This window comes from Nicotiana tomentosiformis, chromosome 4 (assembly GCF_000390325.3).
Source record: "Nicotiana tomentosiformis chromosome 4, ASM39032v3, whole genome shotgun sequence".
In the NCBI taxonomy this organism is placed as follows: Eukaryota; Viridiplantae; Streptophyta; class Magnoliopsida; order Solanales; family Solanaceae; genus Nicotiana; species Nicotiana tomentosiformis.
In genome coordinates, this window is record NC_090815.1 from 65,904,384 (window position 1) to 65,976,472 (window position 72,089).

The following is a 72,089-nucleotide window of genomic DNA, read 5'->3' on the forward strand; positions in this document are numbered from 1 at the left end:
GTGACGTAAGTGACAGAAGCGATTGAAGCGTCGCGTCTGCACAGTTCCCAAGGTCATTAATTAACGCCAGTTGATGGTCGGCCACTAGTGCTTTCAATCCGTCAAAGTGGTTATTATAAATAGACCACCTTGATAATCCTCTTAAACTTTACTTTCAAACTTCTTCTAATCCTCAAAAAAACTCTTGTATTCTCTTCAAGTTCATCAACTTTGTCGGTTTCCGTTTGCTAATCTCTAAAGAACAAATTCCGCCTTCTTCTTCCTTAAACCTTATATAGCAATGGCAAAAACATCAAAATCCGTTCCTCACGAATAAAAAGCCTCCTCGTCGCGGCCGGCCGGTGGCAAACCACTGGTGGAGCCACGTATTGAAGAGTGCATCCCCGGGCCATGTGAACTTACTTCCGACTTTGTAGTATCTTTCGATTCGTTGCTTTTGTGCAGCCATTCGAACGAGTACGACTTCTCATTTTTCATCCAATAATTTGAGGCTAGTATTTATAGCCTCGTGATTTGATTCTTCTGTTGTATGTCGAAACCTGGCACTAGGTTCCTTGATTTCAACTGGAATCAAGGCTTCGGAGCCATATACTAAGGAGAACGGGGTTGCCCCCGTACTGGACTTTGACGTTGTTCGATATGCCCAAAGGACTTCGGGTAGAATTTCCCTCCATTTCCCCTTAGCGTCGTTAAACCTTTTCTTTAGGTTTTGGATAATAGTCTTGTTCGTCGACTCGGCCTATACGTTCCCACTAGGGTGATACGGCGTTGATAATATCCTTTTTATTTTGTGGTCTTTGAGGAATTTCGTCACTTTGCTGCAGATAAATTATTTTTCATTGTTACATACTATTTCGGCAGGTATCCCAAATCGACATACGATGTGATCCCAGATAAAGTCTATAACCTCTTTTTCTCTCACTTTCTCGAACGCCTGTGCTTCAACCCATTTAGAGAAATAGTCAATCATAAATAAAATGAACTTAGCTTTACCTGGGGCTGATGGCAGAGGATCGACGATATCCATCTCCCATTTCATGAATGGCCATGGGGATAGGACTGAATGAAGTTGTTCTCCGGGATGATGGATCATCGGTGCAAACCTTTGACATTTATCACATTTTTGAACAAACTCCTTAACGTATTTTTCTATGCCATCCCAGTAGTATCCTGCTCTAATGATTTTGTGAATTAGTGATTCAGCGCCGGAGTGGTTCCCACAAGTGCCTTCGTGGACCTCTCGTAAAACATAATCAGTGTCTCCTGGCCCTAAGCATATTACCAATGGTCCATCGAATGTCCTTCTATATTATGTTCCATCTTCAGCCAATGTGAATCGAGCGGCTTTAGTTCGTAGGGCCCTCGACTCTTTAGGGTCCGATGGGAGCTTTCCGTTCTTCAAGTATTCAATATATTTATTCCTCCAATCCCAGGTTAAGCTCGTAGAGTTTATCTCAGCATGACCTTCCTCGATCACGGATCTCGAGAGTTGAACGACAGTTCTCGAGCTGGTCTCATCTTCCTCGACCGATGACCCTAAACTTGCAAGTGCATCGGCCTCACTGTTTTGTTCTCGAGGTACATGCTATAAAGTCCATTCCTTGAAACGGTGCAAGGTTACCTGTAGCTTGTCCAAATACCTTTGCATTCTATCCTCTCGAACTTCTAAAGTTTTGTTTACTTGGTTCACCACCAGTAAAGAGCACAATTGGCTTCAATGACTTCTGCTCCTAAGCTTTTAGCTAGCTCGAGACCTATAATCATGGCCTCATACTCGACCTCAAAAAGTTCGAGGGGTCAGAAAATCCTCTTATTCTTCATCTATCTTCTGCTTCCCCGATTCGGTCGAGGCTGGTGGCTATGATTGCTATTTGACTTCCTGTTTACCTTTGATGCTTGACTTTTCCGAGGTTGATAGCGTCGATATCTGTGTTACCTCATCGACATCGGGAATTTCATCATTTGGTGGAGAGTCAAAGGGACTGCCCTCATATTGTGGATCCAAGGCCTTCCGAGCAGGGAATTGTATCTCATGTCGCCCTTGATTATATGGAACTTGGTATCCTGAATGGTTCCAGCTAGGTTCATCGGTAGAATAATCTCCCCTGTAGTTGTTTCATTGGCCATATTGATGCCGTTTAAGACTCGAGTTGCGGTCATGATTTGGTTTTGTAGGCTGAGCTGCTCCACGACCCTCGATCGGATGATATTCGTCGAGCTTCCTGGATCCACTAAAACACACTTAACTTGAACTTTATTTAATAAGATAGAAATTATCAGAGCGTCGTTGTGGGGCTGGGAAATGCCTTCTGCTTCTTCGTTGTTGAATGATAAAGTGCCTTCGGGCATATCATCTCGGGTTCATTTTTCCCTAGTGATTGATACCTTAGTGCGTTTGAATATGGGTCCCTGTGGAGTGTCGACCCCACCGACGATCATATGAATGACATGTTAGGGTTCCTCCTGTTCATTTTTCCTGTTGGCGTCCCTTTCTCTGAAATGATTCTTGGCTCGATCGCGGAGGAATTCTCAAAGGTGGCCCTCATTGAATAGACGAGCTACCTCCTCCCTTAATTTCCTTCAATCCTCGATCTTGTGACCATGCGTGCCATGATACTTGCACATCAAATTTGGGTTTTTTTGGAAAATATCGGTTTGTATGGGTTTGGGCCACCTAGTGTCTCTGATCCTTCCGATTGCCGATACAATGCCCGATGCATCGATGCTAAAGTTATATTCCGATAACCGAGGTGCCTCTGTGGGATTAGCATACTTGTCAAAACCACTTTTGCTCATAAGTCCCCGAGAATTTTGTCCTCGATCACTTCTTCGATCGTTCCGGACGGAATTGCTTCCTGAACTATTATTCCTTCGATCTGCGGTATATGGTTGATATCGGTCCCTGTTCGACCTTGGCTCCCTATCGACGCCCCTCTGGTTTTTGACTGTCGACCTGTCTGGATAGCTGAACCGAAAGGAGCTCCTAATTATTCGTCCTTGACCCTAATCTTCGACTGCTATCGATTGTGCACATCTGCCCAAGTTACAGCTGGATACTCAATCAAATTTTGTTTCAACTGACGTGATGTTATCGAACTCCGCTCGTTCAAACCTTGGGTGAAAGCTTGAACGGCCCAATCATCTGTGACCGGTAGCAACTCCATGCGTTCCATTTGAAATCGGGACATGAACTCCCTCAGCATTTCACTGTCCCTTTGTCTTACCTTGAAAAGGTCTGATTTCCTCATTGCGATCTTTATGGCCCCGGCGTGTGCCTTTACGAAAGAATCTGCTAACATAGAAAATGAGTCGATGGAATTTGGTGGCAGGTTATGATACCAAATCATTGCTCCCTTCGAAAGGGTCTCTCCGAATTTTTTCAACATCACGGATTCAATTTCATCATCCTCTAAATCGTTACCCTTGATGACGCATGTATATAAAGTAACATGCTCATTGGGATCGGTGATCCCATTGTATTTGGGTATGTCTGGCATATGAAACTTCTTTGGAATAGGCTTCGGAGCCGCACTTGGAGGAAACGACTTTTGTACAAACTTCTTCGAATCCATCCCTCTCAAGATTGGCGGTGCCCCCGGTGTCTGATCAACTCGAGAGTTGTAAGTCTCCACTTTTTTATCGTTGGCTTAGATTCTCTTCTCCCCTGATTCAATTCTTTTGGTGAGCTCCTCGAGCATTTTCATTACCGCAGGATTAGTCCCCAATTCGTTACCATTCGACCTTTCCGGTACTGGCTCGGTACGGCGAGTAATTTCTAGCTCGACCCTATTCGGACCTCTATGTTGATTTTGTAACTGAGCAATAGCGGCTTGCTGAGCCTGAAGCATCTCGAATATCACTTGGAGACTGACTCCTTCGTCTCCTCTGCCCAATGTTCCTTGGCCACTAGATCGGCTTTCTCTCCGTACACTCCCATTAAAATCTGTGCCTAGGTCCGCATTTAGAGCAACGTGCGAACTGACATCGACTGGGTTGGCAACCGGTACTGCCCCGAGATTAGCCATTGGCGCCTCGACTCCTAGAGCGATCACGTTTTTGTTTTAATCGTGGATCCGAGGCCATTGTCACCGTGTGTGGATGCGTTTTGTGAGTTTGACATATTTTAACCTGAAAGCAAAGATACTCGACAAGAACAAGCGTAAAATAGTGTGTTTTATCAGAATCAGTACTGAACAATCACTATTATCCTTAGCCCCACGGTGGGCGCCAAACTGTTTACCCAAAAAATCGAGTAACAATTAAACTTATATTGTGATTTTAAGGATATGTGATTTAAACCAGTACTAATTAATAAATAGCGAATTAAATAGATAAATTAGAAAAAAAATAAATCTAACCAGTCTGCAAACAATGCCTCGACCTCGATTCGAGATAGTCTCGAGGATTAGTTAATAAGAACAGCAGAGGATGAAGCAAGCAGTGATGAACAGTAAATAAGACAAAGAAAGCAGCGTATATGTATATTCTTATCAGTGAATCATGATACCTACAAATGATTGGAACTCCTCTTTATATAGTAGAGGAAACCTAATTATGGTATGTCTCTAATTACAGAAGAAAATTGTATAAACGGCTAGTTAATCGCTTTTAATTTGGTCCATTCCGAGATTTATGCCATAATCCTCGGCTAGTCTCGGACATGCCCGGCAGGTCTGCAGGAAATATATCTGAAAAGTCTCGCACTATTGGAACAGAATCAATGGTTGGAGTATCAGCACCAACATCCCTCACAAAGGCCAAATATGCCAAACATCCCTTCTCAACCATCCGTTGGGCCTTCAAATATGAAATCACTCTACTGGGAACATAGTCCAAAGAACCTCTCCACTCAATCCTAGGCAATCCTGGCATCGCCAACATCAGGGTCTTAGTGTGACAATCTAGAATAGCATGACATGGGAACAACCAATCCATGCCTAAAATCACATCAAAATCAACTAGACTAAGCAGTAAGAGATCAACTCTCATCTCTAATCCCCCAATAGTCACCACTCACGACTGATACACACGGTCCACAATAATAGAATCACCCACCGGCGTAGATACATGAACAGGCGTAACTAAGGAATCACGAGTCATATCCAAATAACGAGCAAAATACGATGATACATATGAATAAGTGGAACCAGGGTCAAATAATATGGAAGCATCCATGTGGCACACTGAAATAATACACGTGATCACTGCGTCTGAAGCAATGGGAAAATCATAGCATCGAGCCTGACCACCACCTGATCGGCCTTCCCCTCTAGGGCGACCTCGAGCTACCTGAGTCCACCTTGAGCTAGCCCAGCGGGTGGTGAAGTAATTGGTGCGAAAGTAATAGTATGACCATTCTACAAATCTAAGCCACTAATAGGACGGGGACAATACCTCCTCACATTGTCACGCCCCGACCTCGGGGAGCGCGACCAGCGCTCAACCGAGATAACAAGGCCGAGCAAGCCTGTACAATACCTTCTACCCAAAATCACTCCTGAATAAAGGAAAGATCCATTTCATTAATTAGACAATGGGGAGGATCATGTGATCAACACCGATTCCTTATCATTAGTTACATCATTTATAAAGTTCAAAATACATACACTTTCATAGTTTGAAGTGGAACGTGTGATACAAATACAACATTACTAGTTTGACTTCCCCAATACCAACATACCACCCACACTATGTCTACGGAGCCTCTAATAGATACAAAAGAGTATGATGATAGTGCCGGCAATAAGGCCTCGGCTATACCTCAAAACATAATACACAAGGAACAAAAGATATACGACCCCTATATGAAGTGGGCTTCACCAAGTCAGCTGGGAAGAGGGTGTACCGCTATCAATGATCAAAGCTGCCTGCAGTGGAATCACCTGCATCCATTAAAGATGCAGCACCCCCGGTAAAATGGGACATTAGTACATATGGAATAGTACTAGTATGAATGACTAAACACCCTCTCAATAGAACGAATGATAACACAAGGAAGGACAATCATAAAATCAATGGTAGCCTCAAACAATACCAAAACATCAAGTTAGGAGCAATACAAGTTTCAAGTAAATTTCCATATTTTAGGTTGGGAGATCTTAGCACCGATATACCACTGTGATTTTAGGACGGAGTCCGATCACGGCCCAATCGGCTAGGCCGTCTCACCCAAAGACGTCAACCACAATCACAATCATTATCTCAATCTCAATCATTGTTTCAACCATAATCTCAAGCAAAATCACCACCATGTTAGCGGCATGGCGTCCGATCACGACCCGACCGGCTAGGCCGTCTCACCACAATGTCGTGTGGATCGACATCACCCTTTTCTAGCAAGCATCTCATCCCAATAAAGGGGAATATTCTCATCACATCAATCTCATCCCAATAAAGGGGTACAATCACAATTCATTCCTACACCGGCACGTGTAGTTTCGGGGTTAGGTTATTTCAACCTACCCTTCCTCGGTGACTAACGATACTCCCAGGGTGTTTATTTATTTAAAGGATTGATAGCTCATTTCATTATCTTTTATATATCATTCATTTCATTGGCACTAATGGCCATAACACAATGTCACTCTTGGCACGTTGGCCATATTTCATATTTCATGTGCATCTCTTTCACTTTCAAATATCATCACGGATCATCAACAACAAAGCATTTCAATTCAAGAATTTAAGTCCACATGAGAGCAATTAAGAATGTTAAGCACATTGAGATTTCTTATACAATTTGGCATATTAGCTTTCATTTGAATCACGACTTGAAGTTATGACATTTAGATATGCACCCCATGCTTCGAGCACATTTTCAAATAGAACATAACATAACGAGAACATTTGGAATACAAAATTGAACATATATCTTTTGACACAAGGCTTATTCGGAATAATCAATTTATAATGAACAACTCAAGACTTACAAGGACATTGTGGGGTTCAATTCTAAGAGAGAAGTTTAGCCAACATACCTCGCCTCGAGCTTTTTAAATTACGACAATGTTCCGGAATTCTTAGTCACTTCGATCTATTTAGAAATATAGCAAAATTGAACACAAATTAGGAAGGAGTTTATGGTTCCAGATCATTTGAGCATTTTATCAAACACTAGGTATGCACTAAGGTTTCAAGGTCCTCCTATGGTGGATCCCTTCATCCCACTACCCAAAGTTTACCCAAATGAGCTCAACAATCTTCCCACTACCCTTGATGGTACATGCATGCATAATGAACAACTCCCACACCCAAGAATTGCTTTTCTCATTACCTATTTCCAATTAAATCCCGGAATTGAGGGCTAGGGAGTAGAATCTTACCTCTAAGATGAAGACCTTATGAGTTTATTTTTGTGAATTCTTCAACTTTGAGCAAGAGTTGACGAACAATAACCTTAGGAACTTCCCCTCTCACTCTAGACCACTTCCCTTTCTTTAAATACATGTTAGGACCAGCCAAAATAACCCACAAGTTGTTTTTATGAAAATAGGATCGGGTGAAATTTTCCAAACTTAAACTCTACGAAGTCGGGTCTGTTGTCGCAGACCGGACCGCAAAATATGTATGCGGCCTGCAAAGGGGACCGCAGAAAAGGGCCCCAAAACTGGGCTGTTCGGGTTGGGTCAGCGACAGGTCTGCAGTCGCACATTGCGCCGTAGAACTCCCCTTCGAAAATCTTTAGGCTGGATCTGTGATGGATTGTGTGGCCTGCAAAATGGTTATGCGGCCGCATAATGGACCGCAAAACAACCTCCAAAAAAGGTCATTTCTTTGCTTTACTCTGCGGCAGTTCTGTAGCCCGCGGAGTGATTTTGCAGTCGCATAGTGGACCGCAGAAATGCCCGTACCGCAGGGGCACAAGTCCGTACCGCGGTGAGCTTGCACGCCGCGAAGAATCTCTACAATCGTCAACACATAAGTCTATCTTGGCACTATGAAACCACGGGTTTTAGGTGAATTTTACGGGGCCTTACATCCTCCCCTGCTTAAGATCATTCGTCCTTGAATGAGGGCCAAAATCCGCCATTAGAAACCAATGTGACCCAGCTGCTATAACACACACCAATAGTTCCAAATTTTTGACTAACTCCCTAAATTTCCAAAATTTTCGCTAGAGTTTCCCCTGTAACTGGGCCTATCCACCTGTCAGAGAATCCTAGAAACCAACCCTAACAATATATACATGAACCAACAACGCAACATAACATAAAAATAACACCAACCGTGGCCTCACGAGCAGTATATTACCAAAAAGGAACACCCTTAACATCAACAGTACAAATGATACATAATTCACAAGGAACAATTTCATAGAATCGATTACATAGCTATTCAAACAAATGAGGGTACTTCTTCTTCATCTCTTCCTCAGCCTCCCAGGTGGCCTCTTCAACCTGTTGGTTTCACCATCCTTCTTTCTTACAAAGAGAACCGGTGCGCCCCAAGGTGACACACTCGGCCGAATGAAACCTTTCTCTAACAAACCCTTCAATTGTTCCTTTAGCTCCTTCAATTCTACCGATGCCATTCTGTAGGGTGGAATAGATATAGGTTGCGTGCCCGACATCAAATCAATCCTAAAATCAATCTCCCTATCTGGTGGAATCCCAAGGAGCTCATTCGGAAAGACCTCCGGAAATTCATTCACAACCGACAGGGACTCACGTGTAGGTGCCTCAACATCGGTGTCTGTAACCCGGGCCAAATGGTAAATACACCCCTTGTTAATCATCTTCATGGCCTTAAGGTAAGAAATAAACATATCCTTCGGCACCACATCATCCCCTTTCCATTTAATCACTAACTCATTTGGAAATTCAAACCTAACGGTACTAGTTCGACAGTCAAGCTTGGAAAAACATGAATAAAGCCAGTCCATCCCCATTATTACATCAAAACCAACCATCCCCAATTCAATGAGATCAGCCATGGTGTCCCGACCACGCACTATGACAACACAATCCCTATAAACCCGTGCAGCCACAATAGACTCACCAACCGGAGTAGATACATAGAATGACTCATGAAGTTGTTCTAGTTCTATCCCAAACTCCATAGATATATAAGGAGTGACATAAGATAAAGTGGAACTGGGATCAATAAGAGCATACACATCATGAGATTGGACAGACAATATACATGTGACAACATCTGGAGAAGCCTTTGAACTCTGGCGACCCTTCATAGCATAGAAACCGTTGGGTCCTCCCAAACTCTGTGTACCACCCCTAGTTGCACCATGCCCTGCGGGTGCTGGAGTGCCTCGAGCTGGAAGAGGTACTGTGGATGTAGTAGCTACAAAACTAGCTGGTTGTGCCGTACCCCTGCCCACACCCTGGCGGGACGAACGACAATCCCTCTGAATGTGACCCCTCAATCCGCACCCATAGCATATGGGTAGGTCCATGTAGCAAATTCCCAAGTGCATCTTTCCACACCAGGGCATGGGGGCATCCGTTGCTGCTGGAATCTCCCACCAGGCCGACCCTGCTGGTAGGATCCCTTGTTTCCATGAATGGGCCTAAAATGACTCCACTACTGTTGACTGGGCCCTGATGGCGGTGCACTGACTGAAGACTGAGCAAAAGACTGGGATGGCCCTGATGACCCTCCCCTAAATGCTGACCTACCACCACCACCACAAAATGAACCACCAAAGTTGCCCGCGGACCGGGCCTTGCTGCTACCCTCTCGCTTCATTCTATTCTTCAATTTACGGTTCTCTGTATCTTGAGAAAACACCACCATCTTCCCATAGTTCATATCAGAATTCAAGGAAGTTGTAGTGGCCTCATTGATAATCAAGGGGCTAAGGCCCTGCACAAACCGGCGCAGTCTAGCCTCCAGAGTGGGTAACATGTATATAGCATACTTGGACAGGCGCTCAAACCTCATATGATACTCCCACACACTCAGGCTACCTTGCCTTAAGCTCTCAAACTCAGCGGCACGGGCTGCCTTAGTCTCGGCAGGCAAGAAATGATTAATGAAAGCATCGGCAAACTCACTCCACCTCGCCGGAGGGCTCCCCTCATCACGGGACTCCTCTTACAGTACAAAACCAAGAATATGCCACCTCCTTCAGGCGGTAGGAAGCTAACTCCACTGCTTCCATCTCAGTAGCACGCATAACCCGAAGAGTCCTGTGCATCTCATCAGTAAAGTCGTGGGGGTTGTCCTCGGGATTAGTACCCATGAACACTGGAGGATCTAACTGAAGAAACTTGTTCACCCTAGAACTAGTAGATTCTCATGGTTGACTGGAAGAAGTAGGCGCAACATTTGATCTCTGGGCCTGAGAAGACACTATCTGAGCCAACATCTGTATGGCTCCCCTAAGATCCCCCTCAAAAACATCCAGACCGGAAGCTGGGGCTGGAGGTGGAACTGGAATATCAGTTGAAGGGATCGTTGCACCCTCAGTAGGTTCTAGAACTGGCGCAGTCTGATCAGGTGTAGTGGAATCAGGCAGTGTAGTAGTCGGGGGAATATTCTCACCCTTCGGGTTCTCACCCGCATCATCAAGTAATGAATCAACTGCCACTCCTGGGGCGGCATTGGCTCCTTGGCCAGTTCTTGCCTTCTTCCTAGGTGCCATGTACTGAAAATTATAGCAATGCATGAGTTAGAGGAGGAACAATTCTACAATCAGCTTTATCACACGCTCTAGAACATCAAAGAAGGGTGTTATTCCTAAATGCCCAAGTAGCCTCCTAATTATAAATGTGGTCGACAACACACTGATAAGAAGGACTCTACTAAACATGGCTCCGAGACATCCTAGGACACTTTACAACCTTAGGCTCTGGTACCAAGTTTGTCAAGCCCCGACCTCGGGGAGCGCGACCGGTGCTCAACCGAGATAACCCGGCCGAGCAAGCCTGTACAATACCTTCTACCCGAACTCACTCCTGAATAAAGGAAAGATCAATTTGGATAATTAGACAATGGGGGGAGGATCATGTGAACAACAATAATTCCTTATCATTAGTTACATTATTTATAAAGTTCAAAATACATACACTTTCATAGTTTGAAGTGGAACGTGTTATACAAATACAACATTACTAGTTTGACTTCCCCAACACCAACATACCACCCACACTATGTCTACAGAGCCTCTAATAGATACAAAAGAGTACAATGGTAGTGCCGGCAACAAGGCCCCGGCTATACCTCAAAACATAATACACAAGGAACAAAAGATATACGACCCCGATATGAAGTTGGGCTCACCAAGTCAGCTGGGAAGAGGGTGTACCGCTATCAAAGATCAAATCCGCCTGCAGTGGAACCACCTGCATCCATTAAAGATACAGCGGCCCCAGCAAAAAGGGACGTTAGTACATATGGAATAGTACTAGTATGAATGACTAAACACCCTCTCAATAGAACGAATGATAACACAATGAAGGGCAATCATAAAATCAATGGGAGCCTCAAACAATACCAAAACATCAAGTTAGGAGCAAGACAAGTTTCAAGTAAATTTTCATATTTTAGGTTGAGAGATCTTAGCACCGATATACCACCGTGATTTTAGCACGGAGTCCGATCACGGCCCGATCGGCTAGGCTGTCTCACCCAAAGACATCAACCACAATCACAATCATTATCTCAATCATTGTTTCAATCATAATCTCAAGCACAATCACCACCATGTGTGCAGCATGGCGTCCGATCACGACCCGACCGGCTAGGCCGTCTCACCACAATGCCATGTGGATCGAAATCACCCTTTTCTAGCAAGCAACTCATCCCAATAAAGGGGAATATTCTCATCACATCAATTTCATCCCAATAAAGGGGTACAATCACAATTCACTCCTACACCGACACGTGTAGTTTCGGTGTTAAGTTATTTCAACCTACCCTTCCTCGATGACTAACGATACTCCCAGGGTGTTTATTTATTTAAAGGACTGACACCTCATTTCATTATCTTTTATATATCATTCATTTCATTGGCACCAATTGCCATAACACAATGTCACTTTTGGCACGTTGACCGTATTTTATATTTCATGTTCATCTGTTTGACTTTCAAACATCATCACGGATCATCAGAAACAAAGCATTTCTATTCAAGACTTTAAGTCCACATGAGAGCAATTAAGAATGTTAAGCACATTGAGATTTCTTACACAATTTGGCATATTAGCTTTCATTTGAATCACGACTTGAAGTTATGACATTTAGATATGCAGCCCATGCTTCGAGCACATTTTCAAATAGAACATAACATAACGAGAACATTTGGAATACATATTGAACATATATCTTTTGAAACAAGGCTTATTCAGAATAATCAATTTATAATGAACAACACGGGACTTACAAGGACATTGTGGGGTTCAATAAGTTTAGCCAACATACCTCGCCTCGAGCTTTTAAAATTACTATAATATTCCGGAATTCTTAGCCACTTCGATCTATTTAGAAATATAGCAAAATTGAACACAAACTAGGAAGGAGTTTATGGTTCTAGCTCATTTGAGAATTTTATCAAACACTAGGTGTGCATTAAGGTTTCAAGGTCCTCCTATGGTGGATCCCTTCATCCCACTACCCAAAGTTTACCCTAATGAGCTCAACAATCTCCCCACTACCCTTAATGGTACATGCATGCATAATGAACAACTCCCACACCCAAGAATTGCTTTTCTCATTACCTATTTCCAATTAAATCTCGGAATTGAGGGCTAGGGAGTAGAATCTTACCTCTAGGATGAAGACCTAGTGAGTTTTTCTTGTGAATTCTTCAACTTTGAGCAATAGTTGATGAACAATAACCTTAGGAACTTTCCCTCTCACTCTAGACCACTCCCCTTGCTCTAAATACCAGTTAGGACCAGCCAAAATAACCCACAAGTTGTTTTTATGAAAATAGGATCGGGTGAAATTTTCCAAACTTAAACTCTACGAAGTCGGGTCTGCGGTCGCAGACCGGACAGCAAAACAGGTATGCGGCCCGTAAAGGGGACCGCAAAAAAGGGTCCCAAAACTAGGTTGTTCGGGTTGGGTCTATGGCAGGTCTCCGGTCCGCATAACTCCCTTCTGAAAATCTTTATATTAGATCTGCGATGGATTGTGTTGCCCGCAAAATGGTTATGCGGCCGCATAATGGACCGTAAAACAACCTCCAAAAATGTGCCATTTCTCTGCTTCACTCGTCTGTCTTGGCACCACGAATTCCTGGGTTTTAGGTAAAATTTTTTGGGGCCTTACACACATGACCCAACTCTCCACACTCAAAGCAACCTCGATCTGACAATGGCGGGGACTAAATCAGTCCCCGAGGAACCAGAATAACCACTAGAAGAACCTAGTACAGATGAACCCTGAACTGATGGAGCATGGGATGAACTCTGAGCTGGGAGGGCACTGAAAGATGACTGACCCGGACGAGCACTGCATGAACTATGGCTAGCTGATACACCATGATTAACCGGATGAGCCATCTGAGCGGGCCTATGAGGACGACCCTTGCTGTGGTGGGACTGTCCTCCAGATGAGGCACTGCTGAAACCACCCGAACCACAAGGCCTCTTGGCCTCCCTCTCCTTACGCCCTTGACTACGAACCTTCTCTAGGCATCTAGCAATATCAACCACCTCATCAAACCTCGCACCCGATGCAATCTCCCGAGTCATGATGAAGCATAGTCCATAGTTGAGGCCATTAATGAACCTCATAATCCTCTCCCTCCAGTAGGAACTAACCATATTACGTGACGATCCAACTCTGAAAATCTCATCTCATGCTGGGTCACTGACATACCCTCCTGACGTAGCTGCTCAAATTGCCTACCCAACTCCTCCATACGAGTCTGTGGAACAAACTTCTCTAAGAAGAGTGCTGAGAACTCATGCCATGTAAGTGATGCAGCGCCAGCTGGGCTGCTCAACTCAAAGTCCTCCCACTATCTGAAGGCTGCCTCTGACAACTGGAAAATAGTAGATGAGACTCTACTAGTCTCCAAAATACCCGTCGTGCGAAGGATCTGCTGGCACCTGTCTAAGAAAACCTGAGCATCCTCTGACTTAGCCCCACTGAACTCTGGAGGCCTGAGTCTCCCAAACTACTCTAGCCTCTTCTACTCCTCGTCACTCATAGGTGGACAAACCTGGGGCCAAGCAGCTATAACCGGCTGGGCTGGTAGTAACCCTGGTGTTTGAAGTCCCTGAGCCAAATACTCTGGAGTACGGGGGGCGGGAGTCTGTGCACCTCCCCTGGCCTGAGAAGTGGCTGGTGCAGCCGGAACTGAGACTGCCTGAGCCAGACTCGTACATACAGTGAATATTTGGGCCAAAAGCTCCTCAAGACCTAGAATCACAATAGGCACAACAGGTGCCTGAGCGGGTCCCACCGGCTCGACCACATCTGGTACCTGCTCCTGAGCTGGAGCAACTGGTGTCTCCACAGGTGCTGCTCTAGCTGCAATACGAGCTGCACCTCGGCCTCTCGCGATCCTAGTTGGTGGTACTGGTGGCCGTCTGCATGATCCAGTCGCGCATGTCCTCACCATCTATGAGAGAATAGAATATTAGAAGTTTAGTTTTCGGAATCAACAAATCTGCACGACAAGAATACAAGAAAGTGAGGTTTCCTAATGGTTAGGTAGTGTCACGCCCCAAAACCGAGGAGCGCAACCGGCAAAAGGGACGTTAGTACTGTCGAATAGCACTAGTATGTATAGCTAGAAATCCTCTTTCAAAATAGAATGCCCATATGATCTATACGTGGAACACATAATATAATGTAATTGAAATAACCTGTACAAACAAGGACAACAAAAGGGGCACCTATTGTCTGCATTAATAATGTGTCTCATTAGACCGTCCTTAGTGTTCACATATCATATTATACACTTATGCGTTTCATAGACCGTCCATAATGTTTATTCATACCGTACATCTATACCTCTTATACACAATGCACCTATGCGTTTCATAGACCGTCCACAGGATTTCATATCACAATGGATTTCATAACACAATGTACCTATGCGTTCATAGACCGTCCACAGGATTTCATATCGCAATGTACCTATGTGTTCATAGACCGTCCATAGGATTTCATAACACAATGTACCTATGCGTTTCATAGACCGTCCACGGGATTTCATAACATAATGTACTTCATAACATAATGTACCTATGCGTTTTATAGACCGCCCACAGGATTTCATAACACAATATACCTATGCGTTTCATAGACCGTCCATATGATTTCATAACACAATATACCTATGCGTTTCATAGACCGTCCATAGGGTTTCATAACACAATATACCTATGCGTTTCATAGACCGTCCATAGGATTTCATAACACAATATACCTATGCATTTCATAGACCGTCCATAGGGTTTCATAACACAATATACCTATGCATTTCATAGACCGTCCATAGGGTTTCAAAACACATTGGAAACAAAAGTACAAATACGTACATCTCATAACCTTTCACACCACATATCACCTAATATGTACTTTCAACCACTTACAATATTATTATTTCATTGGCTCTCTTGGCCATACATATGATTCTTTATTCATGGAACAATGGCAGTATTTCATATTCCACACTTTCATTTCTTCCCTTTCATAGATCATCATCATAATTATCAACAAGTAGAATATTCCAAAAATCACAACTTTAAATTCATTAGTAATGAAGGCTTTAAACACAATCGATTTCTTTCCAATAAATGGAGTAAAATGATTGGCAATCGAAGTACAAGTTAAAATCATACACAATTTCCACTCACGAATATGTAAGAACGCAAAACACATTGAGAATTACTTACAAAGCATAGCATTAACTAAAACAGCCACATATGGGCATCACTTAAGTTCATAAACTTTTAGCCGATTATATTGTCGAAGTCAATTTTGGAATAGTTGAGTTAAAGCTCATTTCATAATCTTTCTCACATTATTTTATTTCATTGGCACCATTGGTCACAAGTATAACTTTCACTATTGGCACGTTGGCCACACTTTATATTCCCAATTTACTGATTTTACTTCCAACCATCTTTATAGGTTATCAACAATAAGACATTCCCAATCAAAACTTCAGGTACACATATGAGCAATTAAGAGTCTTAAGAATATTGAGATTTTCTCACACAATTTGGCATACTAGCTTTCATTTGAAATAAGATTCAAGCCACCACATTTTAATACACAACCCATACTTTGAAACTTACGGAAACATTATGGAATTCAATTCCAAGAGAGAAAGTTTAGCCAACATACCTCAATTGAGCTTTCCTTAAATTACTACAACGTTTCGGAAATTCTAACAATCCTAATCTATTTGAGACATAACAAAATTGAACTATAATTAGGAAGATAGTCATGGTCTCAGCTCATTTGAGCATTTTATCAAACACTAAGCGTGGATTAAGGTTCAAGTTCCTTTTATGGAGGATTCCACCATCCCACAACCCAATCTTTACCATTTTTAGTTCAACAATCTTTTTACACCCTTTGATAACACATGCATGTAAAATAAACAACCCTCTTGCCCAGAAATTATCTTGCTTATTACCCATTTCTAGACAAAATTTGAAATTGAGGGTTAGGGTGTAGAATCTTACCTCTAGGATGAAGACCTAGTGAGTTTCCCTCCTTAATCTTCCAAAACTTGAGCAAAAATTAAAGAATCAATTATTGAGGAACGCCTTCTCACTCTAGGGCACTCTCTCTCACTCTAAAATATCACATTATACCTTAAAAATGACCCAAAGAGTATATTTAATGAAATAGGGTCGGGTTTTAAAAACCCAAAAATGAAGCTCCGGAACAGGTTCTGTGGTCGCATATGTGACCGCATAATGGTTATGCGGACCGCATATCGGTCGCATAATTGGTGTCCAAAATGACCAAAAATCTGCCTGAGTCTGCGGTCACTATGCGGTCCGCATAACTGTTCTGCGGTCGCATAGTATATCGCAAAATAGTTATGCGGTCGCATAATCGACCGCATAATTGCTTCCGACTAACCCAATTAACTACCTCACTCTGCGGTCATTATGCGGTCCGCAGAGTGATTCTGCGGTCACATAATGGACCGCAGAAATGCATTTTTCTGCCAAAATTTTTCCTTTACTTTTCCGTGTATTGTTCAACCCAAAAGGTCGAGCCGCGGCTCGCAAGCTCGTCGTGAAGAATTTCTACAATCCTCGAACACGTAATCCTAGTCCGACACCATGAAATATTATTTTCTTTGCAAAATTTACCGGGCTTTACACTTAAGTTCTTCAAAATTTTCCGGGGTGTTACAGGTAGCCTCTCGAAGATAAGTACAGACGTCTCCATACCGATCCGCAAAACTCTACTAAACCTACTAAATACTCATGAGACCTAAGTAACCTAGTGCTCTGATACTAGCTTGTTACGACCCAAAACCCAACCTGTCATGATGGTACCTATCGCATTACTAGGCAAGCCGACAATTACATAGCAACTACGCATTTGAATTAAAAACATAGTTTAATAAGTTCAACAGTGTAAAGTCTCGTAAATAATTGATAAAAACAATTGTAACTCGACCACAACAATCTCAAAATCCTGGTGTCACCGAGTACATGAGCTACTAAGTGTCAACATAGTCTGAAACTCTAGTACAACTGTCTGAGAAAAATAGAACAGTGTGAAATAAAATGAAAGGAAGGAGAGTCAAGGTCTGCGGGCGCCATAGCAGCTACCTCGAAGTCTCCGAACAAGTACTAGCACCACCCTAGCAATCACTGCGTCCAGATATACCTGGATCTGCACACGAAGTGCATAATGTAGTATGAGTACAACCGACTCAATGTACTCAATAAATAATAAGACTAACCTTGGGCTGAAAGCAGTGACGAGCATAGAAAGATAAAGTCCGAATCAAAATAATGAGAACACAAGTATAACATGATAATGACAGTAATAACATAGAGAAACTTCCATAATCAACTCGTACACAGTACAAAAATTTAGGCACGCTTTCAAGTTCCACAATTTAAGCCCAACACTGATAAAATATGCCAAGTACAGCTAGCATGAGGAATGTTACATCTCTATGCCTACATGTCAAATATGTATGTCAAATGTAATGTATCACAGTGATAATCCCAAGTGTACTCAATCTGTCTATCTCATTACCCACTCAACACACACAATCACTCAGCATTGTACAGGTGCATGGCATCAATGCCCCTCACCAAAGCACGTGTATATAAATCATTGTGCTTGCGCCTACTGTGGGTATGTCAGACTCCAGAAGGGCGGATCCTGCCCAAGCGCTAATATAAAGCCTATAAGGCCTACTGCGGTGTGCAACCCGATCCACAATAATGAATAAGCCAATAAGGTCTGCTGCGACGCGCATCCCGATCCACAATAATACTCACAATCCGGCTATCAGGCCCAACTCAATCATCAATCTCTCCAGTCCCACGGGCTCACAAGTCTCATACTACTCAACCCAAACAATGATAACATGATACAACAGTAAATAATAACAGAGACTGAGATATGATATGCATATGAATAAACATGACTGAGTACATAATTGCAGTTTAAACAAATAACTCAACAGTAGAAATAACCTCAGTGCGTCCCAACAAAATAAGCACATAGCATGAACATGATTTCTATCATAAATCACAGCTCAATTACTCTAACACGTAAGGATTACACGGATAAAACAAGACTAGATAACTACACAGTACCACAGAATCAACCGAGTCATAATTTCCATGGTGCACGCCCATACGCCGTCACCTAGCACGTGTGTTACCTCAACACCAACCATATAACACGTATTTCAGGGATTCATACCCTTAATACCAAGATTATAAGTGTTAATTACCTCAAAGTGCGCAAATCAATGCTCCAACAAACCCTTGCCTCGTGAATCGGCGTCCAAACGACTCGAATCTAGTCACAAACAACTTAATATAATCAATACAAGCTATAGGAATTGATCCCATACGATAAAGCTAAGTTCTTTAACTAAACTCAAAAAGTCAACCCAAAAAGTCAACCACGGGCTCACGCTTCGGAACCCAACAAAATTCACAAAATTCGAACACTCATTCAATAACGAGTCCAACGGACCATACCAAAATTATCTAATTCCGACCACAAATCGAACCTCAAATCTCCAAATCTTACCCTCTAGTACATGGGTCAAAAATCCCCAAATTCTAACTTAGATTTATGAGAAATAGGTAAAATAATCAAGGGGTATTCAATATTCATGGACAAAAGTGATTAAAAATCGCTTACCTCTTCAATTTAGGTGAAAACCTCTCCAAATATCGCTCTAGTCCGCACTCCAAAATTCTCAAAATGAGAGAAGAACTCAAACCCTAGATTTTTAAAACGCTACCAGCACTTTCACTTATGCGGGCCGCATCTACGGTAAATTATGTGCATCTGCGCAAACCACTTAAGTCCCGCCCCTCCACTTTTGCGAAAAGCTCCCGCATTTGCGCATGCGCGCCTACGGAGAAAATTCCACATCTGCGGTCCAGCCCGCTCCTACGCTTCCCTTCATCGCAGAAGCGACCTCGCTTCTGCGGAGACGAACCTCGCATCTGCGATCTAACTACACCTATCGACTTCCGCATCTGCGCTCATAAGGCCGCACCTGCGGTGCCGTATCTGCGGCCACTCCCACCGCATGTGCGAACGCACTAGAATTAAAGCATAACAAAATTTTCTTAAGTCCACAATTCAATCCGAATCACACCCGAGGCTCCTGAGACCTCGACCAAACATACCAACAAGTCCTAAAATACGTTACGAACTTAGTCGAAGCCTCAACTCACATCAAATAATATCAAAAATACTGACCGTATCCCAATTCAAGCCTATTGAAATGAGTGAATTTCCAACTTCTAAAATCAATGCCGAAACCTACCAAACCGACTCCGATTGACCTCAAATTTTGCACACAAGTCATAAATGACACAACGGACCTACTCCGGCTCCCGGAACAAATTCCGAGTCCGGTATCAGCAAAGTCAACTCTCGGTCAAACTTCTCAACTTTCCAACTTCCTCCAATTCAAGACAAAACGACCTACTGACCTCCAAATCAATATCCGGACATACTCCTAAGTTCAAAATCGCCATACGAAGCTATCGAAACCATCAAAACTCTATTCCGAATTCGTATACACATAAATCAACATCCGGCCAACTCTTCCAACTTAAACTTCCAACCTTGGGACTAAGTGTCCCAATCCATTCCAAAACATCCCCGAAACCAATCCAACCACCACAACAAGTCACATAACCCCAATTGAACATAGAATAATCAATAAATTGGGGAACATGGCTACAATACTCAAAATGACCGTCCGTGTTGTTACAGTGCTCCATTTGATCTGTAGCCGCTATTGGGTTTTGGCACGATATTTTTGTATACACATATGGGTAAGACGGGGCCCAGTCCCATCCTTTATACATTTGTACACTCTATTAGAGGTCTGTAGAACAGTCATGTATAGTTGGATAGTATGTGGCCTTGTCGGCTTCCTCCGTATACAGTCATGTATAATTGGATAGTATGTGGCCTTGTCGGCTTCTATTTTTGATATATAGTTGTCTATAGCAGCCTTGTCGGCTCGCACTACCGTATTTCGCATGTATATGTATATATGTTTTGGGCATGTTTCCCCACGTATGTTATTCACATGATTCAGCAGTTTATTGACAGATGTTATGTATGACCTACCCTTATTTCATGTTTATATTTTAGACATATGCTTAGGGGTGTTAGACAGGTAGGACTTGAGTACTCGTCATGGCCCATCGATTTGGGTCGTAACACTAATGCTCAACCATTTATACTAGAGTGCTATTTAGGCTAAATAACCAAAATACCCTTAGGTAGTAAAGGAAGCTAAGTAGACCTAAATTATAAGACTTGCCTAAATAGCTAAATTGCCAAAATAGCCTTCTTTGATCTTGACTCCTTTAAAGCACTCCAATGCTATGATGTTGACTTGGAAATCATCCTCGTTAGGCATGCCCAGCTGGCGTGTATCACAAGACTTCCTATTTTAATTTTTAATTTTTAAAATTAATATCACCATAATAAATTATGAATCATTCCACTAAAAAATCATTATTTTACTCCTTATTCAATTTCAAAATTCACCTATTAAATCTTATTTAACTTCCCATATTAAGCTTCAGATGTTAATCAATTAAATTAAATTACTGACAGTTTAATTTATTGATTATTTTTTTAGACTTTTGCTTAATTTATTTTATGTGTTGGATACAAAATTCACCGGCCGGGTTTACAGATAAAAACTTATAAGCTTAAATAAAGGTGTGTCATCAATCTCTAAATCGAGACATGGATTTCATCAACTAACTATTATTTCGTTAATGTTTATTATCCAATTTACTAGGCATATTATCCCATGAAAGAATCTCGCCTTTTAATAAATCATAATAATAATAATAATTATAATAATAATAATAATAATATACACACATTTAATGACTAGAGAATTTATTTTATTAAGTCAGTATAAAATACTTATCTTTACTTTGTCCATTCAATACATACAAAATGTACTAGTACAAGAAGTTAGAATCAAACCAATTTCATAATCAAAATAAATTTATTTAATCTTGTGCTACAATCATTCCTGATGGTTTGTCCAATTCCATTATTAGACTGTGAACTCAAACTTTATATTTATAAGAATCGATAAATTAATCTTCCGTGTATAAGCTAAACTCTATGCACTAAATCATATACTATATAAGCAAAGGACGCAAACTAATATATGATTTATTTAAAACTCTATTAAAATTGAATAAATAATTTTTTCATAATAAATACTATATCCAAACCAAACCCATAGTTAATAATTTATATCCCAACATCCACAACTATCAGCTCATTTTAATAGTCGATTCAAGAAGAAGGAAGATTGCTGTCACACTAAAACAGTGAAGAAGGTACTCTATCCGTTCCAATTTATGTGGCGTAACTTGACTTTGGACGTAATTTAAAAAGAAAAAAATAATTTTTAAAATTTGTGATTTCAGAGATGCCATAACATTTGCATGGATATAGAACTTTTAAAACTTGGGATCTTAAATATGTCATAATATTTTTGTTACTGTAAAAACTTCTCATTTAAAGAATAAAATGAGAAGTTTAAATTAAATTACTTTAAATATAAAAATTATATTATTCTTTTTTAAAAGAATAATAACAAGAAAGTATTACATATAATTGAAATGGATGGAGTATTATTTTATAAACACAAAGGCTAAGTGAAATCTAATTCTTCTCAAGTATTATAAACGAGTTTTTGGCCAATATTGTCCCTTATCTTTGAGGTTAGGTCTATATTGGTCCCTCAAATATAGCCGTAAGCATATTTAGTCCCTTAAGTATGCTAAAGTGGAGCATCTTTAGTCTCACTAACACAATGTGTTCAAAAACTAACGGTGACGTTTCCTCTCCTTTTATTGGATAATGCAAATTATCACTTTAATTTCTCATTTTTAGATAATGTCTTCTAAAATTTTGACCTTGAAAATATCCTCTTCTGTGCAAGTTTTCAATGAGAAAATGACACTGTATAGCCGCTGTAAAAAAAATAGCCAAAAAATGTATAAAATTTGTATGTATAAAATTTTCGGCTATTATTTTTACAGCGGCTATACAATGTAATTTTCTCATTGAAAACTGGCACAGAAGGGGATATTTTTAAGGTCAAAATTTTAGAAGACATTTTCTAAAAATGAGGAATAAAAGTGATAATTTGCGTTATCCAATAAAAGGATAGGAAACGTTTTGCTTCAGAGCAAAAGATTTGTTTCATGAATCAGAGTTGGGTAACACCGTTAGTTTTTGAACATATTGTGTCAGTGAGACTAAAGGTGCTTCACTTTAGCATACTTACATATACTCAAGATTATATTTGAGGAATCAAAATATACCTTCAAAGATAAGGAACAATATTAGTCAAAAACTCTATTACAAACGGTCTAAAAAAGCATAAAGAAACCAAAGAAAAAAGAAGAAAAAACAAAGGAGATTGATCAGCACGTAGCATCAAACAGAGGGGACAATCCGTTTGACATGTCGCGAGTTGATTGGCCCCAACCATGTCAATTTCCTTGTACTCTTTCCCCTAGTTTTGGTTCCAGCGCAGCTCTTCCCTTTTTTAGATCTACATATTCATATTATTATTATACTTATAAAGGTTGAGTTGAAGAAGAGTCCCAATCACTTTCACATTCTACAAACAAAAATTCCGTAGTCAACTAATTGTATTGTATTATCGGTAAATAAAAATAGTGTTCAAGATCTCGTCTGCTTGTTTGCTTCTTGATGAGGAGATGGGGAAAGCTTCAGTAATAATCTACATCACAATTGCTGTGCTCCTCCTACTCCTCATCTCTCAATCTCCTTCCAACAAAGCTGGTAAGCGACATGGGCATCGCCGGCTCAAGGTTCGCTCCAACTTCACTTTTGACCAACATATTCACCACGAACATGAACGCATTCCTTTTGACCCTTTAGTGGCTAAAATAGAGCGACAACGTGAGGATAAGGAATGGGAGAAGCGGTACATTGACACCCACCATCCAGAATTACATGCTCCTGGTGAAGAATCGCAGCCTGAATGGGAAGACTTTATGGATGCTGAAGACTATCTGAATGATGAAGACAAGTTCAATGTCACTGATAGGCTTGTGTTGTTGTTCCCAAAGATTGATGTGGACCCATCTGATGGCTTCGTGAGTGAGCATGAGTTGACTGAGTGGAATCTTGAGCAGAGTAGGAAGGAAGTGTTGCATCGGACTGAGAGGGAGATGGAGGTTCATGACAAGAATCATGATGCTTTTGTCTCTTTTTCTGAGTATGAGCCGCCCAGTTGGGTTCGCAATTCAGGTCACTTTCTAAAAAGCTCTTCTTTTTAGTATCCTGCATTGCTTCTTATCAGTTTATTCATGTTACTGTTTGTTTAACTATAAAGTCCTTGCCTCGTATTTTGTCAAATCTTTACCTGTTTTTACAATAGGAAGGAACTCTAGTCTACTATTACAATAGGAAGGAGCTCTAGTCTACTATCTTAGGAGGTTATTAAAATTTGTATCGGTAACGGTCTCTCAATTGATTGTTTCCATCGCTGTTTATCTTAGACCTGGTGAAGCTGTTTCATAGGATATCAAAGTTAGATGTAAGGTCAGGGATGCGTGTGGCGTGGCCGCATGGGAGGGGTGGGGGGGGGGGCATTGGTCAAATGGTTTGAATAAAGGGCTCTGTGGATGCTAAGTATTTCACCTTCTTCAATTGATTTATGGCCTACATTTAAGGTCACAAGCACGTTATAGGTCAACTGCCTTGAAGCAGCTACCCCTACACCTGATGTGATCTATTAAATTTGTAGTAATAGCTTGCTGAATATGATAAATTGTACCATTCATGTTCCCCAAGTACTACTGCAGTTTACATTAATTGAAGAAACTTTCTAGAAATTGTTTTAGGCTTTTGCTTGGATCTTTCGATATGGTGAATGCTTGAATGCTTACCTTTTCATGTAGAGCGATTGGTATGTCATTCTCTGGGCATCGTCTGAAACTTTGTTCGTTGGTAATTGCACTTTTTGACACAAATCCTTGTTTGTTCAATCTTCATTTAACAAAGAACATAAGAACTTCAAGCCTTCTATTCCGCTCCTTTTACTTTATTTCCTTTGAGAAAGGCTTGAAAACACTAGTTTAAAAATAAGATTCTTATTCTGTATTGCAGAGGTTGTAGATTTTTGTTTTAATAAGCTTGATATTTCTTAACCCTTTCTTTGTTTTCTTCTTTGTGGCTGAATTAGATTCGCCTCACATTTTCTCAGTTATATTCTTTCTTTTGGACTCCCTTCTCAGCAAAGTCCTATATTTGCTTTAGAAAAAGGGTAGCCGGTGCACAAAGCATCCCGCATTCACGCAGGTTTTGGGGAATGACAACCTAAAGTCCTATATTTGCTTTATATCTCAGAAAGACAGAAAAGAGAATTCTTCATTAGCTAGTGGAAAAAGAGAAAGATGAGGATACTCATTGCTTGATTTGTTCGTTTTCTACACAGATTCAATGTCCTTTCAGTGGTTTCTGAATGACTCTTGAATATGTTATATGCTTGACTAATGTGGACATGCTATTCACTTTCTTCTTTTTTGTTTGGGTGCATTTTACATTAAGAGCACAAACAAGTTGCTTCTTATTTTGCTTCCCATGTCTTTCTACTTAAACTTGAATCATTTCAGTCCATTCATGGGTTCCATTGTTTCGTGCTGACTACGGTTAATAGGGTTTCATTACTTATAGAGAAGCTATTTTTTGGCCATTGATTTAGTAATTCACCGCAATCACAGTGTTTGAAGTGCATATCTGCTCCCTTTCTAGATATATTTCATCCTCCCCCTTACTCTTTGACAAATTTTATGTGGTTATGCTGCAACAGATAACAGTTCTTTTGGATATGATATGGGCTGGTGGAAAGAAGATCATTTTAATGCATCAGATGTAGATGGAGATGGACTTCTGAACATTACTGAATTCAATGAGTAAGTTTCTACTAGGCCAGGAAAACCTTTTAGCTTTTACTAACCTAAGCTCCTTTTCTTAATAGTTCTCTGAACTTCATTTGAGGATTTCATCTCATCCAATAACTTTTTGCTTTCTTGTGATCTCATAGCTTTCTACATCCCGCCGACACCAGAAACCCCAAACTACTCAACTGGCTATGCAAGGAGGAAATAAGGTTCAGCAAATTTGCTGCTTTAACATTTTTCTTAAATAAGAGCTTCGATCATTTTGCTGATTTTTTTTTTCTCGTGTACGATGGTCTATTTTAGCTGTTGTTAATGTGCCAATGCTATGTGTTGTACCTTCCATCAGTTGTTCTTTTCATTCGCTCTTTTGTTTGGTGTCATGATTTTTCGAGCTGGCTGGGAAAATTAAACAGAATGATATTTAGGAACTTTCAGAAGAATCCATATCAAGCTCAACAAGGCATTTTGTATGTTCATTTCAACTGATCCGACCATTTTGACATCGAATAATCTTTAGATTCCAAGCGACCTAATTAGCCCCCCCCCCCCCCCAAAAGATCAACTGCTCTTTCCTTCCTGTACGCTATTCTTTTTATCTCTGAAGTTCAAAGTCTTCTCTGCTCTAGTTTTTCACTTTTTTGGATAACTTGGACTTCTTTTCCCTGTACCTGGTGGTATCAAAACGTTGGTATGTAGGGATATCTTATCTGTCCCTCCAGGAAAATGGATATCCCAAAAAAAGATTTTAAGTTGAATTTGTTTTATTCATGCTCTTCTCAAGGACCCGTTTTCTGGGGAAAAGAGTTGCCTGTACGACATTTGCCTTGATGACTCTCCATAAGTGTCGGAAGAAAGCCATACTGACCCCTTCTGTACCAGAAGGTAGGAGTTGGTCATATTATACCTACCTAATTAGCCAAACCCTGAGATCAACAGATCCTTCCTTCCTGATCCAGAGCAATAAAAGAGGCACTCAAATTCTTCTCGGAGATTAGTTTCTGGCTCTCTGCCTTGATCCAGTATTTTGAGAACAAACTTTCTTGCTGAAAATTTCCTGTCATGCGCAAGAGGTTTGCCTTGTTATCTCCCTCTTTAACTGCATCCCTACTGTTGCTGTGTTTTTTGTTTCCTTACAATCACTTCTTACTTTGACTTTTCCTCCAACATATCCAATTGCCCTCCTTGCTATGGCATCAGTCTTTTATGTTAATGTCATCTCTGCTAAACCTTGTTGTGTGCCATTTTTTCAGCTTCTTTTAGCAACTTAAATGTCCTCTTCGGATGTTTGAAAATTGGATCTCATTACCTGTGATAATTATTTAATCTGCTCTGTGTTATTTCTTTGTTTATTCTCTTTTTGCAACCAGATTTTGTCAGATCCGGAAAAGAAAATGGCAGCCCTTGCTCTAAGCTCTTGCTATGCACGAGGTCCAGGGAAGGATTGGACCATGTCGTAAACGGCCTTACATTGCATTTCTGCAAGTGGTTGTTTCCGCCGCTTGAACTCGTAATCTTTTGGTCACACAGTGGTAACACTACAGTCGCTCTTCGTCAAATCTGAGTGGAACTTTGATTCTTCTCCTCGTTCCACAATTAAGCATAATTAGTATGGTTTAGATGCTAACGTGAGCAAAAAACCTTGTGCCTCAATCAGGATAACCTCCAGATGTCTTTATATTTAAACCTATCATACAGTTCACATCACATGATCTAAAGGGAAACTACATTGCGAGATGCTTGATAGCTACCATGTTTTTTTTTTTTTAAACATTAAGAGCTTCTTCCATCTTTCCTTCAACTTTTTCTTTCTCTTTTTGTTATCTCTCCCTTTCTTTTCCTTCTTTCTTTCCTTCTTCCAAAGCAGGGCGTCAAAGGGCAATAGAATCAGGTCATAAAATTATATAGGCAAAATGGCCTTTGGGCCACATAAACTTGCACCTAATTACCAACCCGGTAAACAAACTTACAACTTTCCCATTTGAACACATCAACTTAACTATTTGCACATTAATAAACACCTTTGACATTGACCATGCTTATGTGACAGTGATGTAATTGATATGGCAATAACGCGTGCCAATCACACAGAATAGGCGCGTGAACATAATATTTTATAAAACAAAAAACTTAAACCAAAAATAGAAATTAATAATAGAAAGGAAAAGAACAAAAAAAAAACCCTTCATCTCCCTCACGCCTCCCTTTTTTTCTTTCTCCACCTCACCCCCTCCCCTCTTTCCATCCTAGCACTATGGATGGCAATGGTGCGGGTGCAGAGCAGGGGCGGGACGGGTTTATTCTTATGCTGATGCGGGGCGGGGCGGGTTAAAACAATTTTTAAAATTTTTAAAGCGGGGCGGGGCGGGTTGCGGGTTTAATGCAGGGCAACTTTGAATTTTATCTTTTTTGAAACAAAGCAATCATTTCAACTACAATTTCACATTCTTCTTCACTAGCACGAATACTATTTTGATTTATAATTAACCAATTTGCATAAGTCTCACCAAAATGATATTACATAAGTCAAAATTTCGTATTAGTAATGGGAAATAATAGTAACCCATTTATTTTGGTAGATCAACGTAATACTCTCTCAGTTTTATGTTTATGTGATTCTAATAAACTCTCCATTTTATAAAATAATAAAATGTCAAACTAGTTTGTTTTAGAAAAAAAATTAAAGAAAAAAAGAAAAAAAATTAAGTAGGGCGGGGCGGGTTGAAAACTGAAAAAATAACTATGCGGGGCGGGTTGAAATTTTTGTGGGTTTTGCCGCACCCGCCCCGCCCCTCCCCATTGCCATCCCTACCTAGCACCCTAACCACTTTCTCTCCTGATGCATTTTCCCCCTCCCCTTTTATATCCCTACATTTCAAACGCTACCTCCTTTCTTCCCACACCCGTCTCCCTTAACTTCTCACTTCTTATACAAGATCTATCCTTTTCAGTGAAATGTTTACAATAATGGTGGAAGTAATTAATGTATATTGGGGTTGATTTTTTTGTAAAAGAGATATTTTTGGCGGTTAGAGCATTTTATAATTGAAATCAAAACACTAGATCAAAGTTGGCAAAGAAATTTTCCAGTTTTGCTTGCGCCATGGAAAATTGTTTGACATTAAAATTTTATTAGTTTAGGGTTTAATTAATATTTATGGCTGGAGCTTTTGGTGGTGGTAGACGAAGCTAGTGGTTCTGGACCTTCAAGTCGTGCAATGGTTCACCATGAAATGCTTTCGATAGTGATGGAGAAGAAGAGAAAGATAAAGAATGTAAAATTTTGATAAATGAATTTTTTTTGGAAAATGGAGTGACTAGTTACACATGTCAAACAATAAAAGGCTTACCATGTGATGTGTCATTCTCGTCAACACAGTTGAGGATCATGCTCTGGTGGAGGTGTTTAAAATATGTGTTTTGATCAAATTGTGGTGTTCAAATGGAAAGTTATAAGTTTGTTTACCGGGTTGAAAAATGGGTACAAGTTTAGGTGGCCACGAGACCATTTTGCCAATCATATAAACTTATCTACATGCTAGAAATGACTTTGAGCTTTTAAAGTGGTTTGAGAACCTAAGCATGTATCATCGAAGTGGATTCGCCAATATTTTTAAGCAAAGAAAAAAGCGGATGCGAAAGGAAGATAAAGCATTTGGAAGTTTATGCACAACTCTGAAGTTATGTTGCTCGGATCCTTCAAAATCCCTGCCCCATCGACATAATTTGGTATGTGATATACTTTCAAGGTTTTGCACCTCTCAAGCACAAAGAAGAGAGAAAAACAAAAGCACCCTGCTAAAGTTTTTCACAAAACTAGCGAAAGAGTTCTTCAAACTTACGCTAGAAGAATGTAAGATGAAAAGATACCTCACCCACACGTTCTTTAATGCCGCAAGATTGCAAGAAGCGTTGAATAAAGGAAGAACAATGAAATAAAAAGTAAATCACATTTTTGAAGCAAGAGCGTAGAAAAACTAATCACCAATGTTTATTGTGAGAAAGCACGAGAGATATATTATTAATAATATGTCAAGTGTTTTACAATAAGCCTATTTATAACTATATACAACACATATTCTGGAAGTGTCAAGGGCAAGAACGGAGTGGGTATTTTGGTGGATAGGGAGCTCAGAGAGTCAGTGGTAGAGGTTAGGCGGGTGAATGACAGATTGATGACGCTTAAGTTAGTAGTTGGAGGGACCTCTTTGAATGCCATTAGCGCTTACGCGCCGCAAGCGGGCTTGGACGAGGAGGTTAAAAGGCGCTTCTGGGATGCGCTGGATGAGGTGGTGCGGGGTGTTCCGCCTACGGAGAAGTTATTCATAGGAAGGGATTTCAATGGTCATATATGTTTGTCTGCTGGTGGCTTTGGCGAGGTGCACAGTGGCTTCGGCCTTGGGGATAGGAACGGAGGTGGTACTTCACTGTTGGATTTCGCTAGAACTTTTGAGTTAGTGATCGTGAACTCTATTTTTCCGAAGAGGGAGGAGCATTTGGTTACTTTCCGGAGTATGGTGGTTAAGGCTCAGATTGACTATCTCCTCCTCAGGAGGTATGATAGGGGGTTGTGCGAGGATTGTAAGGTGATCCCGAGTGAGAACCTCGCGACACAACATAGGCTCCTGGTGATGGACGTCGGTATCTTGATAAAGAGGAAGAAGAGGTTTGTTCGGGGTCAACCTAGGATCAGGTGGAGAGTTTTGACTAAGGATAATGCGGGGGAGTTGGAGGGGCGGCTGACGGCTATGGGAGCCTGGAAGAGTGGTGGGGACGCTAGCGTTATGTGGACGGCGACGGCGTACTGTATAAAGGAGGTGGCGAGAGAGGTGTTAGGGGGTCTCGAAGGGTTACTCTGGCGGGCACCGAGGCGACTGGTGGTGGAATGACGTGGTCCAAGGTAAAGTGGAAGCAAAGAAAGCGACTTACCTTAAGTTTGTAAAGAGCACCGACGAGTAGCAGAGAAGAGCGAACAGAGAAAGATATAAGGAAGCTAGGAAGGAGGCGAAAGTAGCGGTCATGGAGGCTAAGACTGCTGCGTTCGGTCGGTTGTATGAGGAACTAGGGCTAAGTTGCTCGGACACGGGTGCGGGCGTCCGACACGGGTGCGGATCTAGAGGTCAGATCCTTCGAGATGTAAATTGTAAGATTCGGGGACACGGATTCTAGTACGGATACGAGTGCGGGGATCCGGCTAAAAATAATTCAAAAAAATAAAAATATAAAGTTATCTGAGAAATTTTGTGGAATACTTACGTATAGCTTGTAAAGTGTTGATTTTTTTATTCTCAAGTTCTAGATTAGTAAAGGATTGATTTCCTAGATAAGATATGCTATTTTCTTCAAATTTTTTCTAGTTTTGGTTCTGATTTCGGGAATCAAATTGTATCTCGTCTCGAATTTTTCCGTCCGTTCTGGTCAAAGTACCCCAAATCGTTTGACCATATCCGGTACGGATCCCATACCCACACCCACACTATTGTCGTGTTGACACGGGTGCAGTACCTAAACTGCCATGTCGGAGCAACTTAGAACTAGGGTGCAAAGGTGGGGACAAGAAGTTATTTCGGCTGGCCAAAGCGAGAGAGAGGAAGGCTCGCGACCTGGATCAAGTGAGGTGCATCAAAGACGAGGAAGGTCGAGTATTGATGGAAGAGGCCCAGATTAAGCGAAGATGGCAGTCGTACTTTCATAAACTTCTGAATGAAGAGGGGGGGCGAAAACATCGTGCTAGGTTAATTGGGGCACTCCGAGAGTCACCGAGACTTTAGGTACTGTAGGCGTATTACGGTTGAGGAGGTCGTGGGAGCGATGCGTAAGATGAGTCGGGGCAAAGCGACTGGACCAAGCGAGATTCCAGTAGAATTTTGGAGGTATATGGGTAGTGCAGGCTTGGAGTGGCTGGACGAAGAGGATGCCAGATGAGTGGCGGTGGATTACGATGGTTCTGCTGTATAAGAACAAAGGTGATATTCAGAATTGTAACAACTATAAGGGTATCAAGTTACTAGGTAAGGAGGGCGGTGTCTATATCGGAAAACCAGTTCGGGTTCATGCCAGGTCGTTTTACTACGGAAGCTATCCACCTTATCAGGAGGTTGGTGGAACAGTACAGGGATAGGAAAAGGGATTTGCATATGGTGTTTTTGACCTAGAGAAGGCGTATGACAAGGTCCCTAGGGACGTCTTTTGGAGATGCCTGGAGATGAAAGGTGTACCGGTAGCTTATATTAGGGCGATAAAGGATAAGTACGATGGAGCTATGACTCGGGTTAGGAATGTGGGAGGTGACACAGAGCTTTTTCCGGTGGTTATGGGGGTACACCAAGGATCTGCGCTAAGCCCGTTTTTATTTGCCCTGGTGATAGATGCACTGACACACCATATTCAAGAGGAGGTGCTATGGTGTATGTTGTTCGTTGATGACATAGTTCTGATTGATGATACACAAGGCGGCGTTAATGGGAGACTGGAGGTATGGAGGCAGGCCCTGGAGTCTAAAGGTTTCAAGTTGAGTAGGACTAGGACGGAGTATTTGGATTTTGGAGTGTAAGTGTCACGACCCAATTCCTCCTATAGGCCGTGATGGCGCCCAACGTTACCGCTAGGCAAGCCAACAGTAAACTAACCATGTGATTGTTTCTTTTAACATTTTAGAAATAGCTGATTTTTATTTAGTGCATAAATAGGAAATAAAAGTTTAAATAAAATGAGAGATAAATAATTTTAAGAGCAAATGAGATGAGTAAATATCCAAAAATCATCATGTGTCTACTAGCATGATCTCTAAGACCAGGTGTTACAAGCGTATGAGCTATTAGTAGAATATACAAAAATACTACACTACTGTCTGAAGTGAAATAGACAGAAAGTAAAAACAAAAGGAAGACTTTGAGTGCTGCAGAACGGGCTCGGAAGGCAGATCACCGCTAAGTCTCGAAGAAATCAAGGATGCGGGCCGGACTGATAGCCAGATGCACCTGGCTCAGATCCTGCACGATTAGTGCAGAAGTGTAGCGTGCGTACATAAACAACATATACCAAATAAGTATCTAGTCTAACATCGAAGAAGTAGTGACGAGGGGTCGACTTCGACACTTACTATAGGCTAACAATAAATACCGAAATTATAATTAAGCATGAATTATAGAAATATAGCTCAAAACTCAATAACAAGAAATAAATAAACAATTCTTTCACTAATAGTAAATCCCAAATTAATTTCCATCATTTAACAAATTTATCTCTCAAGCCAATGAAACAATATCAATTACAATTGAGCTCCAAGAATTATTACGCACGAATTATGCCGAGGTCGTACGACACGATCCAACATACAAATATATAAACTGTGCACTGCCGAGGGTCGAACGTCACGAACCATATATGTATCTATTCTATTACCGAGGCGTTCGGCCCGCTCCACAAGAAGAGAAAATACTTTATAAACAACCGATTCAAAGATTATTAAGAGGATAATATTCAAAGAAAACACAAATTCTCATTAACGGTCAAGTAACCCGTCCAAAACTCAAGTAAATGAAATTCGACCTTTTACAATTCCTTTATCAAGTTCCAATATGGTTTAGTACTTAAATTACAAGTAGGGTGCAAACATCGCAAGTATAACATGATTTGGGGTCCTAAACTACCCGGACATAAGCATGATTAGTAGCTACGTACGGACTCTCGTCACCTCGTGCGTACGTAGCTCCCCACAATTAGAAGCACATATTAATTCAATTCACCTATGGGGTTAATTCCCTCTTACAAGGTTAGAAAAGAGACTTACCTCGTCTCAAAGCTTACTTTCCGGTCCACAATTGTGCTTTAAACCCTCAACTTGGTGCCAAACGACTCGAAACTAGTCAAATGTTATATAAAATAATCAATACATCTTCAAAAGTTCATATCCTAACTATTAAAGTGATTTCCCAACCCTAATTGAAGAAATTCCTAAAATTCACCCCCGGGCCCACGTGCCCGAATTCCGGAAATCTTTGAAGAAAGTTGTTACCCATAACCTCATGAACTCAAATATATAATTTTCACTAAATTCCATAACCATTTTCGTGGTTAAATCCCATTTTTATCAAAAACCTAGGTTTTCATCTAAACCCATGATTTTCACAAATTTACATGTTAAAATCTACCCATAATCTATGTATTAAACTCACATTAGGTAGAAATTACTTATCTTCAATAGCTAGGTTGAAATCCCCCTTTTTGAAGCTCCAAAATCGCCCAAGTGTGCAATAAATGCATTCAAAATAGCCTAAGTCCCGTTTTAAAAGAACCACACTGCCTCCAACGATTTCGCACCTGCGGTCGCTAGGCCGCATCTGCAGACCAATGTCCGCTTCTGTGGAGGTGCCTGAGGCTGGCTGGTTTTGCTTCTGCGGGCGGGAGATCGCTTCTACGGTCCCGCTTCTGCGGCGAACTTGTCGCACCTGCGACTCCTTTCGCTTCTGCGACCCCCCTCTTCGCACCTGCGCATCCGCAGGTGCAGTCACCTTGTCGCTTCTGCGAACACTGGGCAGCCTGGGATGCGCCGCTTCTGCGAGCTCGCACCTACGGCTAGCCCTCCGCAGGTGCGGTTACACCAGAAACCTGGTGCTTCAGCTCTTCTTCCAAGTCCAAACTTGGTCTGTGCCTAGTTCGATTGACACCTGAGGCCCCCGGGGCCTCGCCCAGACATACCAACAAGTTTGAAATCATAAAACGAACTCGCTCGAACCCTCGGAACACGTAAAACAACATCAAAACTAAGAATCACACCCTAAACTAATTCGAATCAACTTATGAACTTCAAGTTCTTCCAACTTACTCCGAATGCGCCGAAACATACTTAGACTACTCAGAACGACATCAAATTTTGCGTGCAAGTCTTAAATCACCATACGGAACTATTCCCGGTCTCGGAATTACAATTGGACCTCGATAGCGCCAAATCCTAATTCAAACCAAATTTAAAGAACTTTAAAACCTTCAAAGAGTCAACTTTCACTATTAGGCGCCGAAACGCTCCCGGGTCGTCCAAAACCCGATCCGAACGTACGCCCAAGTCCGAAATAATCATACGAACCTATTGGAAACGTCAAATCCCGATTCCGATGTCGTTTACTCAAAATGTTGACCGAAGTCAAACTTAGCCTTTTAAAGCCAAACCATGGAACCAAGTGTTCCGATTTCAACCTGAACACTTCCCAATCACGAACTAACCATCCCCGCAAGTCATAAAATAGTAAAAGCACATATGTGGAGTCTTATTTGGGGGAACGAGGTTCTAGAAAGTAAAATGACCGGTCGGATCGTTATAGTAAGTTAAGCGACGTGACGGGGGAAGCGGACGTGGAAGTGAGGCTCGACTCACAAGTCATCCCCAAGAGAGAAAGTTTCAAGTTCCTAGGGTCAATTATCCAGGGAGATGGGGAGATCGACGGGGATGTTACGCACCGTATTGGGGTGGGGTGGATGAAATGGAGGTTAGCGTCTGGAGTCCTGTGTGACAAGAATGTGCCGCCGAAAATTAAAGGTAAGTTCTATAGAGCGGTGGTTAGACCGGCCACGTTGTATGGGGCTGAGTGTTGGCCAGTCAAGAATTCACACATCCAGAAGATGAAAGTAGCAGAAATGAGAATGATGAGATGAATGTGCGGGCACACTAGGCTGGACAAGATTAGGAATGAAGATATTCGGGAGAGGGTGGGCGTGGCTCCGGTGGATGACAAGATGCGGGAAGCGCGACTTAGATGGTTCGGGCATGTGCGGAGGAGAAACCTAGATGCCCCGGTTAGGAGGTGTGAGCGGTTGGCTTTGGCAGGTATGAGAAGAGGTAGAGGGCGGCCTAAGAAGTATTGGGGCGAGGTGATAAGGCAGGACATGGCGCGGCTACAGATTTCCGAGGACATGGCTCTTGATAGGAAGGTGTAGAGGTCGAGCATTAGGGTTGTAGGTTAAGGGGTAGTCGAACGTTTTTTCTCTTTGTACCGGCTAGTCTGATAGTGTTTTGTCTAGGACTGCTAACGGTTTATGTTGTGTTTCACACTTTTGCATAATATTTGTGTTATTGCTTTCCCATTTATTTGTTGTCTCTCACGTTGCTAATATTATTTTTCTGGTTTCTGTTGTTGTTACGGATCTATTGTCTCTGAGCCGAGGGTCTCCCAGAAACAGCCTCTCTCGGGGTAGGAGTAAGATCTGCGTACACTCTACCCTCCCCAAACCCCACTTGTGAGATTCTACTCATATTTCATGTGGGACTAGGGTTATTTACATAACTATCTAACACTTCCCCTAAAGCCGGTGCATACGAATCATATGTACCGAGCTTATTACATATGTAACTAATACGATGACCAGTGAAGGACTTGGTGAAAATATCTGCAAGTCGATCATTCGACTTCACAAACTTTGTAACAATATCTCTTGAGTGTATCTTTTCTCAGACGAAGTGACAGTCAATCTTAATGTGTTTAGTTCTCTCATGGAACACCGAATTTGATGCAATATGAAAGACAACTTGATTATCACACACAATTTTCATCTTGCTGATCTCACGGAATTTTAAATCCTTGAACAAATGTTTGATCCATACTAGTTCACAGGTTGCCACAACCATTGCTCGATATTCTGCTTCTGCACTAGATCGAGCAACCTCATTCTGTTTCTTGCTCTTCCAAGACATCAAATTACCTCCTACTAAAACACAATATCCAGACGTAGAACGTCTATTAGAAGGTGATCCTGCCAAGTTAGCATCTGAGTATCCAACAATTTGCTCATGGCCTCGATCTTCAAATAATAATTCTTTGCGTGGAGCTGATTTTATATACCGAAGAATGCGGACAACTGCATCCCAATGACTATCACAGGGATAATCCATAAACTGAATCACCACACTCACAAGAAAGGAAATGTCAGGTCTAGTCATTGTGAGGTAATTTAAATTACCAATCAACCGCCTATATCTTGCAGGATCGCTAAGCGGCTCCCCCTGTCTTGGTAGAAGCTTAGAATTCGGATCCATAGGAGTGTCAACGGGTCTACAGCCTGTCATTCATGTCTCCTCAAGAATGTGCAAGGCATACTTCCGTTGCGAGATCACAATACCTGAGCTAGACTAAGCAATCTCAATACCCAGAAAATACTTCAATTTGCCCAGATCCTTAGTCTTAAAGTGCTGAAAGAGATGTTGCTTCACTTTAGTAATACCATCCTGATCATTACCGGTAATAACAATATCATCAACATAAACCACTAGATAAATACAGAGATTTGAAGCAGAATGTCGATAAAATACAGAGTGATCAACTTCATTACGAGTCATGCCAAACTCCAGAATAACTGTGTTGAACTTACCAAACCAGGCTCGAGAAGACTGCTTTAGACCATAGAGGGACCGTCGCAACCGACATACAAGGCCACTAGACTCCCCCTAAACAACAAAAACAGGTGGTTGTTCTTTATAAACCTCATCCTCAAGGTCACCGTGAAGAAAAACATTCTTAATGTCCAACTGATAGAGAGGCCAATGGCGAACAACAACCATGGATAGAAAAAGGCGGACTGATGCTATCTTAGCCACAGGAGAGAAAGTATCACAGTAATCGAGCCCAAATATCTGAGTATACCCTTTGGCAACAAGACGAGTCTTAAGTCGATCGACCTGGCCATCTGGACCAACTTTGACTACATACACCCAACAATAGATTTACCTGAAGGAAGAGAAACAAGCTCCCAAGTACCACTCGTATGTAAAACAGACATCTCGTCAATCATAGTCTGTCGCCATCCTGGATGAGACAGTGCTTCACGTGTAAACTTAGGGATGAAAACAGATGACAAAGATGATATAAATGCATAATGGGGTGATGACAGGCGATGATAACTTAACCCGACATAATGGGAATTAGGATTAAGTGTGGACCATATACCTTTTCGAAGTGCAATCAGTGGACTAGGAGGAGACAAGTCCGCAGTAGGAGCAAGTTCAGGTGCAGGACGTGAATCAACTGGGCCTAATGCTGGGCGCAGACGACGATGATAAGTTAGGAGTGATGGAGCTGTAGAAGGTTGAACGGGACTAGGTGATGGAACTGGAACTGGAGCTGGAGCTGAAACTGGAGCTGTAGGTGGTGGAGCTGGAGTTATGGAGGAAGATGAATGGGAGATAGTGACTGAATCCCCAAAAGATGGAACTGATAGCACCTCAGTAATATTTAAGTGATCGCTTGGACCTGTGAAGTATGATTGAGTTTCAAAGAAGGTAACATCAGCAAACATAATGTACCGCTGGAGGTCATGTGAATAGCATCGATATCCCTTTTGCGTTCTCGCGTAACCTAGAAATACACACTTAAGAGCACGAGGAGCTAACTTATCCTTTCCTGGAGTAAGGTTATGAACAAAACACGTGCTCCCAAAGACACGGGGTGGAAGAGAGAACAAAAGTGAATGGAGAAACCAGACAGAGAATGGAACTTGATCTTGGGTAGCTGAGGACGGCATACGATTAATAAGATAACAAGATGTGAGAACTGCATCCCCCCAAAACGCAACGTAAGATGAGATTGTATAAGTAGGGTACGAGCAGTTTCAATGAGATGTCTGTTCTTTCTTTCAGCTACCCCATTTTGTTGAGATGCGTATGGACAAGATGTTTGATGAATGATGCCATGAGAGTTCTTAAACTGTTGAAATAGGGAAGATAAATACTCTAGGGCATTATCACTACGTAATGTGCGGACAGAAACCCCAAATTGATTTTAAATTTCAACGTGGAAGGTCGGGAAAATAGAAAACAACTCAGATCGATTTTTCATCAAAAATATCCAAGTGCACCTGGAATAATCATCAATGAAACTGACAAAGTAGCGGAATCCCAAGGTAGAACTGACTCGACTAGGACCCCGAACATCTGAATGGACTAAAGTGAAAGGTGACTCTGCTCGATTATCAGGACACCGAGGTAAACGAGAGCGAGTATGCTTACCGAGCTGACATAACTCACACTCTAGAGTGGACAAGTGAGATAAATCAGGTACCATTTTCTGAAGTTTTGACAAACTGGGATGTCCCAACCGTTTATGAAATAAATTTGGTGAATCAGTAACAAGACAAGTTGAAGGAAGACAAGATGTGAGTCCATGTGATTTTGCAAGGATAAGGTAATAAAGTCCATTTGATTCACGTCCGGTACCAATGATCCGTCCCGTAACCTCATAGAAAATCCTGTTTAGGAAGCTAGCGCCCGCTCTCACTCCAATATACGTGTAGGGGGAAGCACCAATGATAGTGAACCTTTATTGTTTCCTTTTCTCTTCGAACCGATTAGAAGGAAGGCAGTAACTCCGTTCCTGTATAAAAACAAGGTCATCAAGAAATAAAATAGAGCCTTTAAGTGATTTGACTAAGCGACTAACGGCTATGAGATTAAAAGGACTACCGGGAACATAAAGAACTGAATCTAAAGGTAAGGAAGGAAGTGGACTTGTTTGACCTATTCATGTTGTCACAGTTTGAGACCCATTGGCCATTGTGACTATTGGAAGAGATTGAGAACATGATATAGTAGTGAAAAGAGATTTATTAGCAGAAATGTGATCAAATGCACCTGAATCAGTGACCCAAGACTCGGAGGTTGAAGATTGAGAGACACAAGTCACGCTACTCCTGTTTGAACAACGGAAGCTATCTCTGAAGTTGTCTGTTTACATGCTTTGTACTGAAGGAACTCAATATAATCCGGTAAAGAAACCATCTGGATTGGATTCAATGCATTGGATCAAAGGCTTTTGATACGAATGACATTATAATGTTCACGTCGGAAAAAGCATAATTTTTTCTGAAAATTACTGTTTACGCCGGAAAAATATAAAAGTGGTTGGAATTTGATTTAAATTTAATGGTTAGGCTCGGAATTGCGAGTCGAACAGACTGTCCTGAAGAAGTTTTTCCAAAAACTGGCCGGAAACAGCCTCACCCGCCGGCGCGTGGACGTCGGAACTTCACTGGAGAAATACTTCCGGCGGTGCGTGAGGGCGCGTGGGTACTTTTCTGCCGGAGATTTCTTTTGAGAGTTGGTCGCCGGAGGCTGATCTACTTCGTGGTGGTGTTGGTTTTTGCACAACACTGACGAATACTATTGTTCCTGCAGACAGACCTGTTTTTGCCGGAAAAAGGGTTTCCGGTTGACTGAGTTCTTTTCTCGGAGTCGCTGGAATTTATGTACAACGATAAAGTTCTCACAGATGCTCTAATACCATGTGAGAAAGTACGGGAGAAAATATATTATTAATAATCTGTTAAGCGTTTTATAATAGCCCTATTTATAACTATATACTCCCTCCGTTTCAAATTAGATGAGGTACTTTCCTTTTTAGTCTGTTCCAAAACAAATGACACATTTCTAAATTTGGAAATAATTCAACTTTAAACTCTTCATTTTATCTATTTTACCCTTACTGAGAAGCTTTTATAACTACACAAATGTCATGGCTGCACAAAACTTTTATCCCTTAAGCTTTTAAGACCACAAGTTTCGAAAGTCTTCTTTTCTTTTCTTAAATTTCGTGCTGAGTCAAACTAGCTCATCTAAATTGAAACGAAGGGAGTACAAAACATATTCTACTCCTATTCATTTGGGAGTAGGGTTATTTACATAACTATCTAACAATTATTTTCAGCATATTGAGCTCTTTAAATAGACCTTACAATGAGTAAAATTGATAAGGTTAAGGAAAACTAATCTTATTTAAACTAGAATAAAAATAAGGCTAAGAAAAACCTATGCTAACTAATATAGGAAAAAGAATTCTAGTAGGAATGGAATACCAACTAACAATCCTAGTTTGACTAGAAATATAAATATAATCCTACCGAAACGAGAATTAAGAAATCCTAATCTTTTAGGAAAAGAAATCCTAATTTTGAATGGATTCTTGGACTTATTTAATTTCTTGAGATTCTTGGGCCTCAATTGGACTAAGGCTAACTAGTGTAAGTATTTTAAATTCGTGGCCTAATTCTCCAAATCCATTGGCATCTTCGTGAGCCCAATAATCCTCCATTGTTGTAGGAAACATGGCCTCCACTTGTGCTTCTCTAGCATCAGGATTTGAGCTTGTATATTCATTAATATGGCTATGGATTTAGTCAACTTATCCTGGGTACTTTGACTACATCTATGACAAAAAAATATAGATTAAATGGGTATTTTATTTGGTTTTGGTTTAAGTCATATGTTTATAGTTATATAAAGTATGATAACATTTTGCTATTAGACGAAATATCTCATGAAAAAGATATTTGGTGTTTGTAATGAATTAAATTTTATTAGTTTTTGTTCAATAACTTTAATTAATTGAAATATATACTTATACATGTTGTATATTCATTTGTTTGTTGTATCTCAGCACCCGTAGATGTACTCGGATCTGTGCCCCCGAAACCTAAAATTTATGTGATCAAGAATTCAACTTCTAGATCCGCACCTGTATTCTGTATCTGGTACCCGCACCCGAATCCGGGCGACATAGCTCTGAAGCACCAAAATAAAAAAGAATTGTAAACAATGACTTTAGCAGCTCCAGCTTTTAGAAATAGCAATCGGATGTCAATTTAAACTTAAATATTCTAACATGCTCCAGAGGCAAGCTCATGGCCTTTCTTAAGAACTTGTATTGTATAAGATGCAAGTATAGTTTTGTATAGGATAAATGTTACAGTTGTATATGTGCATTAAAATGTAGGTTTGGTACATTATTGGAGATTCTACTAATCTTTGGTTTATTAATGAACCTTAACGGATAATTTTCTGTAGCTAAGCTGCCTTTCGTAGGTGAACATTGTTTATAATCATTTCATTTCTTTTTTTGGCTCTCATATAATTTCAGGGAGAGAGATAGTGACAAAGATGGTAAGGTTAACTTCAAAGAGTTCTTTCATGGGCTGTTTGACTTAGTGAGAAACTATGATGAGGAGAGTCATGATTCTTCTCATCATTCTGAGGATTCACAAGAGTCTCCGGCTAGAAAGTTGTTTGCTGAGCTTGATAAAGATGGAGATGGGTAAGAAACTAGACATCTCTTTCAATAATTGTCTCGAGTAAATCCATCAACAATCCTGAAATTTGATGTTATGCAGATATTTGTCAGACGCTGAATTGCTACCTATAATTGGAAAGCTTCATCCATCAGAGCGTTATTATGCCAAACAACAAGCAGATTACATCATACAGCAGGTATTTTCACTCGATCCAAATGCCTATTCCAATAGAATGCTGAATTTGGTCATTACTGCTTGCTGTTACCAATAAGCACTTGCATGTCTGCCTTATATAAGCCTATAACCAAACTGCTGCTATTGATTTACTTTTTGCCTGCTGAGGAGCTACAGCTAGAATTTTGAAGGATAAAATTGCCTTCTTGTAATGCTGTGCAAAATATATCCGAAGTACACTTATGTAGTTATGTGTTCCATCCAGTCCTTTCTGCATCTCTAAAAGTTACCTGATAATCTTTTCTTTATGACTATTATTGAATAATGTCTGTCTGTTTTTTCTCAAAATTTATTGTCATAAAAAAAGTTTGCGCCTAATCCGGTATTCAGGTGCTATTTGCTTTTACTTTTTATGCTGTTTGCAAATTGTTGTGAACGGCATAACTTCCAAGTCATCCAGGATTAGTAGGTGAAGTTAACAATTCAAACAATTCCGTCTATTCTGGGATGTAACAATGCTTCTAAAGCTTAGGTTTTAGTTGGATTGTACTAGGGGTGGCAAATGGGTTGTTTGGGCTGGTTAAGATGGGTAGACTCATTAAATGGGTCATTGCCCAACCCTGCCCAATGTTCACTTAGGCTAAGATAGACTGGGTCAAGATGTGCTAAACAATGGGTTGTAATCCAACCGGCCCAAATTGACCCAAATCTTTGCATATTCTCAACTTTATCTTATGTTTTGGAATAAATGTCAACTCATGCCAAATGATTTCTTTCATCAATTTGGATTTAGAATCTTATTTGATAGTTCATCTTATAATACTAACAAAGATCAGAATAATAAAAAAGTAGTAAAATTACAACTTCCCGCCCTCTCACCACTCCAACCCCCACCCTACCGCTGAACCTCCATCCCACCCCTAAATAGAAATATTATTTAGAGTACTTTCTTTTAATGTTGTAGATAGAGTATTTTCGTTTTTATTTCAATAAAATAAAAAAAAATTATGATGTAGAAAAAGTATTTTTTTTTATTTTAATAAAATAAGTACTATATAAATTCCTTATCAAAAATGATGTAGAAAAAATATTTTCTTTTTCATAAAATGTGTACTTTCTTTTCATGTCGTAGAAAAAATATTTTCTTTTGTTTCAACAAAAAGAGTACTTTCTTTTCATGATATAGAAAAATTATTTTCTTTTTCACAAAATTATATTTTATTTTCCTGTTGTAAAAAAGTATTTTCTTTTAATGTTGTAGATATAGTAGTTTTTTTTAATTTTTCATTTCAACAAAATGAATATTTTCTTTTTATGATGTAGAAAAAGTATTTTCTTTCATTTCAATAAAATAAGTATTTTCTTTTCATGATGTAGAAAAAATATTTTCTTTTCACAAAATGAGTACTTTCTTTTCATGTTGTAGAAAAAGTATTTTCTTTTTCAAAAATGATACTGTCTTTTTATGATTTAGAAAAAGTATTTTCTTTCATTTCAATAAAATAAGTACTTTTTTTCGTGATGTAGAAAAAATATTTTCTTTTCACAAAATGAGTACTTTCTTTTATTTTATTTCGATACCTAAAAAATAGCTCAGTACCCGTATTTTATTTTATTGATATAAATTTTATTTGTTATTTTTTCAGTTGTGATAATGTGTTTCTTCTTTATTTTCAAATGTTTTTCATGTTTGATGATTATTTTGTCAACAACAGTTAGTTAAATAAATCATTCGACATCGTGAAAAGAAAGTACTCATTTTGTTGAAACGAAAGAAAATACTTTTTCTACATCATGAAAAGAAAATACTCTAAATAATATTTTATATATTTAGGGTGGGGGTCGGGGGTAGGGGTGGGGTTGGGTGGGTGAGAGTAGGGGTGAGGTGTGGATGGAGGTGGGGTAGGGGAGGTGGGTGGTGGGTGGAGTGGGGTTGTGGGGGTTGGTGGAGATGGGGAAGGTTGAAAAAGAGTTTTGGAAAATATTTTTCCTTTTCTTGATAGGGAAAACATTTTCCTCCAATTGGGGAAAAACGAATTCATAAAGAAAATATTTTTCAAACATTTAAACCAACAAAACATGGGAAAATTAGAAAATATTTTTCAGAACATGGGTCAAGGTAGAACTCTAAGATTAAGCATTTCCGTAGGTCAAGGTTGGGCATCATCATGGGTCCATTTGGGCTGATGATTTTTGATCGGTTAACTTAGGCTAGCCCATTTTCAAAATCCTTCTAGCCCAAACCCATTAAAACTTGGTCGGGTTGGGCGGGTCAAATGAGTTTGGGTTAATTTTGCCACCCCTAGATTGTACACTCTGTGGCCAATTTTCTCAATTTCAGTATACATTAATGAATCTCGTGGAAAGTACTGGTCTCTTGTTATTGGTGAACATTACAATGTAATGGTGTGTCTCTTCTTTTTTCTTATATGCACGTTTAAAGAAGATTGCAAGGAGAAACTCTTATTCTTATTGGTTAAAATGAAGAATGTGAAATATATTAAGGAAATTTCACTTTACAAGTTCCCCAGTTTTGTTCTTTTTGTGTACTAGTTAACCAAAAAACCTTGATATGATTGAATCTTAATGTCACATGTAAAACCGAAATGTTCTAAAACAATATCGAATCAGAATGCACATTATTCTTCTTTGCTGATTGTGTAGTAACTGAGTGGGAAATAGTGGTGTTAAATAATTCTGCTATGTTTTCTCTCAGGCTGATGCAGATAAAGATGGAAGGCTTACTCTAAAAGAGATGATTGATAGCCCATACGTGTTCTATAGTGCAATATTTAACGAGGATGACGAAGACTATGAATACCATGATGAGTTTCGTTAGTTCAGGGCTAGGTAAGGATGGCCTTTCTACTTTCTAACCCTTAAGTTGTTAGGCAACACCCACTTTTAGTTATTTAAATTATGCCTTCAACAAGCCCTCTCACGTGCGGGCTTGAATTTTTTTCATGAGTCGAGCACATAGAAATTTCTTTTTGATGATAGATGGTGGTGAGACCGCTATCTGTTTTGTGATACCATATTGAAGTGTGTGATCACCTCATCTAAAAGCTTAAAGTGTTAAGAGTAAGCCTACTTTTATATATTTAAATTATGTCTTCAACACTTTGAATCTGCATTTTTCATTTGTGCTGCAATGACTGTTCTTTTCCATTGTCATAGATCTATAGATTCTACTGATATATTTAACTTCTTGTCTTGCATTTACGAATGGAACTGCTGAAGCAATCTGACGGTCTAATTGTCAATTAGTTCTTCTAAATCATTTGAAATTTTTTATTTGATGTGTTTTGCTAGGATGAATATTTTACATAACCAGTGAAGTTGGGTATGCTGACTTGATTTAGATTCTTTTTCCTTTTGGTACACTGGGGTCACTAAGGGCAAACTGAAAGTTGTAGAAATGTTGGGAGTGCAATTCTCAGTTTTTCTCGACTCTTGGGGTGTATCACCAAGTGACTGAAATATGACCAGTGTCTTTGAAAGGGAAAACTAAAGACTGTAAAATAAAGTACAGTAGTTGCATTATCTGTTTTTGTCCAGGATTTTGCCTTTTCAGTATATCAATCAACAGCCACAATGTGCAATTTCATTCCGACATACAGTTTCATCTGTTTACACTGACATCAATATTTCCTTTAACCCAATTGAGGGAGTGGTAATTCTGGATCATATGACTTGGACATCTCGAGAAACTTGTTGCTTTTTCTTTCTGCTTATTTACGTGCAAATATTTGCATTACTTTCTTAGTGGACTTTCTTTTTGGGTTTGCAGGATGGCTCATGCTCTCAAGTTACTCGTGTATGATACTTTTTAGTTTGGAAATTTTTATGCGAGTCTCACCAAAAGATACATGTGGTGAGACATCAAAATTTTATTTATCAGATAGTTTTCTTTGTAATCGCCTTGATCAACCATTTTCGACAATATAATGCTAGTTCAGGATCTTCCATTATTTTGTAGAGGAATTCTAGTGGGACAAACTTTACATGCACAACATTTGTTTTAGCCATCCAATTTCTGTATTTTCAGTCTCCGAATTGTTTTTAATTCTAAACATAATTATTTTTAATCCTACCTTCGAAGTTGCGTGCCATCTTGTTGTTCAGTCTGGCACGTTCCTGTCATTTTCAACTGACCCAAGTGATATGGCGTGTTGATACGAGTAAATTTACTATTCAGGTAACGGATATTTGTTCTTGATACGAGTAAGCTTACTGTTAAAGAAACGGATTTTTGTTTTTGATTGGAAGTTAAGTTTCCAATAAATTTATTGTCAAGAAAATAAACTCAACAATTTTTTCAGGCTTCACAAAAAATGAACAAGAGAATCAACTAGGTCTTGTTTCAAGTAGTTATTATTTTAAGCTGGGGCTTGTAATTGGATAACCTTTGAACAGGCATGGTACTCTCAAGTGTTAAATAGGTATTACTTGTACGTACAAAAAATTGTGAAATAGATAACTTAGATTGTAGTAATTGCACCTAAGTGTGGTCTAGTGGTCTATAAAAGAAAATATGAGATTTTAGATTTAAATTTCAGCGAAAGTAAAAAACATTAGATGATTTCTTTCCATCGAGCATTGTGTAGTTATTCGGTTGTGGTGGTACAACAAGTGTCCGGTGAAATAGTCGAGGAGTTGACAAGCTAAATCGGATGCTATCATCATTAAAAAAAAAAAGAAGAAAGAGAGATTAACTGAAGTTAACCATACCGCTTAGTTGTTATCATTAGCCTACAATAATAATTAGTAGCGGGTACTTGGTGAAATCGTAGAGGTGCGCGCAAATTGGTTAGAACACAATCGTATTGAAAAGAAAGATTATAATTGAAGTTCACCTTACCGCTTAGTTGTTATCATTAGACTCCATTAATAACTGTCATTTCATATTGGTGCTTCCTTGAGTTCAAGCACTAGAGTTATTGGATGTGGAAAAAATTAGCACTAACGCACACTGTCTAGTGGATAATCCTTAAAAAAAAACTCTGTTTAATTAAAGCTCAGTGTGAAACCATGTCTATTCAGATAATCTGAATGTTCCTCTTTTCTTATTGGTTATTTCATTTCACAACGAACTGATGTGTTTATAATTGAGGGACATTTTGAGCAGTTTCAACACAATCCACCTGTGTTTTTAATTACAGCTATCGTATCCTCCATCATTGGACGATAATAGTGTGCAAGGAAAAGCCAAAAACATATTCAATTAGAGACTCAGCTCTATATCAAAAATGAGTTTAAGTTCTACGCACAAAGGAAATTTATATATATACCCAGTTTTGGATTATCATTGAAGTTATATTCGCATAACGTATTGCACAAAACTTTACAAGTTTATCCGTTTTAGGATCAGTTTCAGACTTAGCGAGTTTGAAGTTGGAAAAATTCAGACCTGAAATTGCAAATTTTAGATGCACTTAAAGACTGTTTTAGTCTTAAGTGCAACTACTTTTTCCATTCACTTAAGACTTTTTTAGTGTGAAATGCAAAAAATGCATTTAAGATGCACTTAAGACTTAATTGGTCTGCAGTGCAGCTAATTTTTGCATGCACTTAACACTTTAGTCTGAAGTGCAAATTGACCAGAAACAGAAATTTATTTTTCGAATTTCAACAATTCAACACACGATTCAACACCCAAATCTACTCAAAAATGAGCTCAAAACTAAAATATAACTTTCAAATATCATAAAGAACCAACTCCAATTATCAATTTGTCAAAACAACAACAAATCTAAAAAACACAATTTACAACTAAGAGGAAGAAGAAAAGACACCCAGCAGTAGCAAAGAGAGGAGCGCTACATTATCTCACTACTGTAAAACACTATAAACCACCTTCAAACCTAGTCGCAAACACCATGTAAATCCACCGTCACCTTCATTTTCACAACAATTAAGAATAAAGGTCTGAAGTTAAACTTCTTTTAAAAATCGTGTACAAGTTAAATGGGGGCGACCAAATAGCGTGTCCCATGAAATTTTTATTACGCATAGATCGTGTAAAATATTAACACAATCAGGTCATTTATTAGGCAATTACAAGTAAATTTCAAATAATTACTACTCCCTCCGTTTCAATTTAGATGGGGTACTTTGACTCGGTACGAAATTTAAGAAAAAAAAAGACTTTTGAAACTTGTGATCTTAAAAGCTTAAGGGGTAAAAGATTTATGTGGCCATGACATTTATGTGGTTATAAAAACTTCTCATTAAGGGTAAAATGGATTATATAAAGAGTTTAAAATTGAATTATTTCCAATTATAGAAATGTATCATTCTTTTTGAAATGAACTAATAAGAAAAGTATATCACCTAAATTGAAACAAATGGAGTAATTGATAGTTAGGTGAAACTTATAACTAACATACTATCACATGTTTAATTCATTACTAGCATAAAAGAATTGTTACATCATCGGCGTATTATAACCAAAATCCATGAAAATTATAGCTCTTTGTTATATAGCAATATTGTGAACTGAAACAAGGTTGAAATGGCCATCTTATTTGCACTGGACCAGTCCCCTGCTCAACCAGAGAAAATATCTACTTACACAATTGAGGTTGAAAACATAAAAATCAGTGTACTGATGATGCCTAGGCATTTAAACATATTAAACAAAACAGTAGATGTGAAAGATAATGAAGAATAACACTAAACTAAGAAGATTCAGATGCCTAAAGCAATATAATAAAAAACAAGGTACTCCTACTATTTATCACTAACAGTACATTATGATGTTTTAAAACATGAGATTTTCTAACTAAATCCTCATGCTACAACAACAACAACGACACGACGATCCAGTGGAATCCCGCAAGTAGGGTATGAGGAGGATAGTGTGTACGCAGACCTTACTCCTACTCCGGAGGAGTAGAGAGGCTGTTTCCGATAGACCCTCGGCTCACGACGATGGTAAAGGACAGTGGAGCTCTAACATAAATAGAAGTCAGAAAGATAACACCAACAACGTGATAACCAGACAACAAAAAGAAAATCACTAACAATAAGCAGTAACAATGGCATAGTACTATAGACATAATGGAAGTAATAAGGACACAACAAGAGTCACTAGCATCCTATGACAAAACACTATCAAACTAGCCTCCTACAACCTAACCTGCAACCCTAATGAAGTAAGATGGACACAACAGGAGCTACTAGCGGCGTAAGACAGGACACTATCAGACTAGCCTCCTACCTCCTAACCTACAACCGTAATGCTCGACCTCCACAGCTTTCTATCAAGAGCCATGTTCTCGGGAATCTTAAGTCGCACCATATACTACCTGATCACCTCTCCCCAATATTTCTTAAGCCGCTCATGGTACAAAACTAGCTTTCAGATATTCCATCAACAACACCTATTCCACCAGTTATACAAATATCATCTATTCTATCATCCTCTGTCCTTCAAAACTTGTGGCATTAGACGGTTCCTTTCTCCAAATGTACACTGTTGCTCATAATTCCAGCGAGGTAATAAAATTACCAGAAAATCATCCAAATATCAACACAGACCATTATGATCTTTGAACAACGGCAGGGTATTAAAAAGACAATCTCATATCCTAGGTTTCATCTATCAATATTAAAGTACAATCAGGATCACAGTTTACTCAACCGGCAGATGCAGGGGAAGATATATTACTAAGCCTAATGTAAACAAGCAACTTTGGTTTAACAGTAAGTATAAAAAATTAGTATCAGCATAGCAATAAGAATGACAATAGATACAAGCTCTTACCAATACAAGCTCTTACCAATATCAAATCTAAACATCCAAGCACAATTCATCAATTAGAAGAAATAACAGAACTTCTAATGTATTCATTACAAAAACTTTGTAAGTATCAAATATATGAGGCAACCACACCAGGTGAAAAAAAATACCACACATACACTCATAAATCATTTCCGCTTATATGCCTGACATCATCCTCACTATTTTCATCTTCATCAGTGTCAGAGGGAGGTGAAGGGTCAAGCCTAGCAGCATCAATGGCCCACTTAATCACCTTCTCAACTTCATCGTCATCCTCTTCATTCTCCGAAGAATAAGCGGGAAGGGAGCTTTTGAGAGCTGCAAATCTGGGAAACAAGTTAACATCGGAAGCTGTAGAGGTTGAACGTGGTTGTTGGGGAATAGGGTTTTTGGTTTTGGATTTGAGGGCACGGAAACGTTGATCGAGATCTGGATCGATGAATTGGGTGGAAGAAGAACCACGAGCCATATGGGAATTGAGGCTGAGCTTGAGGAACACATCATCCTCTGCCGCGCGCAGCAGCTCTTCAACCTCGTCGTCTTCCGTCTTCTTCTTCCTCCTGTTGTTGTCGATACCTCTGCTCATTCTCTTCCTCTTGATGACACGGTACCACACTTGGCCAATTCAAACTTCAAACACAATAGACTCGAAATTAGGCTGTATCTGGTTGAAATTTAAAATTACAAGTTCAAGTTGTAAAAATAGTTCTAATGTAGTATTTGGTTCTAATTGTGTTTGGATATGATTTTCCTTAAAAAACACAGTTAGATATCTATAAATAAAAATTCTTATTTTGTTATAAATATATTATATTAAGGATGTTCATTTAGTACCCCGTTGTAAATAAGCTTCCTGAAGAACCTTATCTATATGAGACTCCGCCGTAAATATGTTTATATATTTAGTACTCTATTGAAAATAAGCCTCCCGAAGAAGCTTATCCTTTCAGTAGTCTGTTATGGATAAACATCACCCCGGTAGAAGATTATCTATATCTGGTACAATGAGCTTATCATTTCGGTACTCCGTTATGGATAAATATTACCCCCGGTAGAAGATTATCTATATCTGGTACAATAGCAGTTTACAAGCAGCTTACACAGCAGCTTGCAGAAGCAGCTTACACAACATCTTCCTTTCTTCTATAAATAGAGGAGATTTCAGTTCATTATGTATAGAAGTTTGAAATTTGAAAAATATATCAGTTTCTCTCTATACTTGTCTTTACTTTACAGTCTGTATTTTATAACACGTTATCAGCACGAGACTCTGTCATCTCGAGCCAATACTTTGAAAGTATCAGAGGTACAAACTTTCTTTTTCTAAATAATGTTAAATATTTCTCAACTTGAATTTTTAGCCCTAGATATATCGGGCAAAAGTTACATGTCTTGGGTGCTTGATGGGGAAATTTATCTTGATGCGATGGGTTTGGCAGACACCATCAAGAACAAAAATCAAGCATCAAACCGAGACCGTGCCAAAGCAATGATATTCCTACGCCATCACCTTGATGAAGGCTTAAAAATGGAATATCTCACTATTAAAGATTCTGTCATACAGTAGAATAATTTGAAAGATAGATATGACCACCTGAAGATGGTCGTTCTTCCACAGGCACGTTATGATTGGACTCATCTAAGGCTACAAGATTTTAAATCTATCAGTGAGTATAATTCTGCTATGTTCAGATTTATTTCCCAATATGTGGTGATAATATTACTGATCATGATATGCTGGAGGAAAAGGGCACTGGTCACGTACATGTCGTACGCCAAAATACCTGGTTAAGCTGTATCAAGCCTCCCTGAAGAAGACAGAGAAAATTACTAAACAAATTTTATTTCTGAAGATAATTTAGACTTCATGCATTTGAATGTAGCTGATTACTTTGCACTCCCTGAAGGAGAAACAAGTCATGTGATCGGTGATGAATCTGTAGAAATGTAAATATTTTAATTTTTGTTGTTTGTAGTAGATAGTATGGTTATGTAATTGTTATACATAAATAAAAGCTATGCTTTGATAATGATGTTTACTATCATATTTATTTTGTTTATGTCATTTTAAAAAATATGGATAATCCTCAAATTATGTTTGGATCAAAGACCAGTCATGAAGATATTTGTGTAATTGATAGTGGAACAACTCATGCCATATTCAAAGATCAGAAATACTTTTCTTATTTGCATAAGAAAAAAAACAAATATTTCAACAATTTCTGGCAATATAAGTTTGATTGAAGGCTCCGGAAGAGCCACTATATTTCTGTCTAAGGGAACAAAACTTATAATAGATAATATATTATTCTCCGCCAAGTCCCGAAGAAACTTGTTGAGTTTTATAGATATCCGCCGAAATTGGTATCATGTTGAGACGATAGATGAAATGAATATGGAATATCTTTGTATTACAAAGAATGTTTCTGGCCAGAAGTGCATTGTAGAAAAGTTACCATCTTTATCTTCTGGCTTATACTATTCAAAGATTAGTATAGTTGAAGCACACTTTATCGTAAACGAGAAGTTTACTGATTCAAATATTTTTGTGCTTTGGCATGGCCGTTTGGGCCATCATGGATCAATAATGATGAGACGAATCACTGAAAATTTGAGTGGGCATCTATTAAAGAACCTGAAGATTCTTACAAATAATGAATTTTCTTGTGATGCTTGTTATCAAGGCAAAATGATCACTAGACCATCACCAATGAAGGTTGGCATTAAATCCCCTGCCTTTTTAGAACGTATACACGGGGATATATGTTGAACTATTCACCCACCAAAGTGGGTTGTTTAGATATTTTATGGTCCTAATAGATGCATCTTCAAGATGGTTTCATGTGTGCCTACTATCATCTCGCAACCTGGCGTTTGCAAAGCTATTAGTCCAAATATTCGATTAAGGGCACAATTCCCAGATTATCCTATAAAGGCTATTCTCCTTGATAATGCTGGAGAATTCTCATCTCAAGCTTTTGATGATTATTGTCTATCAGTTGGGGATAAAAGTTGAACATCATGTAGCTTATGTTCATACTCAAAATGGCCTTGCAGAGTCATTTATTAAACGCCTGCATATGATAGCAAGACAACTACTTATGAAAACAAAATTGCTCACTACTATTTGGGGCCATGCTATCTTGCATGCAACATCACTTATCCGTCTTAGACCGACACATTATAATAAATATTCTCCGTCATAATTAATTTTTGGTCATGAACCGGATATTTCCCATCTACGAATTTTTGGATGTGTTGTATATGTGCCAGCACCACCACCACAACACAGTAAGATAGGCCCACAGAGAAGGTTAGGAATATATGTTGGGTTTGAATCACCCTCTATTATTCACTATCTTGAACCATTGACGGAAGATTTATTTACTGCTCAATTTGCAGATTGTCGGTTTGATGAAACAAATTTCTCACAATTAGGGGGAGAGAAAAAGAAAATCAAAAAGTGAAATTGTGTGGAAAATTTCATCATTATCTCTTTTTGACCTACGTACCCCTATATGTAATCAAGAGGTCCAGAAGATCATCCATTTACAAAATATAACAAATCAAATGCAGACGCGTTTACTGATTTGAAGAGGATAACTAAGTCACATATCCTTGCAAAGAATATGCCTATCCGAATTGATGTCCCAACAGGACCATCTACTAGCATGAGAGCTAGTGAACCTAAAGCACGCCTAAAGCATGGTAGGCCTTTGGGTTCTAAGGATCGAAATCCTCGAAAAAGAAAATCGACAAATGATCAAACGATACTATGAAGGGATCCCCCTGAAGAGACCTAAGATCTGATTAGTTCTGAGATTCCTGAAAAAATCAATGAACCCAAGACTCAAGTGAGTGAGAAGCTTTTAATAAGTTCTACTGGTGAAGAGATTAATTTAAACCGATCTGAAATAGTGGTGGATAATATTTTTGCATATAATATTGCACTTAACATTATACAAGATAGTGGGGATCTTGAACCCCGATCTATCGAAGAATGTCGACAAAGATCTGATTGGCAAAAATGACAAGAGGCAATTCAATCAGAATTGAACACACTTGCTAAAAGAGAGGTTTTTGGACTAGTAGTCCAAACACCTATTAGTATAAAATCAGTTTGTCATAAATGAGTTTTTGTGCGAAAAAGAAATGATAAAAATAAAATTAAAAGATACAAAGCTCGCCTTGTCACACAAGGATTCTCACAACGACCTGGAGTCGATTTTGATGAAACATATTCACATGTTATAGATGCCATAACATTTCGATATCTCATCAGTTTAGCACTACATGAAAAGCTTGAAATACATCTAATGGATGTCGTTACAGTTTATCTATACGGTTCACTTGATAATGAAATTTATATGAAAATCCCCGAAGGACTTAAAATGCCTGAAGCAAATCCAAAATCTCGGGAAATGTATTCAATCAGATTACAAAGATCTTTATACGGTTTAAAGTAATCTGGGCGTATGTGGTATAATCGCCTTAGTGAATATTTCCTGAAAGAGGGTTACATAAATGATGTTATTTGTCCATGTATTTTATAAAGAAAATAACATCAGAATTTGTTATACTTGCTGTTTATGTTGATGACATAAATCATGTTGGAACTCCAGAAGTGCTCCAAAAGGCAATTGAATATCTTAAGAAATAATTTGAGATGAAAGATCTTGGAAAGACAAAACTTTGTCTTGGTCTGCAAATTGAACATTTAGCAGACGTGATCTTTATCCATCAATCTACCTATACAGAAAGGGTCTTAAAATTCTTTTACATTGACAAAGCGCACCCATTGAGTACACCAATAATTGCTCGATCACTTGAAGTGAATAAGGATTTGTTCCGACCTCCAGAAGAGGATGAGGAACTCCTTGGTCCCGAAATACCTTATCTTAGTGCAATTGATGCACTTATGTATCTTGCTAATGCTACAAGGCCTGACATAGCATTTTCTGTTAATTTTCTAGCAAGATATAACTCTTCTCCTACACGGAGATATTGGAATGGGATTAAACATATATTGCGATATTTAAAGGGAACACTTGATATGAGTTTATTTTATTCTAACAAAGGTAGTGCAGATCTTGTTGGTTATACAAATGCATGTTATTTATCTGATCCACATAAAGCTCGATCTCAAACCGGGTACGTGTTAACATGTGGAGGTACTGTCATATCATGATGCTCCACAAAGCAATCTATTGTTGATACTTCTTCAAATTATGCTGAGGTAATAACTATTCATGAATCAAGTATGGAATGCGTATGGTTGAGATCAGTGATTCATTTTATTCAAGAAAAATGTGATTTGGAATGTGATAAAAGATCCACAATTTTATACGAAGATAATGTTGCATGCATAGCCCAATTAAATGGATGATTTATAAAAGGAGATAGAACAAAACACATTTCACCAAAATTATTCTACACACATGATTTTCAGAAAAATGGTGATATTGATGTGCAACAAATCCGTTCAAGTGACAATCCAGTAGATTTATTCACTAAATCTTTGCCAACTTCAACTTTTGAGAAGATGGTATACAAGATTGGAAGCGGAGACTCAAATATTTAAAACAAGATTTTTATCAGGGGGAGTAAAATACACGCTATACTCTTTTTTTCTTACTAAGGTTTTTTCCACACGATTTTCCTTATATGGTTTTTATTGAGACAACTAGTTATGCGTATTACTAAATATGTGTACTTTATTTTCTTCACTAAGATTTTTTCCACGAGGTTTTTTCTAGTAAGGTTTTAATGAGGCACATTATCTTTTAATGAACATCCAAGGAGGAGTGTTATAAATATATTATATTATGGATGTTCATTTAGTAATCCGTTGTAAATAAGCTTCCTGAAGAAGTTTATCTATATGCCGTAAATATGTTTATCTATTTAGTACTCTATTGGAAATAAGCCTCCTGAAGAAGCTTATCCTTTCGATACTCTGTTATGGATAAATTCTGCACCGGAAAAACAGACTAGAGAATCTTCTCCTTCGGAGTCAAGGAACGTCTTTGATTGGATGGAGACAGATATATAGAAAGTGCATCACCCCCGGTAGAAGATTATCTATATCTGGTACAATGAGCTTATCCTTTCGGTACTCTGTTATGGATAAATATCACCCCGGTAGAAGATTATCTATATCTGGTACAATGAGCTTATCCTTTCGATACTCCGTTATGGATAAATATCACCCCGGTAGAAAATTATCTATATCTGGTACAATGAGCTTATCCTTTCGATACTCCGTTATGGATAAACATCATCTCCGGTAGAAGATTATCTATATCCGGTATAATGAGCTTATCCTTTCGGTACTTCGTTATGGATAAACATCACCCCGGTAGAAAATTATCTATATCTGGTACAGTAGCAACTTACAAGCAGCTTACACAACACCTTGCAGAAGCAGCTTACACAACAACTTCCTTTCTTCTATAAATAGAGGAGATTTCAGTTCATTACGTACGGAAGTTTAAAGTTTGAATAATATATCAATTTCTCTCTATACTTGTCTTTAGTTTACGATCTTTATTTTATAACATATTTCATATTCAAACAAGTGTTTTAATATTTTAATTATACTAAAGTATCTGTGCCAAAGTCAGTTTTTTGTATTTGCAAATTGATATTTTTTATAGCTAAACGGCGTATTTTAAGCTAATCTCTATTTGCAAATACTAAAGTATAAACCAGTCTACATTTACGTACAATACACGTATCCATGATAATTAGCGAGAAATTTATATTTAAAGTGATAAAATAATTTTAAGTCTTTATCTTATAAAAATTAATTTAAAGATTTAGAAAAACAAGAAAGTGCATATGTGTCTCGGTTCTAATGTGAACTTGACTATTGGAATAAGAACTTGAAAACTTTGTAAAGACATTTGCTGCTTTTATTTTTTTACAATAAAAGAAAATGTTACAATTTTCACTAATTAAAAGGTTATTGCACTCGTGACGCCGCTATTCAAGGAAATAATAATGTTCTTTAATTAATTTAAAAGGCCAGACAAAAAATTTAGAAAAGATGAAGTTTTAAAACTTAGTAGTATTTGTTATTACTACCGTATGGGACCCTCGAAATGGGTTCTAATTCTAAGAAGGAGGGGCACCCTAAATCAATCAAAAAATTAGTTGATTTAATTGAAGAAAACTAAGTAGATTAGCTTAGCTAGCACCTTGCAAAATCAATAACCCAACGTGAGTTGGAGTTGAACCCACAAAGCGTAATGCTTGATGATATCACTAAATGAAAATAGTCTCCTAAACTAATATCAACGATGTTGAGTTTAGATTTTGATATGATTATGACTAAGTAAATATAAAAAAATGTAAGTTTTAAATCATAATTATGGATAATTACGTGCTTAATAATGTTATTAAAAAGTATCATCGAGGTGTAGACGAACTCATTTGAAAGTAATTAAAGTAATGGTATCAATTTAAGGTGTATTGAAAGGATAAACTAGTCAAGATAGCTCAATACTTAAAACTGAAAAAAATATCAACTCCGAGGGCTATCACATAATGCTCTCAGGCTGTGCAAGTGAGATCAATAGCTTAGGCAAAACAGGGAGGGCGCAATGCTCGTTCGCCATGAGAAATAATATTTAAATCACCATGGGCACTCGCCATGAGAACGTTGCCCCAAATTAGGTTGGCCAAGGGGCTAAGGGCAGTGCAGTGCGCCCCCAGCGTGCTCATCGTGGGGAGCTTGGTCTAGGCGAGACAAATGACCTTGTGCCCCTACGAATTCATATTCGTAAGGGCAACTGAGCGTGAATACTCCATGCTTATGTTATAAATATGTTTCTTAAGTGTTAAATTATTGCATATCAATGGATACAAATGATAATTTTTTTCAAAAAGAGTCAAGATAATGTTATTAAAAACTAGTATTTGTTCGAGTTCTTAACTCAAATATTTCTAATGTAACTATGAGCCTATTTGATCCTCTAGCTCTATCAATATCGAGCACTTCTAGATGTGGTAACAGAATCCTAAACGCACCTCTAGAGTCTAACGGAGTAATCACATTCTTACGTGAACGCTCGACTATTTGTCTTTCTTTAACTATTATTTTTAACCCTGTTGCCTTTTAATTTCCTACAACGATGCTACCCTTATAATTACGAACTCCCACTTTGTTCCCTGTACCTTGCACCCATGACCAAACACTATAGCCTTCACAATGCGCATACAAGTTTTCACTAACATGATGTAATTGATATTTATATTTTTTTAACATCCATTAAAGTAAGGTTGAGAAAATTCAACCCATTTGAAATGCTTGTTCAGGAATTCACTCTCGTCACCTTCTTCCGATTCTGATATCCAAATGCTGAACGAAAAATATTTTGTGAAAATAATAAAATAAGGAGAAGCAACATTAATATGTTGGACTTTGTATATATAAATTAACAAAACATAAATATTAGATATAAAAAATTATATTTTGTGAGAATGGGTTGCGGAGAAGATCATGTATCTACAATTAGGCCCCTAGACAAGTCGCTCGGAAAATGGCACGACTGTGGCATGTTGCCTTGCCATAGGCCAATGCGAGTGCTAAATCAACATGCACAAGTTAGCGCTTGATAATACGAGCGTTGTCATGGGCCACAAGAGTGTTGCGAAGATGAGGTGTGCGATTCGACACCAAGTGACAAAGAAAAAATGGATAAGTAATGGCCAAGGTCTCGAGGGTGGCAAGGCACCTTGGCAACAAACGAGATGGGGGTGACAATGGCGCAATAGCATGGCATTGGCGACCAAGCATTCGGCAAATAAGTTGGAACGATAAAGGGCTTAAGACACTGTGAACAACTAATTTTTTTACCATACTTGAATTTTTAACCACTTTTTAGTATGTAAATATTTTTTAGTTTAATCTCGATATTTTAGTGACATTGATTCAAACAACAGCATGAATATATAGTGACATTGATTCAAACAACAGCTTAGATTCTCCTGTTATTCGGAGAAACTTAGCACCATCTTATATGGCACCAACAATGAGTTCAAGAAAGGCTGGAATTGAAGTTCCTTCAAAGTATTTGCAAGATTCATCATCAAAATGGTCGCGAAGATGGAGTGCAGATTCCAGTGTTCAGAAGCCAGTTTCATCAGACAATTCTCCAAAATTAGGACTCAAATTCAAGAATCCAATTCAAAAGGTTGGTTCACTTAACAGTAAAACTTCTAAGTGGACTCTGTCTCCTGAAAGGCCAAACTCTCCTCCTATGTTGATAGAAAACAAAGGGACATTTATGTTAAATATGAAACCTCCGACGAGTCCTTCTAGGGGGAAAAAAGTCTGGAATTTTCTTAGCATGGGGCTTGAATTGTTCTAAGGTAAGAAATTTTCTTCTGTTGCAGCATCTCCTCTTCGGCCAGGCATGACCGAGAGCGTTCATCAGCTAAGGATGCTTCATAATAGATTGCTGCAGTGGAGATATGTAAGTGCTAAAGCTGATATTGTCAATCAAAATATAAGTAAACAGGCTGAGGTTTGTGTAGTCTTTTTTTAGTTTAAAATGTTGTGATGAGTACTAGGCCTTAGTTATAAAATCAGCTGATGGAGTTATTTGATTTTCTCAGGCAAACTTAGTACATGCTTGGGATGGTCTAATAAAATTGAGACAATCTGTGGTACAAAAGAAGCTGCAGCTACAGAGGCAAAAACTGGACATGAAATTGAGTTTTATTCTTCATGCTTAAGTAAGAACTTATTACCCTTAATTAATTTGGTAAAATGACATGATTTACCAAAAAACAAAACCATTACAATTGTGTTTAGGTAATATTTTTTGGCCATATATGAATGATTGTACAGATTAAGTTACTAGAAGCATGGGATTCTATGGAAAGGCAACACTCTTCATCAGTGTCAAAATTCATAGACGTTGTAAGAAAAACGCTGCCAGCAGAAGCCCATGAAATCACTTTCTTATTCACCTTAGCTAGCCATAGCTCACCACCCATTTCCTCCATTGAAGCCTCCACAAACCTCCTCCAAAACAGCACCATTGGAGCACCAAAAATGCAGTTAATACAACCCCTTTTTCCTCAAATTTGACTAATCCAACATTAAAGGTTGCTATCAACATGAAAGGAAATTGTCTGCGCTAAGGTCCATTTCTATGTCCTTTTCTTTTAGATTCTAATTAGTTAATGAATAATTTGTTCCATGTGTCGTTTGATCCATAAATGTTCTCATGTTTCTGTTAGTATTCATTGAGTTATTGTAGTATTTGGAGTTGTTTCGAATATTCTTCATGAATCTGCTACAAAGATAATTATGGATAAGAAAGTCACGTTGATCCATGCTTAAAATATTTGTATTTGTTTAAATGCCTAGGTTGTTGGTTTAACATGTCATTTAGATGAATAGTATAAGTGGGCCGTTGAATTCTATAATGACTTTGAAATTTTGGGCCAATTAAGTTTAATCTACCAAGCCCATTAACATCGTAAGCTAGCTTACCTTTCCAAAATTAATCTACCTCATGCTTCTCTACAATAATTTCATAACCTATGGCCTTCACAATAATCTCAAACTTATGAATGGAACAATCATAAACACGCTAGTTGTTTTTAGGCGTGATTAATAATATAATTGTCACAGTTGTGGGTTCGGTTCCCGTGGCATAACTGTGATACTTAACTCTAAAATTCAAGTGCGTATTTATGTGACTTGAAATCTCAACTTCAAATAATAAATAACATGTTGTAAATCACCGGTGCGTTTCACGCGGCGTGATTTGTAATATGTACAAAATAACAAGTGCGCGGCATCGCGATTTATTTTAAATAAATTTCATAATTACTTAAGATGTATAATTAAGTGGTAAAAGTTTAAAGTATGCACACAGTCTTAAAACATGTAATATTTAAGATAATTAAGCCAAGTGTAATTTGTAAAGCGACCGTGTTAAAACCACGAAACTCGGGAGTGTCTCACACCTTATCTCGGGTTAACAAAATTTCTTATCCGGTCTTCTATGTTTCGCGGACCATAAACATAGTCAAATTGTTTTGAATTGGGATTTAAAATACATCGGTGACTTGGAACACCAAAATTAAATAATTTCAAGTGGCGGCTCTTTAAAACTATAGACAAATCCCTTTTCAAATAATGTCACTTAAATTATAAAAACTCCTTCCGTTCCACAATCCCTCGAAAAAAAAGAGGTATAGCAGACATGATACATTGATGCTGAGGCAAGGCCAAAATACTGATGGCATGGACAAGGCATATGCATCTGGGATATGTACAAAATAGGCGTTGCCATGAACGAGTGGCATGGAAAAGACATGTGCATATGCATTAGAGAAAGGCCTAGAGCGACAATAATGATTGAGTGGCAAGGCTTTGGCACCAAATTTAGGCCCATGGCGCACACATGGGCAACAAGCTTCAACATGCTAAGCACATTGACAATTATCGATACATGCAACACACATAACAAGTAGTTAGGCAGTTGGCTTTGTTCAGATTTATTTTGTGTCTAATGTTTTAGGTTGAATATTTGAATTTTTTTGAGTTCTCAAGAAGTTGTGGGTTGTTAACTAAAAATACTATAATTTGGCTAATTGTTGGGAAAATCGAGTGTTAGATCTCAGTATTAATGTAAAAATAACATTATTTCTCTTACATGTAGCTAAAAGGGAGTAGGATTTAAAACAAGGAGTAAGAGAAAAAAAAGATAAATTCACATAAGAAAAGGAAGATCAAGCCAATGATTTGAGGCATGTAGAAAGAAAGAGGTTCAACTCTGATTGTGTGAAGCAAGCTGAGGAAAGTAGATCACGAAGTATAAGGAAGAAAAATAGAATCGGCAAAGTAATACAAATTAAAGAAGATCCTACAACGGTGATTTAGGAAAACAACCTTCATCAACTCAATGAAAGAAGAAAGATACACAAGGAAGGCCCGTATCATCTTAAGAAAAAGAAGATCAAGTCAAGCCAAAAAAGTCGCACACCTAAGGATGTCTCAATCAAACCAACATATAAAAGGGAAGCAAACAGAATCTGAAGCAGTACATCAAGGAGAAGATTCAATTATAAAAAAAAGCTCCATACTTATTCTTGGAAAGAATCATCAATCAAGATTCATTCCAAGGATTAATTCCTTTGGATTGCTAATCTCTCAAGATATGTGCCAATCAAAGATCTCAAACAGCTCATTGTGCAGACTATATATATTCAAAGATCAAGAAGAAAAAGATATACTTTCGTCTTACTAACTTCAAGTTCTTTATTCTACTCTTAGCAAACATCATAATTCAGTCTTATTTACTATGTAATAGAAGGAGAGAAGAGAGAGAGAAAATCATTGTGAGGCATTATATAAAAAGGAATTGAGATTTGAAATGGTATAAGAAATCAGTTAATGTGTGCGTAGGAAACTCATCAACAAGGTATACTCAAAATAATCGGAGCTTAAAGAGAGAACCCTCTCGCAATCCAAGGGGAATGGATCTGATTATAAGGACCCGAGAAAATTTAAACCAAAAACTCGGGGTTTCGTGGTGCCAAGATAGATTCCTGCGTTATTATAGTAGAAATTCTTCTTGGACTTTTTGGATTGAACTTCGTGGTTCAGACTTTTTGGATTGAACGGTACCCTACGAACTTAGAGGAAAATATTTCACAGAAGAACGCATTTCTGTGGCCCATTATGCGACCGCATAACCACTCTGCAGATTGCATAATGGCCGTAGAGTGAAGCAGAAAATTGGTCAATTTTGAGACCAGTTATGCGGCCCAATTATGCGATCGCATAATCGCTTTGCGGGCTGCATACTGATCGCATATCTTCCTTGAACTTTTGCGAAGGGGAGTTCTGCGGTGCATTATACGACCGCAGAACAGGTATGTGGACCGCATACTGGTCGCATACACAGTCAGAAAATTTAATCCCCTGAGGGCTATTTCTGCGGTCACTTTGCGGACCGCATAACCATTATGCAGTTGCATATGCGACCGCAGACCTGTGTCGGGGCACCCATTTTCTTAATTTAAAATCCGACCCCTATTCCGTTAAAACACCCCTTTAGACCAGTTTGAGCCCATTTTCTGATATTTTCTAGAGTGAGAGAGAGAGAGGGCCTAATTTTTATCAAATTGATCTTTAATCATCACTTAAAGCTTTAAAAATATTCAAGTAGGGCACCAAATTCTTCATCCTAAAAGGTAAGACTTCATCACCCCAACTCTTAATTCCAAACATAGCTATAATGGGATACTAGTGTGATACTTCATGGAGATGGAGGTGATTACATTGCATGCATGTAAGATAAAAGGGTGTAGGGAGAATGTAAGCTAAGAATGGAGATGAATGGGTTATGAAAGATGAAACCTCCCATGAAAAGAACCTTGAAACCTTAATACACACTTAGTATTTGATAAAATGTTCAAGTGGGCTAAAACCATGCATTTCTTCCTAATTTTGGTTCAACTTGTTATATTGCTAAAAATAGATTGAGGTTGCTAAGAGTTCCGGATAATTGTAGAGTCAAAGAAGCTCGATTGATGTATGTATGGCTAATTCTCTTCTTCTTAGAATCGAACTCCTTGTGTCCGAATAATTGGTGTAAGTTCCGATTTGATCATACTAGAATTGTTTGCCTTAGTGTGTTGGGTTGAAAGATTCATGCTCCCTAATTATTCTAGATGCTTACCATATCATCATGCTATTTGAGAACGTAATTATGATTTTCCAAGCTCCTTCCCTTATGTGTGCAATGCCTTATGTGATGGTACTTATCGACATGAATGATGATATTTTTTGAACGAATAAAAAGGGAAAGACTTGAATTGTAAAATGTGCCCAAGTGCCAAGAACTACTTAATAAATGAGGCTGTTTGTGCCATGTAATGAAAGATGGAAAAGAAATGTGAATTGAGTGAACAATTGAAAGAGGTTATGTCTCAAGTGAGATGGTTTAGCCGATCGGGCCGAGATCGGATGCCATGCTATACACATGGTGGCATTTGTGTTGGAATTATTGATTTACAATGTGGATATGGATATGTCTCACTTGAGATGGCTTAGCCGGTCGGGCCGAGATCGGACTCCGTGTAAAAACACGGTGGCATTGTGAGTTGTGGCACTTGGCACTAAAGATTATTAACCTAAAAAGACGGAAAGATTAGCTCGGAAAGTATGTGATCCTTACTTGGTGTTTCTTTGTATTTTGTGAAGCATTTTTTTGATTATTATGACTTTCTTCTCTTTGTTTCTCTATTCATTCTACTAAGATTGGTGTTTGACCTTACATACTAGTACTATTCGATAATACTAACATTCCTTTTTGTCGGGGGGCGCTACATCTTTGAATAGATGTAGGTGGTTCCATCGCAGATAGCGCCGATCACAGATAGTGGTGCTCTCTTCCTCTCCTTACAACAATCTTGGTGAGCCCCATTTCTTCCAGGGGTCATGTAGTTCTTCTTTTGTATAAGTTTTTACATTTTGAGGTATAGTCGGGGCCTTGTTGCCGGCATTGTCATGTTGGTCTTCTGTACCTTTAGAGGCTCCATAGACATTTATGTGGGTCATGTATGGATGTCAGGGTAGTCATTGGATCAAGTTGTATTTTGAAACTCTTTTCCACTAAATTGTAAACCGTATGTGCTTTTTGGAAACTTAACTATGACATATTGTTTATAAGGAAAAATGAACTAGCAACGTTTATATATTTATATAACTGATCTCTCCCCTGTTTAACAAATGGTGATGCGTTCCCTTTTTGGATTATGAATGAGTCGGGTAGGAAAGGTTTAATAGGCTTGCTCGACCGGGTTCACTCAGTTGAGTTCCGGTCGCGCTCCCGAGGTTGGGGCGTGACAAACTTGGTATCAGAGCATAAGGTTTTAAAGTGTCCTAGGATGTCTGGGAGCCGTGTCTAGTAGAGCCCTTCTTATCAGTGTGTTGTCGACCACATCTATAATTAGTGGCTACTTGGACATTTAGGAATGATACCCTTCATTGTTGTTCTATATCGTGCGATAGAGCGGAATGTGAGGTTGTTTTCCTCTAACTCATGCATTGTTCTAACTTCAGTAAATGGAACCCTAGAAGAGAGGGAGAATTGGCCAAGAAGCCAATGCCACCGCAGGAGTGGCTGTTGATCCCCTACTTGATAATGCAGGTGAGGATAATCCCCCTACTATCACACTGCCTGATTCGTCTACTCCAGAACAGACTACCCCAGTTCCTACACCCGTGGAGGGTGCCACAATCCCTCCTGCCGATATACATGTTCCACCTCCAGCCCTAGCTCCGGGTCCCGGTATTTCTGATGGGGATCTTAGGGGAGATATTCAGATGCTGACTCAGTTAGTAGCTTCCCAGGCTCAGAGGTCAAATGTTGCACCCACCTCATTTAGCTTGCAAGGAGATTCTTCCGGTTCCAGGGTAAACAGGTTCCTTCAGTTAGACCCTCCAGTGTTCACAGGTACTGATTCCGGGGCAGACCCTCAGGATTTCATTGATGAGATGCATAAGACTGTCTGAGTTATGCGTGCTACAGAGATAAATGGAGTAGAGTTGGCCTCCTATCGTCTGCAAAGGGTGGCATATTCCTGGTTTGAGATGTGGGAGGATTCCCGTGAGGAGGGGAGCCCTCATACGAGATGGAGCGAGTTCGCGGATGCCTTCATAGACCATTTATTGCCTTCTGAGACTAAGGCAGCCCGTGCTGTGGAGTTTGAGACCCTTAAACAGGGTAGTAAGAGTGTGTGGGAGTATCACATGGAGTTCGTGCGCCTGTCAAAGTATGTTGTTCATATGATGCCGACTATGGAGGCTAGGGTGCGTCGATTTGTGCAGGGCCTTAGCCCTTTTGTTATTAATGAGGCTGCCACAACTGCTCTAAATTCTAACATGAACTATGGAAAGATGGTGGCATTTTCCCAAGCTACGGAGGCTCGAAAGTTAAAGCTCAGGATGGAACGGGAAAGTAGTAGTAGGGCCCGATCAGCGGGCAACCTTGGGGATTCATTCGGAGGTGGGAGATAAGCTTTGGAGGATCATCAGGGCCGTCCCAGTATTATGCTCAGTCTTCAGCTAGTGCCCCACCATCAGGGCACGGTCAGCAGTAGGGGAGTCGCTTTAGGCCCGGTCAGGGCAGTAGGGGGTCCCACCATCAGGGCCGATGAGGAGGAAGATTCCAGCAGCAGCAGAGGGCCCCATGCCCTAAGTGTGGGAGGATACATTCGAGAGTCTGCTACCTGGACATGCCAGTATATTACGGATGCAGAATGAGAGACCATATTCATAGGGAGTATCGTGCATCCCGTCAGGGTACAGGTAGGGGCACAACTCAGTCATCCAGTCCTACACCTGCTACATCTTCAGCACCCCCTCCAGCTTGAGGCTCTCCAGCACTCGCAGGGCGTGGTGCAGCTAGGGGTGGTGCACAGAGTTCGGGAGGACCCAGTTGGTTCTATGCTATGAGTGGTCGACAGATGTAGTCACAGGTATATTGACTGTTCAATCTCATGATGTGTATGCCCTTATTGATCCCGGATCTTCTTTGTCCTATGTTACTCCTTATGTTGCTACGAGATTCGGGATAGAACCGGAACAACTTCATGAGTCGTTCTCTATTTCTACTCCGGTTGGCGAGTCTATTACGACCGCGCGGGTTTATAGAGATTGTGTTGTCGCGGTGCATGGTCGGGATACCATGGCTAATCTCATTGAACTGGGGATGATTGATTTTGATGTAATAATGGGAATGGACTGGCTTTATTCATGTTTTTCCAAACTCGACTGCCGAACCAGAATTGTGAGGCTTGAGTTTCCTAACGAGCCAGCTGTTGAGTGGGAGGGAAATAATGTTATGCCAAAAGGTAGGTTTATTTCTTACCTTAAGGCCACGAAGATGATCACGAAGGGGTGTATCTATCATTTGGTCAGAGTTACGGACACCACTGCTGAGGTGCCAACCCTTGAATCTATGCAAATTGTGAATGAATTCCCCGATGTCTTTCTGGATGAGCACCCTGGAATTCCTCCAGACAGGGAGATTGATGTGATGCCAGGCACACAACCTATATCCATTCCACCTTATAGAATGGCGCCGATAGAATTAAAAGAGCTAAAGGAACAACTAAGGGATTTGCTAGAGAAAGGTTTCATCCGACCGAGTGTGTCGCCTTGGGGCGCACCGGTTCTCTTTGTCAGAAAGAAAGATGGATCGATGTGGATGTGTATTGATTACCGGCAACTCAACAAAGTCACAATAAAAAACAAATACCCATTGCCTAGAATAGATGATTTGTTTGATCAATTACAAGGTGCTAAGTTCTTCTCCAAAATTGATTTGCGGTCCGGGTACCATCAATTGAAGGTAAGGGAGCAAGATATTTCGAAAACAGCTTTCAGAACCTGGTATGGGCACTTTGAATTTTTGGTAATGTCTTTCGGGCTAACAAATGCCCCGGCATCTTTCATGGATCTTATGAATCGAGTCTTCAAGCCGTTTCTTGACTCCTTTGTGATAGTATTCATTGACGACATCCTTGTATATTCATGAAGTTGAGAGGATCACGCCGACCACCTCAGGGCAGTTCTGTAGACTCTTCATCAACACCAATTGTATGCAAAGTTCTCGAAATAGGAATTTTGGCTTGAATCTGTTACATTCCTGGGTCATGTCGTTTCCGGAGAAGGAATTAAGGTTGATCCTCAAAATATTGCAGCGGTGAAGGATTGGCCTAGACCTACTACTCCAATAGAGATTCGCAATTTCTTGGGTTTGGCCGGGTATTATAGGAGGTTCGTGGAGGGGTTCTCCACTCTTGCCTCTCCATTGACTATATTGACGCAGAAGGCGGTTAAGTTCCAGTGGTCCGATGCTTATGAAAGGAGCTTCCAGGAATTGAAATCAAGATTGACTTCGGCGCCGGTATTGACCATGCCAGAGGGTACCGAGGGGTTTGTGGTGTATTGCGATGCTTCAAGGATCGGTCTTGTGTGTGTATTAATACAACATGTTAAGGTTATAGCATATGCTTCAAGGCAACTTAAGAATCATGAAAAGAACTATCCAACTCATGACTTAGAGCTTGCGATGGTGGTTTTTGCATTAAAAATTTTGTGTCATTATTTGTATAGAGTCCATGTAGATGTATTCAGGGACCACAAGAGTCTTCAATACATTTTCAAGCAGAAGGAATTGAACTTAAGGCAGAGAAGGTGGCTTGAGTTACTCAAAGATTATGATATCGTCATTTTGTATCATCCGGGGAAAGCTAATGTGGTGGCGGATACTCTTAGTCGAAAATCTATGGGTAGTTTGGCTCACTTGGAGGCATGTCAAAGGCCCTTAGCCCGGGAGGTTCACCAGTTGGCCAGTTTGGGAGTTCGTCTTGCGGACTCTAATTAAGGGGGAGTGATTGTGCGAAATAGGGCGGAATCATCGCTTGTGGCGGAAGTCAAGGAGAAATAATACAATGATCCAGTATTGGTGCATCTGAAGGAAGGGATTCATAAACATAAGACTACGGCTTTTTCTTTTGGCATGGATGACGGTACATTACGGTGCCAAGGATGACTATGTGTTCCAAACGTAGATGGTCTTCGGGAAAGAATCATGGCAGAAGCTCATACTTCTAGATATTCCGTGCACCCGGGTTCTATGAAAATGTATCATGACCTCAAGAAAGTTTACTGGTGGAATGACATGAAGAGGGGTGTGGCGGACTTTGTGGCAAAATGTTCAAACTGTCAACAGATAAAGGCCGAGCATCAAAAGCCCGGTGGGTTAGCATAGAGTATAGAAATTCCAATGTAGAAATGGGAAATGATCAATATGGATTTTGTGGTAGGGTTACCGCGCACTCCACGTAAGTTTGACTCAATTTGGGTGATCGTGGATCGACTCACGAAATCAGCTCACTTCTTGCCAGTTAAATCCATCGACACTGCGGAACAATATGCTCAATTGTATATCAAGGAGATAGTCAGGCTTCACAGCACTCCAGTTTCCATCATTTCCGATTGAGGGGCCCAGTTCATAGCTAATTTCTGGAAGAAAGTTCAACAAGGTTTGGGTATGCAGGTAAATCTTAGCATGACTTTCCATCCACAGACTGACGGGCAAGCAGAGCGAACTATTCAGATGCTTGAGGACATGTTGCGTGCTTGACTTGAAGGGTAGCTGGGATGAGAATTTGCTTATAACAACAGCTTCCATGCCAATATTCAGATGACGCCGTTTGAGCCCTTGTATGGTAGAAGATGTAGATCGCCGATTGGGTGGTTCGAGGTTGGAGAAGCTGAAATAATAGGACCAGACCTTGTGAATCAGGCTATGGAAAAGGTTAAGATCATAAAAGAGCGATTGAAAACTGCTCAGAGTCATCAAAAATCCTATTCGAATGTTCGTCGCAGAGACTTATAGTTCAAGGAAGATGATTGGGTGTTCTTGAAGGTATCTCCTATGAAGGGGATCATGCGGTTTGGAAAGAAAGGGAAATTAAGTCTGAGGTATGTCGGGCCGTATAGAATCATTCAAAGGATATGTCAGGTGGCGTACAAGCTTGAGCTACCACCTGAGATGTCATTAGTGCACCCGGTATTCCATATGTCCATGTTGAAAAGGTAGGTGGAGATCCGTCTGGTATTGTGCCGGTTGAGACCATCGAGGTTAGTGAAGAATTGTCATATGAAGAGATTCCGGTTGCTATCCTTGATAGACAGGTCTGAAAGTTGAGGAACAAAGAAATTGCATCCGTAAAGGTATTATGGCGAAACCAGCAAGTCGAAGAAGCTGCTTGGGAAGCCGAGAATGAAATGAAAAAGAAGTACCCTCCTTTATTTGAATAGCCATGTAATAGCTCTATAAAGTTGTCCCCCCTAAATTTTGTATCACTTGTTCGGCTAATATAAAGACACTCCTTTCTAGTTATATGTCCCCCATGAGGCTTCGGTTGGTGTTATTTTGCATTCTGTTGTGTCATTTAATCCTATATATGTTGCTAAGGTGTGTTTCAGGGGCTTTCTGGCAGGTGGATAGGCCTAAATACAAAGGAAACTCTGGCAAAACTTTTCAGAAAATTAGGAAGTTAGGCAAATTTGGGGATGATGGTATGTGGTATAACTGAAACTACGTTAAGTGAACCTTGATCATCATTCGAGGACGAATGATCTTAAGTGGGGGAGGATGTAAGGACCCGTAAAAATTTAAACCAAAAACTCGGGGTTTCGTGGTGCCAAGATAGAGTCCTGCGTTATTATAGTAGAAATTCTTCTTGGACTTTTTGGATTGAACGGTACCCTACGGACTTAGAGGAAAATATTTCATAGAAGAATGCGTTTCTGCGGCCCATTATGCGGCCGCATAACCACTCTGCGGACCGCATAATGGCCGCAGAGTGAAGCAGAAAATTGGCCAATTTTGAGGCCAGTTATGCGGCCAAATTATGCGATCGCATAATCGCTTTGCGGGCCGTATACTGATCGCATAACTGCCTTGAACTTTTGCGAAGGGGAGTTCTGTGGTGCATTATGCAACCGCAGAATAGGTATGCAGACCGCATACTGGTCGCATACACAGTCAGAAAATTTAAGCCCCTGAGGACTATTTCTGCAGTCACTTTGCGGACCGCATAACCATTATGCGATCGCATATGCGACCGCAGACCTGTGTCGGGGCACCTATTTTCTTAATTTAAAACCCGACCCCCATTCCGTTAAAACACCCCTTTAGACCAGTTTGAGCCCATTTTCTGATATTTTCTAGAGTGAGAGACAGAGAGTTCTAGAGAGAGGGCCTAATTTTCATCAAATTGATCTTCAATCATCACTTAAAGCTTTGGAAATATTCAAGTAGGGCACCAAATTCTTCATCCTAAAAGGTAAGACTTCATCACCCCAGCTCTTAATTCCAAACATAGCTATAATGGGGTACTAGTGTGGTACTTCATGGGGATGGGGGTGATTACATTGCATGCATGTAAGATAAAAGGGTGTAGGGAGAATGTAAGCTAAGAATGGAGATGAATGGGTTATGAAAGATGAAACCTCCCATGAAAAGAACCTTGAAACCTTAATACACACTTAGTATTTGATAAAATGTTCAAGTGGGCTAAAACCATGAATGTCTTCCTAATTTTGGTTCAACTTGTTATATTGCTAAAAATAGATTGGGGTTGCTAAGAGTTCCGGATAAGTGTAAAGTCAAAGAAGCTCGATTGAGGTATGTATGGCTAGCTCTCTTCTTCTTAGAATAGAACTCCTGGTGTCCGAATAATTGGTGTAAGTTCCGACTTGATCATACTAGAATTATTTGCCTTAGTGTGTTAGGTTGAAAGATTTATGCTCCCTAATTGTTCTAGATGTTTACCATGTCATCATGCTATTTGAGAACGTAATTATGATTTTCCAAGCTCCTTCCCTTATGTGTGCAATGCCTTATGTGATGGTACTTATCGACATGAATGATTATGTTATTTGAACGAATAAAAAGGGAAAGACTTGAATTGTAAAATGTGCCCAAGTGCCAAGAACTACTTTATGAATGAGGCTGTTTGTGCCATGTAATGAAAGATGGGAAAGAAATGTGAATTGAGTGAACAATTGAAAGAGGTTATGTCTCAAATGAGATGGCTTAGCCGATCGGGACGAGATCGAACGCCATGCTGTACACGTGGTGACATTTGTGTTGGAATTATTGATTTACATTGTGGATATGGATATGTCTCACTTGAGATGGCTTAGCCGGTCGGGCCGAGACCGGACTCCGTGTAAAAATACCGTGGCATTGTGAGTTATGGCACTTGGCACTAAAGATTATTAACCTAAAAAGATGGAAAGATTAGCTAGGAAAGTATGTGATCCTTACTTGGTGTTTCTTTGTATTTTGTGAAGCATTGTTTTTGATTATTATGACTGTCTTCTCTTTATTTCACTATTCATTCTACTAAGATTGGTATTTTCCCTTATATACTAGTACTATTCGACAATACTAACGTCCCTTTTTGCCGGGGCGCTACATCTTTGAATGGATGTAGGTAGTTTCATCGCAGATAGCGCCGATCACAGATAGTGGTGCTCTCTTCCTCTCCTTATAGCAATCTTGGTGAGCCTCATTACTTCCAGGGGTCATGTAGTTCTTCTTTTGTATAAGTTTTCACATTTTGAGGTATAGCCGGGGCCTTGTTACCGGCATTGTCATGTTGGTCTTCTGTACCTTTAGAGGCTCCGTATACATTTATGTGGGTCATGTATGGATATCAGGGTGGTCATTGGATCAAGTTGTATTTTGAAACTCTTTTCCACTAAATTGTAAACCGTATGTGCTTTTTGGAAACTTAACTATGACATAATTTTTATAAGGAAAAATCAACTAGCAACGTTTATATATTTATATAACTAATCTCTCCCCTGTTTAACAAATGGTGATGCATTCCCTTTTTGGATAATGAATGAGTTGGGTAGGAAAGGTTTAATAGGC

The 72,089-nt window shown here is 39.5% G+C and overlaps 2 protein-coding genes and 1 pseudogene across 2 annotated transcripts; 2 read left to right on the forward strand and 1 right to left on the reverse strand.

Annotated features, from left to right (window-relative positions):
- Positions 1 to 23,210: 23,210 nt before the first annotated feature.
- On the forward strand, positions 23,211 to 45,919 carry LOC104106710 (uncharacterized). Its single transcript, XM_070199832.1, has 7 exons — positions 23,211 to 23,934; positions 25,499 to 25,601; positions 25,733 to 25,798; positions 41,483 to 41,656; positions 41,733 to 41,829; positions 44,524 to 44,657; positions 45,598 to 45,919. Exons 1-6 carry the CDS (start codon positions 23,379 to 23,381, stop codon positions 44,644 to 44,646), a joined length of 1,119 nt encoding a protein of 372 aa, XP_070055933.1. The 5' UTR covers positions 23,211 to 23,378; the 3' UTR covers positions 44,647 to 44,657; positions 45,598 to 45,919.
- Positions 45,920 to 49,732: 3,813 nt separating this feature from the next.
- Positions 49,733 to 50,179, reverse strand: LOC104097637 (uncharacterized). The gene has a single exon (XM_009604236.2). The coding sequence runs from the start codon at positions 50,177 to 50,179 to the stop codon at positions 49,733 to 49,735; it is 447 nt and encodes a 148-aa protein (XP_009602531.2).
- An 8,122-nt stretch (positions 50,180 to 58,301) lies between these two features.
- The window catches only part of LOC138909841 (QWRF motif-containing protein 2-like), a 14,964-nt pseudogene continuing 1,176 nt past the window's right edge, over positions 58,302 to 72,089 (forward strand).

What these genes read in the sequence shown, in the direction of transcription:
- LOC104106710 (XM_070199832.1), top strand. Translation starts at nt 23,379, where the DNA reads ATGGGGAAAGCTTCAGTAATAATCTACATCACAATTGCTGTGCTCCTC. An exon ending in CTATGCAAGGAGGAAATAAG is followed by an intron (nt 25,799 to 41,482) that starts GTTCAGCAAATT and finishes ATATAATTTCAG; the next exon opens with GGAGAGAGATAGTGACAAAG. An exon ending in CTTGATAAAGATGGAGATGG is followed by an intron (nt 41,657 to 41,732) that starts GTAAGAAACTAG and finishes GATGTTATGCAG; the next exon opens with ATATTTGTCAGACGCTGAAT.
- LOC104097637 (XM_009604236.2), bottom strand. Translation starts at nt 50,179, where the DNA reads ATGAGCAGAGGTATCGACAACAACAGGAGGAAGAAGAAGACGGAAGAC.